Genomic DNA, 72,089 nt, shown 5'->3' with positions numbered 1-72,089 from the left:
TATATGAATAGTTCTCTAAGTGACACCTACTTTAGATAGTAGTGAGAGTGATTTAAACCATTCTCTAAAATGACGCGAAACCACTTTCTAATAGCTTTTCTATTACAGTTAATCAATATCAATATATAACTCAAGTATTGCAATTGGTAATTGTTGTTTAAAAGCATTTATCATACATTGAACATATTTATCATTACATATTTGAAATTTTTTTTTCATGACATATAAAATCTACTAGTTACACTTGAAATTTCATTTTTTTTCCTAATTTCAATTTAATAAAAATTTTCTTCTTAAGTTTATCTTAACTAATATTACATTTTATTTGTATCATTTTTTTAAAAAAATTTCTTCTAACATTAAACCTTCTACTCCTTCATAATTTTTTTCATTTGAATACAAAACTATAATAATTTTGCTCATATTTTAAATACTATTTAATTAAAATGAATTAATGATTAAGCTATTTAAATACAATAATTTAACTAAATGAAAAGAATTTAAAAAAACTATACACAATAATATTTCATCATATTGACCAAGAATAATAAAAGAGACATACAATTAAAATAATAACAACCAAAATAAATTTTAAAATAAAATTAGTTACCAAAATATCTCAAAAATTTCACTAACAACAAAAAATAAAAATCATAGACTTAAAATTGTAAAAAAGATAGGCAAAAGTGTAACAACCTCATTTCTTTATTCGAATAAATATATTTTTATGGCAATTGAAAAATAAATTTAATTCTATTCATGAAAATAATAGTAGAATAAAGACAAATGTTTATTTTTCCTTCTTATGAAAGTTTCATAAGATTCCAAAAACAGAGCCAAGCTTCTAAGGGTAAAACTTTGAAGTAATCAAATAAAACTTATTTCTACTTCTAGCAGATCATTTAGTTCATTTTAAATACATATAAATTTCAGATTTCCACTAAAAACATTTTCAAAATTTTCCTTACAACCAAAATTTGCTCAAGGATTTAAATTCTAAAATCTGACATTAGAGTCATTTACAAACTTTGATCAACACAAATTATAATTAGATAAAACAACACAATTTCTCAAATAGTTTTAGTCTTTACAGAACAGTCTTCCTTCCAATACCTTTCGATTATGATTCTAGGACAGACCCAACACCTTTGTCTATTCACTTTCATCACCTAAAAATATTAGTAAGAGCGAGTACCTCCTACTCCACTAAATCTCTGGTTAACAAGAGCAAGATAATTACATATTTATACATAAAGCTAGAAATATTATTTTACATGGATTTGCATAAGCAATGACACTCAATCACCAAATCACCATCACAAAGGGGCACACAGAACAAACAATCAATCATGTTCACCACTTTAGATCATGTATCTTTCTACTAATCTGCACATCACAATATATGTATTATATTATGTCAATCGATATGTCACAACACATGTGTCCTATGTAACACCTTAAATTTAATTCTAATTAAATAATAATTTCACAAATTGAATAACCAAATTTTTCATAAAAGATTTCAAAATAAGTGAAGGGTTACAAATTAATATCAAATAACTGCTACAGGACTAGTTCAATTTCAACATTTTCAAAATAAATTCTATGTCCTATAGCAGTCCATCCATCCCTTCACTGAGTTCGGTGTTGATCGTCTTGGTTACTTGAAAAATGAATGTAAGGGTGAGTACTCTACACTACCCAAAAGCACATAGTCAGCATAAAGTCTCACCTCCAGCACATTATCAATACATTAAGCAAATACAATCACAGGCAACATTTCACATTCACAAGCACAATATACAAACTCGTGCATACGCACAACAGCCACACTCAATGTAGCACTGTGATCACAGATTTACACTATGAATGGTCGCCGGTTACCCCTTCCTCACAGATACCACATGGGCAGTCACGAGTCGCTCAACAAAGATAGTGGTCAAAAGTCTAGTCAGGAAGAGAGGGTATGGCCTGTGGTGCACCCGTTCCACAGTCGGTGTCACCACCACTCCCTCTTCCCTAAGGTATTTCTACCGTCTTCATCTCCCACACCCCTAGTGTATCGCTAAACCATTCACAGTACATTACAACGGCGCTAACACGCCCATTCACACATATTAATTCACGCATGTAATAATCATGCTTACACACGACACACAACCCACATTGCATTTAAATACATGGCACTAGGCCCACATTTGTTCACAATATACGGCACATAGCCTTCATTTATTCACAACAACATTATTTCACCAATCAAAGGCAATCCATCACACATAATCACCCACACGGGGTCTAAGTATTCCAACACACATCACATTACACACTAATTTCCATTCAACACACAATTCCTACTCTCTATCTCAGCCACATTGCTTTAATCAACAAAACACACAAGAATTATAATGCATTGGGATAGGGTAGAGTCCCTCCTTTACCTTGGATTGAAGATCCACACTCTAAATCCACTAATAGATGCTCCCCCTCATGGATTTCTTCTTAAACACATGGAGAAACTCTATGAGAACCTAGAAAAATCACAAAAATAGAGAAAGAGAATGAAAAATCGAAACCCTAACCATTAAAACTCACCCCCAAGCGTTCCCTACACAAATCCAACCTTCAATCAAGCTTTTGAACGGCTTTGGAGGCAATATAATCGGTGAAAAAAGGTTTGGAGATGAGAGGATCAAAGGGATTTCGAAGGGAGAGGGAGAAATAACTCTCCCCTAACCCTAACCCCTTTTAAATCCTTTTCTGGTCGCGACACTCTCTCTACAGCGAGATTGCACCCAGAAATGCATCCCAAACTGTCGCTCTGTTGTTACAGTGAGACTTCTCTCGCTACAGTAAGAAAGTGACAGTTTCAGTCCTTCCTCTCAGGGCCCTCTCGCTACAGCGAGAACCGTCCAGTATCTCGCCCTGTACTTAGGCACTTAGCCTATTTCAGCTCAACCAGTCATGCATACACCCATCTACACACACACACACACACATATATATATATATATATATACATATTCATAACATATATTTAAAAATACACACATGAATATACATTTAGATTTATATAATTATCAATAGTTAATATTACAAAATTCGGGGCGTTACATTCTAATCGCACCCATCGATGTATTACAACATATATATCATAACAACATCAATCGATATATTACAATGCATGTATTACAACTGTACAATCTCTGTACCACTTCATATACATCACACTTTCACATTTATTTTACATTCATATTCAATGTCCTTGTGATCCCTTGAGGACTTCATAGCTTAGATAGCCGCAGCAACACGGATACATGTGTGCCTCTCTAGCCCCTTTTAGCAAATGTATAGTTAGAAGTCTCGTCAAGAAATGACTGTGTGGCCTGTGAATGCTTCCACTTTTAGCAAATCAATGTGCACTTGTTCACACAAAGCATTCACCACCCTCATCTCCCCAAGATTTCCCAAATCTTCTCTGGACTCTATACCCCCATTGTATCTTTGAGTTATCTAAACTCATCACCAACATTTCTCATTCTTTTCCACACCCTTTTATAGGACAACGTGTCATAATACGTGAGTCTTGACCAAATAACTTGGTGTATTACAATACATATATTATGAGTACATCCTTTGGGTCGTATTGCAATACATGTATTACAATCACATCCATTCATCTATCCTGACTCCCATACTATAATCATTTTTTTCAACATTTCATTTAATTCATTCACACGTGCGCTCACTGCACTCAATCACGCTTACTGTGGCACTAGGATCATGTCATACAGACAATTTTTCCTTTATTCAAGAATATTCAAACACTCTTATTAATAACATGGTTTCACTTATTTGGCATACCCAATTATTAAAGAACATAAATATATCATGCTTCACCAATTACCATCAATTAATTTAACATGCCTCAAACATCACAACATTTAGCAATTCATGGAACCACCAGCCAACTCATTCATTCACAATACTCTAACATTTTTCATTACAACTTAGTTCAACCAATATCCACATACTACAATCATCAACAAATACTCGACACAAAAAATCCTCAAATAATTTATACATCACACAGATTAATATAATGTGTCGGAGGCCAGACACCTCCAGACTCAGCCCAATCGTACGATTCAACATGCACATCTTTTCAATAATAATAATAAAGTTGTCTATCCTAAGGTCTAGCATAATCCATTATTCCAAAAGCATCAAATAGCATATTCCGACCACTCCTATCAATGTCTACTTAGTAAAATCCTAATGTTCCTCGAAGACCTTTTTATTCAGAGCCTTTATTACAATTTACATTTATATAGTTATTAAGTATTTAAGGATTCCTCATTTTGAACTACTCAAGAGAAGTTAGAGTTTGGGATTTACTTTCCTTACCTTAGAATGAAGACCCTTCACGAAATCCATGATAGAATATCTCTCTACACGAATTTTCGTCCCTAAAACATGGAAATCCCCATGAGAAACTGAGAATACAAGAAAGGGGGACGAGAAACCGAAAACCCTAACTCATAAACTTACCTCTAAGCGTACTAAACTCAATTTCAAGCTTCAATTTAGCTTTCAAACGATTTTGGAGACAATTTAATTGGTAAGAACGGATTGAGAGTAGAGAGAATCAAAAGGATTTCAAAGGGATGGATGGGAAATAAATTTTTTGAACCCTAAACCATTCAAATACCCCTCTGATCGCTACACACTTGCTACAGCGACACACTCTTGCTACAGCGAGGCATCTCTGGCTGTAGCGACGTCCCTTGTCGCTACAATGAAAATCTCAAAGGAAACTGCACCCTAATTTATGCAGTATCTCGCTACAACGAGACTCAGAAATGCACCCCTCACTGTTGTTTTCTCGTTATAGCGAGAAAGCCACAATCTCACTCCCTTCTCTTAGGGCCTTCTCGCTACAACAAGAACACCCCAGAAATATTCACTTATCTTATTTTCAACCAATTCAGCACATCCAATCATAATGCACAATCAGCATCCACATTCATCTCACGTATACGCATATATCCACATCATGCATTCACACCACCATCCAATACACATCATCATCATATACTCAAACATACCAACACATGGAAATTCCCATATATATATATATAGTAATTAAAATATTATTATAAAATATGAGACGTTACAAAAAGAAAGGGATATATGTAAACTTAAGCATCAGGCTCTGAAGGTTTGAACACAATTTATAGTTCATTTTCACGCACAATAAAGAGGTTCAAGTAGTAACCATATGAAGATACGGTAACAAAATCTCCATGAATGGCATCTTTTCAAGATAAACCACTTATGTAACATTGATACATGTCAATTCCCTTAGGGATATAAATAGGCTAGACTGTCTAACAGGAGCCTACAGTCTAACCTTTTTAAAGTCTAGCTCGGCCTAATCTATTTAATTAATAAGCTTAATTTAGGCTTTTTAAAAAGTTTAATTAATTAAATAAGTTAGGCTTGAACTTGAGAAAAAACCTATTAAGCCTATTAGAATGGCCTATTTAAATTTTATAATAATATATTAAATAAATTAAAATTTTAAATAATAAAATATTAAATTAAAAACTTTAATTCTTTTCGTTAGGGTTGAAGAAGATCTTTACTACATACCCTCTAAGAGATAACGCCCTACTTGTTGGAGTCTTTTGCATATTTTATACGCATAATACTGATTTACAATGCAATATTTCGATCACGTCTATGTTGTTTAAAAGTGATAAATAGGAATATATAATTTTATTATATGTATTCAATGCGTTGAATCAATTTTTTAATAGTTTATTTCGATATAAGCCTTATGACTTTTAAAAGGACATACCTATTTAGATAATTTAATAGCCTATTTACAAGGAAGCTTAATAACCTATTAAATGTCTCAATATGAAGTAGGCTGTTAAAAAGGCTAATTGGCTAAATCAGGCTTTTAAAGAGGTCAGACTAGGCTTAATAAAAAGTCTATGACAAATAATAGGTTAGACTCAAGCTTCAAAATTATTAAACAGACCAGGCCTATTTATGCAAAGCCTAATCTAGCCTAACTTATTTCCATCGTTAATCCTTATGTAATGATGTTGTCACGTGAGAGTTACTCTTGCACTATCACGTGTTAATTCCTCCTAAAGTGGCACCTAATTAAGATGAGTTTTGCAATTATCAAATTTTTCATTTTGCCTATTGTGGCAAATTGTTTCAAAAGTATCCTATATCGATAATTTAATATTTTTTGGTCTTTAATGATGAAAAAGTCCTATACTCTTCATAACGTTAATGTTTATATATATTTTTTTATTAATTATAAACAAGTAATAAATCTTACCTTTAGAAAAGGAACAAAATAATAAGTGGTGTAACACCCTCTTTCTTATTTATTAGTTGATGAATTGTTTGATATTAAATAGTGTTGAAATGTGTTTGGAAATTATTTATGGATGTTTTGGTAGAAGTCTGGTGCAGTGAGTCTTGCTCAAGTGAGACAAGTATGCCCAAAACCACAATATTTTAGGATATTTTCACTCAAGCGAGATGAGTCTCACTCAAGCGAGACAAAACTATCCTCTCGTCCAGACGAGAATGATCTTGCTCAAGCGAGCAAAGATCTCGCTTAGGTGAGATGAGTTGCTTAGGCGAAGACTCACAGGAAAAATGTCTAACTCTCTAGACGTCTTCTTGCTTTAGGCTAGAATGACTCTCGCTCAAGTGAAAATTATAGAAAAAGATTGAGGAACCACTGTCTGGTTTTCTCGCTCAAGTAAGAAAGGGCTCTTCTAGGTGAGAATGGTCTCGCTCAAGCAAGAGCGCACAAGAATTCAATGGTATTTAAGAAAATCTAACCCATAAACTTATATTACAATCCAAAAAATATTTTTCAACTTTTTTTCTCTCTTCCCTCATCGAGAGAAAAGCCTTTAAAACTTTGAAGTTACTCTGAATCCAAGCTTAAACCTCAATTCTACAGAATCATTGGTGAGTATCTCAAAGCTTGGCTCTTCGTTCTCACTTCTATTTTCTTTATTTTATCCCTTCTCAAAGGATATTCTTCTTTATAATGTGTAGGACGACCTCAGTCTTTTGGACAGTCTTTTCCACTAGGTTTCTTCGCTAAACTTGTCCATTGAGGTAAAGAAAGCTTTATTCCATTATTGATAACTTGATGTGTTCTGCTCGTGTGGATGTGGTTGTGTATTCCTTGTTTGTGAATATGTGTCTAAAAAATCTCGATGATAATATGAGTTTTCTTATTCTTGATGACTTGAAATGTGTATTGTGGACTGAGTCCAAAGACATCAAACACTATAATAGGATTAGGTGTTAGAATTACCCGAAATGGTTAAGATCGATGAGTCCATGACTAAGTGCTAACTTGATTGATGAGAAAGAAACAAAAAATAGAAAGAACTCCTTCTATCACCTTTTCAGATTTTTTTCATACATTGTTTTAATGAGGCAACAGTTACTCTGAAATGGTTAGAAACAGAGGTCTCTCTGGTTAATAACAAGATGGGTCAAGCCTACCTACTATGGCTCAACCCAATAACAATAACCATAAAACCATATCAACTAACTTTAAAGTTATTACAAATAAGCCCAATAACAATAATTATTTATAATATGGGATTAAACAACACAATTCAATATTTTGGCACTTAATTAATCTGGAATTAAATTAAAGTTATAACAAAATTTGATTTTATGTTAGTCCACATATAAAATATCTAACAATAAAAAGATGAATAACATTTTGATATAAAGTGATAAGTTAAGGCTACAATGACTAATGAAAAGAGTGGAGTCATAATGAGAAATATGAAAAAGGAAAAGGAATATGAAGAGAAATGCTGATGAGAAGGGAAAAATGTTAAGGACAAATGTGAATAGTTTAGAACTACATTGAGAGTGTGGAAGATAGAGGCGATTCTAGGAATCTTAGGAAAATGAGGGTGATGAATGAATATGAAGAGAAATGCTGATGAGAAGGGAAAAATGTTAAGGACAAGTGTGAATAGTTTAGAACTACATTGAGAGTGTGGAAGATAGAGACGATTCTAGGAATCTTAGGAAAATGAGGGTGATGAATGCTTTTATTGAATTGCTCATAACTAATGAGAGTAAAAGCACCACATGCCTCATACTTATTTCCTGACCTAAACTCCTGACCATGCTTTTACTAAAAGGAGCCGAGTCGGCACATGTTATATCCGTATAGCTGTGGTTATCCAACAACTGTCTATGTTAAGGAAAACCTCAAGGGATCTCAGGGACAGTGAAAGTTTGAAATAAGAAACCTAAGAATTAGTAGAAAGGAAATAAGATAAATTGAATATTTGATAATTATTGTATGCATATGAACATGATTTGTACTGTTTGATTGATTAATATATTATTCTTGTTTGTATTGTTTGATATAATTGTGAACTTATGTTGGTAATGAGAAGAAACACTCATCCTTACAAAACCTTTTAGAAAATAAAGATGACAAATCCCCATAGACTTGTTAGGTGGTTGGAGCTTATTATTAGTAGTAGACTAAATTATGTGTGTAGAAAATGACGGCGGTTATGCCATTATAGTTTCATTGTAAATAATAATGATGACTCAAGTATTATATTTACCTTAGAAATGACAATAGGATACAATGTGCCTTTTGATTACCCTAAAGTGGTAGGATCTACCATACATTGTGCTTGTATATATACAAAGGTTTGGTTAGACTGCAAAATGCGTGAAGTTATGTTTATAATTTTCTAGGTCATGATCAGTATGAAAGACCAAGCCACTTTACCGTCGAATGCCAAAATAGTAAAAATTAAAAAATTACTAAAATAGGATATTTAAGAAATATTTTTTCTATTTCAAATTTTTTTTACCATGTCACTATAAGTTTCGTTCTTTACATGATCAACTTTTAGATACAATAATAAGTGTCACTTATGTAAAAATTGACACTTATCTTTTTTAACATAATAAAAAATAAGTGTTAGTTAAGTAAAAATTGACATTTATTTTTTTAATAAAAAAAATAATATTTAAATATATAGAATCATTGATAGATGGAAGAAATATCACCAACATCCTAAGAATACTTAAAAAAGAAGTATAGGCTTTTACATATCAGATATTTATTTTTTTAATAAAACAACACTTAAGGTAATGTAACAAAAAAAATTTAAAATAAAAAAAGTTTCTTATATACTTTATTTTGATAATTTTTTTTCATTTTTACTATATTTTAGAAAAAAATATAAAAAACTTGTTATAAACATACAAAGTTTCTAATGCTCTCTACATAGAATCCAGATTTTCTCCAGTTTTAACAGATATTGGATATTTAATCTATTTTTACTTAAGCAAAAATGTACAAAACAACAAACTTTTTTTACGCAAAACTAGCTTAAGCTATCTTTTCTGGCTTAAGTCAATTTTTCTAGATTTGTTTAAGTAAATTATTTTAGTTTAAGCAAATTTTGCATCTTTTCTCTTAATTTTCTCTTTTCTTTCTCTTTATGCTAACACTCTCTGTTTAATTTCATATTTAACCTTCTTTAGCTTTCATATTCAACCTTATTCTTTCTCTCATACTCAACTATTCTCTTATCCTCCAAACTTACCCTCTATCTCATGCTCAATTCCTTTCTTCCTCTTCTAACTCTCACTTTATCCCATATCTATCTATTCATCTTTCTTTCATACTCAACTCTCTACCTTCCTCTTCTTTCGCCGTCATTCCTATATCATCCATTTTTTTTTTATCTCCATTCATCCTTAGTCTTTTCTTTTTCTTACACCTAGCCTTTATCTTCTCGAATGTATAAAATTTACTTAAACTAATTTTACATAATTTTTTTTTATCATTTTCTGTATTTTTATTTAAACGAATCTATTTTCACTTAAACTAAATATACAGTTTTGCCAACCAAAAAAAATATGGATTCCTAGGCTTGGTGTCGTGGAAGGAATGATACGAGCGTGCAAGTAATAAATTATGAAGTGATGATTCAACGCGAGTGCACATTTTTTAGCTACAATGTACACTGTTCAACCTTTGCGGTAAAAATCAAATCAAAGTGAATTCCATGCTTATAGACAGGGGTGAGCAGATTCGATCAATCCATTTCGATTCGTATGAATTCGAATAATTTACCTGAATAAAAACAAATATTAATAAATTTTAGATGAATAGAATAATGTTTTTAGATTAAAATGGTTAAATAAAGTCAGTAACGAATATAAAATTATGATACTGTCAGTATCTGAAACCGATCGATTATATATGTAAAATGGGTAAATAAATAGTAAAGTTGAGAGTTACTTTTTAAATGTATAAATAAACATATTGCTATCAATGGATTTCATTCCTGTATATGTGTACGACAGTACGTGTGTCTGAAATCTAATGGAGCTTAAGGCCAACTTGGCACACAAAAAGATAGACTATAATTAAGTGGTTCTAAGTCCGAAGGTCTCCATTAATAAAAGATTTAACCAAATTAATTAACCGACTTGTTAAGCTATTCAATATATCCCAATCCAAATTATCTGAAAAAAAAATTAGATAACATTAAATATTTTTTTAAACATTTTGATTAAGTATAATTAGTTAATTTTTTTTACCAGAACCCACCCAAAACCGACAGGAGATCACTCCTACTTATAGACACCTCGCTCCGAAACCAACATCAAGACCACTGTTAAAGTTTTGTACGCGGAAACCAATCATAGTTATTTTTAATATTTTTAACGTGTGCACTACCACTACTATTTTTATTTATTTTTTTAAAACCAAGTTTCACATGCTCTAGATGTGAAATTGGCAGCAATTTTAACACTAATATAATTCTTAGTTTTGTGCATATAATATACGAAACTTTTTATAAAAAATAAATAAAAAAGCAGGAAAGAGTTAATTTTGCAGTATGCGACGGAAAGAATAGTTGGAGGAACATAAGTGAGTGGTAGTCCTAGACTAGGCAACGCCAGTGGCCGTGAGAGAGTGTGTGCACTGAGCGTTGACTATGGTGTCCAATTGCAGAATCATTATACTTCTTCTACTCTCCTTAGCATTAACATCAGAACTAGGGGTTGAATCATCATCATCAATCGAGGAAGAAGAAAGCAGCATCATATCACGATTCCAACGGTACCTTAAAATCAACACTGCCCAACCCAACCCGCGTTACAAGGAAGCAACCGATTTCCTTCTGTCGGAAGGGAAAGCCCTCTCTCTGGAATCCCAAATCATAGAGTTGGCAGAAGGGAAGCCACTCGTCCTTCTGAAATGGGAAGGGAGAAACCCTCACCTCTCTTCGATTCTCCTCTACTCTCACACCGACGTCGTTCCATCCGAACACGACAAGTGGACCCACCACCCCTTCAGTGCCCACATCGACTCCCATGGACGCATCTACGCCAGAGGCTCTCAGGACATGAAGTGCGTCGGCATGCAATACCTCGAAGCCATTCGCCGCCTCAAGGCCTTACACTTCCACCCTCTCCGCACCGTCTACGTCGCTTTCTCCCCCGACGAGGAGATTGGTGGACACGACGGCGCTGAAAAGTTCGTGCAATCTCAGATCTTCCAGCAAATGAATGTGGGCATAGTGCTCGATGAAGGTGGCTAACAAAATAAATTAGTATTACTATTGAGTTCAGCTTTTTATTCACACTCACTCAGTGTTTTTTGAATCATGAATCAGGGTTGGCCTCGCCGGATGATCATTACAGGGTGTTCTACGCTGAGAGGAGTCCATTGTGGTTGGTGATCAAGGCCGTTGGGGCTCCCGGTCATGGTTCCAAGCTTTATGATAACTCTGCAATGGAGAATCTGTTGAAGAGCATTGAGAGCATCAGAAGGTTTCGCACCTCGCAATTGGACTTGATCAAAGCCGGGTTGAAAGCCGAAGGTGATGTTATTTCGGTTAATATGGCCTTTCTCAAGGCTGGAACTCCGTCTCCAACTGTAAGTAAAGGAACTCCATCCAACTTTAAACCTTACATTGGCTTGTATAATGAATGTATGGTTATAAATCTATCTATATCTATGTTATGATCATAGTCGTAGAATTGAATAGATAGAGTAGAATACACCTTCTATTTCAACTTTATGTTTTCTGTTGCTTTTATCACTTTTGACTGGAATCTGTAAAGCCATGCTTACTATGGAACTGACATGACGCATCTCATTTGTTCTGATACTACTGTGATTGAACAATCCCTTAGTCCCATATGATTACATTCTATTTGTGTTTTGGTGTCTGCCAGGGCTTTGTTATGAATTTGCAGCCGTCGGAAGCAGAAGCTGGATTTGATATTAGGGTGCCGCCGACTTCTGATCTGGAATCGTTGGAAAGGCGCATTGCACAAGAATGGGCACCTTCTTCCCGCAATATGTCATTCTCCGTAATTACCTAATCCGCTTTATATATATATCTTCCATGTAGTGTTGTTGACTCACTGCTTTGATTTTTACTTTCATATAAATTTGCAGGCATAGAAACTTTCTTCTTTTTTTAGAGTTAAAATCTGCACTAGAATGTATCAGATCATGGCCTTCATCTTCTGCAATTTTTGTTTACCCACTCAACGAGAAAAAAAGATAATGTCATGGGTAATGGTGCTGTGCATTTAGATCTAGGAAAAAGAAAACGAGGGAAAGAAAAGGGTTGAAAATACCATTTCTATTCTAGCTAGCACTAACCTAAGGTTATGATAAAAACAAAGCCTTAGATGTCAGGTTGTTAATTAGAAGCATGTAATTTCTTAAAAAAATGTTTTCTCTCAATTCTTCAGTAAATATAACCCAAAAGCTTATAAGATAGAAAAAAAGGAAAAAAGGTACAAATTTTTTCTTGCTTTGCTAAAGTAATAGATAAATCTGTATTTTCATTGCCAAGTATCTACCTAGCACTTATAAAATATAGATTTTGTCCTCTCACTTGTTTGGATGGTTAGAATTCTGGTAACTAACCCTTCTTTTTGTGGTTTGTGTAAATTGAAGTATAATGAATGCTGTTCGTTATAAGTTCTGTTGTGTCAGTTGGTTCAATTTTATTTTGGTCATTAGTTTCAGAATGTTTCAAGCTTTTGCCTGGTGAAGGTGCTGGCGCTTCTTGCTTTGGTTTGCGTGGATATATATAGGGTGTGGGTGCACGTGTGATGACTGTAATCACACAATGTTTGTTTGTTAACAGTGATTACCATTAAACAGTATGTACTCACATGTGTATATGGAAAATAAAGCAAATGCTAAAAAAAATAAAATGAAACTTGTTGAAATTGATAAATTAATTTAGATTTGTTTACTATGTAAACTAAAGGAAGAGTGGAAGACATTAAAGAGGTATTTTTTTTTTGGGGAGAATTAATTAATCCTGGTTAGGCTTTATGAATTGAAGTATAAATTTTTTAAATGTTGAAGGAAAAATACAAATAATGGAAGAGTATTTGTATACATGATGGTTTATTTATGTACTTTTGTACTTCCCTCTTCTTGAGATCAAATTAGCCCTTCATTTGTTTCCCCATCTCATTTCTTTTAGCTTGGGCAGTTCATACAGAAGGTACCAGTGCGTGGTAAGTCAGGGGAACCAATCCTCACGAAAACTGATGGTTCCAATCCCTGGTGGACCCTGTTAGAAAATGCTGTCAAAAAGGCTGGTGGGAAACATGGTAAGCCAGAGGTCTTTCCTGCCTCTACAGATTCACACTTCTTTCGCAGTCGTGGTTTACCAGCAATTGGATTTTCTCCTATGGCAAACACACCTGTTCTACTCCATGACCACGATGAGGTGATTCCTTTAATTTATAGTTGTGTGCATAATTGATCGTTTTGTTATATGCTTATCTGCACAAGTGATGTCATTGTCTTTAGAATCCTATATCTGATTAGTTATTTAGAACTGAGGCTTGCAGTAAGTCCTAATTAAGTTAAAGCTTTCATGAAGATGCATCGCATTAGCTCTGTCTTGGCTAAAACAATGTAGTGGTGGATTAAATTTTTTCAGGTTGATTCTAGACTTCTATTTATCCCCATGTTTTTTCTTAACACGTATTTGGGTTGACTTTAGGCTCGTTTGCTTTTCTTATTTGCCAGACCAGAGATTAGTCTGTTGGAAAGAGAAGTGTCACCATAAATCAATGAAAATTTTATGTTTATTCTGAGAAATTTTGTAGACTTGTTTGTGTTTGGTTGTTTGCCAGTGGGAGAAGGTAGTACCTGGACGTTGTGTTAATGAAAAACAATTTTTGTTTAAATAGCTTGTCTCGCAGATCACTGGCATAGAAATTGACTCCTATTCTTCTGTTATTTTCTTTGTTGTGTTATGAAATTGCACTAGTGTTCCTCTATCTCCTTTCCTCTGCGAGCATGTCTCTGGATTTATTGTAACTGCATTTAGTTTGGACTTCGGATTTCAACCTTTACTTGAGCATTACTTCTCCTTTATGCAGTTTCTGAACAAAGATGTATACTTGAAAGGGATAGAAATCTATGAGTCAATAATTAAGGAATATGCATCATTCGATGATCATGGAAGAGATGGAGGATCCAGAGATGAGTTATGAGCAAATCGTGTGTGGCTCCTTCCCCTATCCCAATGCCCATTTTTCTGCCTTTTTCGATGTAACAGTAGTTTTGGACTTCGTTAAGTAGCTTCTGGCATGTAAGTATAAAGAGCAATGTTTTAAAATTAGTCAATCATTAAATTGGAGAAGACAATGGTTAATAGTTTCTACCGGAGTCGAACATGTGTGTATAAGTAGGGATCACTTATCCTAGAAACAAGTTTCGTGAAACTTACATTGGGTATTAACTTTTTATGTACATTAAATTTCATTAATATAAGTTGTTGAATTAAATAAGAATATATTAAGTCTACAAAATTTTATATTATCTCATTCTATTTATAAGAAACAAATACTTAATTTATCAATATTAATACAAAATAGTTGTCATAAATTTATACTTTATTCTAAAAATATTTAGTTATAAATGATTAAATTAGTGTTTTACGTATTAAATGAATGAATACAGCGAATACCTCGTTAATATAAATTTATAATAAATAAGTATATATAAGAAATTTAAAAATTAATGTAATTAAAAATAAATTTTTATTTCTTATTAAGTAGGATTAGAAAAATATTGATATTTATTTTTTAATATATAGGTCTATAATTTAAGAATAACATATCTATTATTTATTAATTAATTTATTTTGTTTCTCATTCAATCTAATTCGTATATGACTGAGTTGCATACCTAAATCTAGTAAGTAAATTACTAGAGAGATAATAAGTCATTTGTTATTCAGACTAATTTTTATTAATTTATTTAATTTTATTTATATAATCATTGAAGGAATATAACATAAGTAGGTATTTACAATATGCTCTAAATATTAGCATAATTTTTTTTATTTCACACACATGTACACATTTAGAAAAAAATAAGAGTAATATATATTTTTTTAAATAATCAATTAGTGTAATTAATAAGATGTTTAATTTTTTATTTTTAAAATAATTTCATAACTTTAAGTCTTATAAATAAAAAAACAGTAAGAGCAGAAAAGAACTTTTAAATTTTATTTTGTAATGAATAGTTTCCGTATGCCGATGGTCTTGAACAAAAATAAAATATTAAATTATGTATATTTTTACTTTTAGTGATACTTGGAAGGAGGGATATTAGAAAGTAACGAGTATAGGCTTAATTAAACTTTTAATTTAGTCTCTTTAATTTTTTAAATATTTAAACTACGATTTGTACTTCAATAATTTATATAATAATTAATAAAAATATAAAAAAATTTAAATAAAATAAAAAATAAAACATATAAAATATAATAAAAATTTTAATGATAAACTTAATTTAAATAATTGAAAAATTAGATAAACTATATATGAAGAATTAAAATTAGAGAAACCAAAGTAGCATATTTAAAAAATTAGAAAAACCAAAATTATACGTTCTAAAAACTTGAAAGATTAAAGTGAGTAATTAAAATTAAATATAAATAATTAAAATTGCAACTACTTTAAAAGTATATAGATAAAAAAGTATAATTAAGTTAATTTTAAATACACAAAATATCAATATCTAAAAAAAAAAAAGAAAAAAGAGTTAAATTAGAATGAGAATTATTATTCTGATAAAAAAAGAATGATAATTGTTATATATATATATAAAGAGAATTAAGACAAATATTTGAAAAAAGAGAAACGTGCATTATAAAATTAAATAACTGTCTATGTTAGTCGACGTGAGAAGGGGGTTGTGAGTGGGGTGACAGAGGGAGGAAGATGTTTCCAAGGGAGGAGGAGAGTAACGGCTACCAGCAGCAGCCAAAGGGAACGGGTCACAGTCACAGAGAGCGAAGCCGTCGTGCCACTCGCAGGTCTCGTGGTTCCACTTCCACACATAAGCTTACGGTTTGTGAGCAACAACAACATCATCATCCACTTCCTTGCACTGATTTACACACACAACCTTCTTTTTTTCTTTTGGTTTAGAATTTTGCTTACTCTGCAAATGACCACCTTAATTTAGCAAGTAAGGAACCTCACCAAACCAAATGTCTTACATGAAACTTTCTCAGAAGTTTTACGATGCTTTCAAGCTGTGTGGGTCTTCCCTCAAATCCCCACCCATTGCTCGCAAACTTCACGCCCAACTCATCCGCTCCGGTTTGGACGCTTCCCTTTTCTTACTCAACAATCTACTCCACATGTACTCTAATTGCAGCTTGATAGACGATGCCTTTCGTGCTTTCCGCGAAGCCATTCATCGCAATACCTTCACTTGGAACACAATGCTCAATGCCTTGGTTCATTCGGGTCGGATGAGTGAAGCAGAACACTTGTTTGATGAAATGCCTATGACAGAGAGAGATTCTGTTTCTTGGACCACCATGATATCTGGCTATTGTCAAAATGCTCTCCCTGCTCATAGCATCAAAACTTTCACTTTAATGCTTCGGGACTCTAATGTTCAAATTCAAAACTGTGACCCCTTTCCCTTTACTTGTGCAATGAAGGCTTGTGGCCGCTTTGCCTCGGTTCAGCTGGCTCTTCAGTTGCATGCCCATGTCATCAAGTTACATTTTGGAACCCAAACCTGCATTCACAACTCCCTTGTTGATATGTATGTCAAGTGTGGAGCAATCAGTTTGGCTGAGACGGTTTTCCTCAACATTGAAAGCCCAAGTTTGTTTTGTTGGAACAGTATGATTTATGGATACTCTCAATTACGCGGACCCTATGAAGCACTCCATGCCTTCACCCGAATGCCCGAACGTGATTCCATTTCTTGGAACACGCTGATCTCAGTGTTTTCTCAACACGGCCTTGGGGTTCAATGTCTTAGTCTGTTTGCGGAGATGTGCAATCAGGGTTTTAGACCTAATTTCATTACTTATGGTAGTGTACTTAGTGCATGTGCCAGCATTTCTGATCTGGAATGGGGTAAGCATTTGCATGCTCGGATTCTTCGCATGGAACATGATAGCCTGGATGAGATTTTGGGAAGTGGTGTCATAGACATGTATGCCAAATGTGGATGCTTAGGGTTGGCAAGGCGTGTGTTCAACAGTTTAGGGGAACACAATCAAGTTTCTTGGACTTGTTTGATTGCCGGGATGGCACAGTTTGGACTCTGTGAAGATGCTTTGGCACTATTTAAACAAATGAGACAGGCTTCTGTGGTGTTGGATGATTTTACTCTCGCTACAGTTCTTGGGGTTTGTTCAGGTCAAACTCATGCTGCCATTGGGAAACTACTTCATGTGTATACAATCAAAAGTGGGATGGATTCCTCTATTCCCATAGGGAATGCAACCATTACAATGTATGCGAAGTGTGGAGATGTGGAAAAAGCGAATCTTGCATTTAGATTAATGCCACTTAGAGATAGGATATCATGGACAGCAATGATCACTGCATTCTCTCAGAATGGAGACATTGAAGCAGCCCGTGAATGTTTTAATACAATGCCTGAGCGTAATGTCGTTACTTGGAACTCCATGTTAAGCACATATATTCAACATGGATTCTCAGAAGAAGGCCTTAAGTTGTATGTTTTGATGAGAAGCAAAGATGTCAAACCAGATTGTATCACTTTTACAACTTCAATCCGGGCCTGTGCTGACTTGGCTATTATAAAACTTGGGACGCAAGTTGTATCTCATGCTATAAGGTTTGGTCTAAGTTCAGATGTTTCAGTTGCAAATAGTATTATTACAATGTACTCAAGATGTGGACAGATCAAAGAAGCAGAGAAAGTTTTTGATTCAATACATGTGAAAAACCGCATTTCCTGGAATGCTATGATGGCAGCATTTGCTCAAAATGGTTTAGGTAGGAAAGTAATTGAAACGTTTGAGGATATGTTAAAGACGGAATGCAAACCTGATCATATTAGCTACGTGGCTGTTTTATCTGGGTGTAGCCACATGGGGCTTGTAGTTGAAGGGAAACATTACTTTGAATCCATGACTCAAATTGGCATTTCTCCAACAAATGAACACTTTGCTTCTGTGGTAGATCTGCTTGGACGAGCTGGGCTACTAGACCAGGCCAAGAATTTAATTGATGGTATGCCTTTCAAGCCAAATGCCACTGTTTGGTGTGCCCTACTAGGAGCATGCCGAATCCATCACGATTCACGACTAGCAGAAACTGCAGTGAAGAAGTTGATGGAATTAAATTTTGAGGATTCTGGAGTTTATGTCCTTCTAGCAAATATATATGCCGAGTCTGGAGAGTTAGAAAATGTTGCTGATATGAGAAAGTTTATGAAAGTAAAAGGAATTTGTAAGAGTCCAGGTTGTAGCTGGATAGAGGTTGATAACAGAGTACATGTGTTCACTGTTGCTGACACTGATCATCCACAGATAAAGGAGATTTATATAAAACTGGAGGAGATGCTGAAGAAGATAGAAGATACAGGAAGATATACTAGTGTTGTCTCTTCTGCCCATAGGAGTCAGAAATACCATAGTGAAAAGCTTGCTTTTGCTTTTGGGTTGCTTAGTTTGCCATCTTGGATGCCTATACGTGTAATGAAAAATCTTCGTGTCTGCAATGATTGTCACTTGGTAATAAAGTTGTTGTCTTTGGTCACCTCAAGGGAACTTATCATGAGAGACGGTTATCGATTTCATCATTTCAAGGATGGGTATTGCTCCTGTGGAGATTATTGGTAGTCTGTGGTACAGATTGTTCTTCTATATCTGCTTCTTCTCCCATTGCTTCTACTTTATGCATTTTTCCTTCCCTGTCAATAGTCAGCAATCATTATTTTAAAAGTGTATAGTTGTTGCATCATTTTTTATTTCAATTAAATAGGAGTTTTGACAGAACAGTCATATATATATGTTGCTTAACTTCTCTTGATAGAGCTCTTTTGGCATAAGGAAAAACCCAACATTAGTCAGTGTCATTAACAAATTCCAAATATCAACAGAAGCGGAAAAGGTTGACAGAGGGAATAGCAACCAGAAATCTCCGGTGTCCTCACTTGGCATTGTAATCAATCCTTAGCAATAAGATAATAATGTAAAGGGAACTATGATTAGGAGTTTGATTCTGAAATAAGGATAGAGTTTGAAACTGAACTTAGAAACAAAACTCTCATGCTGGGAAAGACAAAATGTACAGGGTGCACATGATTCATGTGGGAAAAAGAAATTATTCTATTGATTGAGAAGTTGACCTGGTTTATTGTGAGAGAAAATAGCAGCTTTACTTTAAAAACTCTTATATCTGCACACTCTTTCTCTTACATCTATGCTTTATCCTCCTTTTCTTTCTATTTATCTTCTTTTCGTATCACATCACTCATTATAATTTTTATTTGGTTTAAATAAGTAAATAGTCCTTAAAAATATACAATTTTTTAGAATTAGTCCCTACAAAATTGTCTGCTTTAATCATGCAAAGTTTTATTTTTTAGAAAATAATCCCTGCCGTTAATTGAGAATCATTAAGTGATGACTAAGTAAAAAATGTTTTACATAAAATTTGCCACATGAAATGTTAGCTTCAATCGTGACAAGGCTTAAATAAATAATTAGTTCCTCGTTGGCTAAATTTATAGATTGGCTCCTTAATTCTCGTGTTTGTTTTGACTTTCTGACTTGTAACCTTTTTTTTTTATATAGGTTCCATATATTTTAAATATGTTCTAAGTTAGTCCTCTCTATTAAAATTGATTGATGGTGTTACTAACTTTGATAGCGTGGAATTAGACATAGAATAAGATAATATTATGTGATTACTAACTTTTTTAATATATTTTATAATAGTCTTGTAACTTTTGTTTAAGTTTCACTTTGGTCCTTTATTTATTAATGTAGTTTTAATATGGTCTTTTTTTTACTTGTTATGGTGAATTACACAAGTTGGATAGGGACCAAATATTTTAGATTAAACATATCAACTATATAGGAGATAAGTTTGTTGTGAGGTAAAACAATCATGAATGTTGTTGCAAAGGTTGGATGCTCACAAGAATCATAGTAGTCAATCCCGGATAGCGGCGCGGAGCGGCCAACCTAAAAAACGCTATAGCGGCATAGCGGATAGCGGGATGGCCGCTATTTTAGGTATTATAAATATACTCATAAACTCATTAATTAAATTACACACATATATATATATATGCTTAGATGTCAATAACAAGTAACAAAAAAATATAAAAATAAATTTAACTAACTAAATTTAAGTCTCTAATGCTTAGATGTTTAAAAATACTAAGTGTTCAATTCAAATACAAATATTTTAATAATTATCATCATCTTCATCTCCAAGATTTGCAATGTCCTCTTCATTTTCACTTTCATCACTACTTTTGTAAAGAACCTCCTCCTCCTCCTCCTCCTCTTCTTCAGAGTCTTCGTCATCACATTCTTCTTCTTCTTCTTCTTCTTGTACAATTTCTTTCCCTTTTCCCTTAGATTTAGATGAAGAAGCAATTGTAGTTGTCTTGGATTTTGATTTAGCTTGTTGCCTAGTGTAGGTTATAGGTTCACTAGCCCCGATTGCATTAGCAACAGTTCCCCAAGTCAAGTTATCATCATCAAACACTAATTCATCTACAGCATCTTCATCATCTCCAGCTATTCCTTCTAGCAACCAATTATTACTATCATCAACATCCTTTAAGATAATAGGATCCACCACGTCAGAACACTCAAAACGTTCATTAAGAGCTTGGTTATATTTAATAAAAACCAAGTCTTGTAACCTTTGATGCTCAAGTCTGCTTCTCTTTTTAGAATGAATCTATTTTACCATAAAAAAGAAATATTAGATTTTCACTTTTCATAAAAGAACTTTAAATTGAGGATTCAGATATTTACTTACGTGCTCAAAAGTACTCCAATTTCGTTCACATCCAGATGAACTACAAGTCAAACTCAACACTCTAATAGCAATATTTTGTAAATGTGGTGTACGTACTCCATAATTCTTCCACCATTCAGCTGCAAGTTATGCATCAACTTATTAACCTTTTTGTGTTATATCTACATAATTACATTACAATAAAAAAATTAAACAAATCTCTTACCAGGAGCCATTGTAGCCCTTTGTCTTTTTGCTCCACTTAAACCAAAGAGACCTTCAGCTCTTCTATATGTTGACAATTGAACTGTAGCATTGTCTACATCATCTTCACTTGTACATAGCCTCTCAATACATTTATACAAGCCTTCCACAACTTCAGGATCATTCTCAATTTGTTTATTGCTATAAAAAAATTGAGGATTCAGATAATAACCCGCAGCATGTAATGGATGATGAAGTTGACACTCCCATCTTCTATCAATTATAGCAAAAATCTCCTTATATTTGTCTACATTTCCTTTGAATGCATTTTGAATGCTTTCTTTAGCTCTATCAATTGCCTCATATATATAACCCATTGCAGGCTTTCTTTCATTATCAACAAGTCTCAAAACTTGCACAAGTGGCCCCATAGCCTTAAGACAGAAAACCACATCATTCCAAAAAGAAGGCATAAGTACAATGTCTGTTGCCCTTTTTCCTTTAGCTTCTTTGGCTGTTTTGGACTTTAACCACTCATCGGAAGTGAACATTTTTCTAAGGTTGTTTTTTTTATTATGCAACCTTTGTAATGTGAGGAATGTTGTGGCAAACCTTGTCACTCCATATCTAACCAATTCAGCTTTATTGGTGAACTTCCTCATAATATTCAAAGTCAATGAATGATTATAAATAAAACCCACAAGAGTAACTCCCCTTTGGATTGTTCTCTTGACTCTAGGTATTTTTCCAATGTCTTCTAATATCAAGTCAATACAGTGTGCAGCGCATGGAGTCCAAAACAAATGTGGTCTTTTAGCTTGCAACAACTTACCTAAAATTAAATTGCATAGTCTAAAATTAGAAACTAATAAAATAATTAGTAACTGAAATTAATATAGGGAGTTAAGAATAATTCTTACCGGCTAATACATAATTACTTCCATTATCAGTAACTACTTGCACAACATTTTTCTCTCCAATCTCTTCAACAAAGCTATCCAAGAGCTCAAACAACTTTTCTCCAGTTTTCATATAAGCAGATGCATCAATGCTCTTTACAAACATAGAACCAGTTGGACAATTTACTAAGAAATTGATCAATGTTCTATTTTTTTTATCCGTCCACGCATCTGACATAATTGAACATCCACATTTTTCTCTTTCTTCTTCACGACTTTTCAACATTTCCTTTGTATACTCTAACTCCTTTTTAAGAAGAGGAACTCTACACTCATGATAACTAGGAGGCTTTAGATGTGGACCATAGTTTCCAATAGCTTCAACCATTAATTTGAAACTTTTTGAGCGCACAACGTTGAAAGCAATTCCATTCCTACAAAGGAATCGCTCTATGTATTGAACTGTTCTTGCTCTTGCCTCTTTGACACAAGCATCATTTATACTTGTTTGTCTTTTTGATTTTGCTAATTTGATGCTTGTTTCTGGACTCTTTAACCATAATAAATCCAATGGGCCCTTGACATTTTTTCCTTTTTTGGTGGCATTACAACCACTAACATAAACTGATGCAACACTTGAGGTTGCAGGTCGTTTTCCACTACGAATATTTTGAATTTCTTGCACCTCTTCTTCATCATCATCATCTTCATCATGCTGAAGTAAATATACCTCTTTTTCAATTCTCTTCTTCTCATGAGCTGCTATTAGTGTTTCTTTTATTTCTTTGGGAATCCTTGGACACTTATCAACATCTCCCTTCACTCCCATTTGGTGCCTCTTTGCTCGGGTAATACCGCCTGTAGTCGTTTTTCCACAAAAGTCACAAGTAACAGACTTTTTATTATTTATATCTTTCAAACTATTCCATTGCCAACCTATATCCAAATTATTTCCTGAAGGCTTCACTAATGCACAGGATGAAATTGAAACAGAGCCGGTTCCTTGTGACAGATTGGGAGGAGTAGCCATTACTTCTTTAAGCTTTGAAATTTCGAACAGAAAATAATAGAAAAATCAAAACAGAGAAGAGAAAAAAAAAACAGAGAAAAATATAGGAAAAAAAAAATGTTCAGTACCGGAAAGTTCGCCGGAAGTCTGCCGGAGTTGGAGAAGATGACCGGAAAGTTGTGCTGACCTTGAAGAAGATGAGAAGAGATGAAGAAAATGACTCAAAATAATTTGGGTCACCTTAGAAGCTTGCCGGAGACGAAGAAGATGACCGGAAAATCAAGTGGAAGTCTCGCCGGAAAAACAGAGCACAACGAACAGAGGATGACCAGAAAACCGAGAACAGGGGAGAGAGAAACGAGAACAGAGGAGAGAGAACCGAGAACAGAGGAGAGAGAACCGACGGGAGAAGAGAGGAGAGCAGACTGATGGAGGCTAGGGTTGAAGAAGATGATTCAGAAAAATAAAGGGGGGTCAAAATTCCAAAATTGCCCCCCCTTAAAGGGCCCTAACGGTAAAAGATGAGGGGCAAAAAGGGGAAACGCGCGAGAATGAGATAGCGGCCGCTCCAGCCGCTATTTTCGGTGTTTTCCGCCGCTAATCGCGGCGCGACAGCCGCTACTGTGAAACGCGACGCGACAGCGTCGCCGTCGCGGGAAAGGGCCGCTCCACCGCGATTGCGGCCGCTATTTTCGCTATTGACTACTATGACAAGAATACCATGTCATCATGCAATTACATGCATGAATCATATGAAACTTTAATCTAGAAGATTTTATCCCTTCGTGCAATTACATGCAAGGAAGTAGGTTTTGGGGGTTGCCAAAATTACAAAGTAAGCGTTGCAACAACCACTAAAAAAGAACAAATAGTTTTCTTATTTCGAGCAATTTATTATGTAATATTGTTGCAAAAATGATAAACTAAGATTATATTATATGAATGATGTTAACTGTTTCTGTCCTTTTTGGTGTTGCAAAACAATGAATTCAAAATGAAACTCCACATTAATATAAAGTTCAAATTAACATAATACTACCAAAGGTTCTATACAAGACCAAAATACATAAACAACACAGAACAATACTTCCAAATATTCTAAATAAGACCAAAATACATTCTTGTTTAGTGACAAAAAAAAAAGGATGTTGTAAGATGCTTCAGGGATCCTTGTTTAGTATCCTTCTTGCTTGAAGTTTAATTCTTTTTTATGTCTAAGATGTTGTCTAGCCTATTGATTGAGTTGTTTACTAAGAAGGTGTTTGAATAGTTGATTCAATTGGTGGCTGAGATGACTAAGTTGTTGTAGGCTGAGATGGTGGAGCAAACTTATATGTGCTCTTGTTATGACTTGCTACTCCATAGTTTCTACACTTAATGGAAAATCTTTTTCTGCTCAATTTTTTTGCATCCTTTGTCATTTCTTCAAGCACCTTATTTCTTTCCTTTTTGGGTCTTTCAGGTTGCTTTCTGATTGGAGAGTACATTAGTGTATGAAGTTTCAACCCACAAAATTTGGGCAATTTGTTAGATAGGATATATGTTGTTCTCATACACTACTTCATAAGGCTCTTTCCTAAAATATGAGGGGATAAAATCTTTTGGATTAAAGTTCATATGATTCATGCATGTAATTGCATGATGATATGGTATCCCTGTGAGCATTTAATCTCACAATAAATCTATCTTTCATATAGTTGATATGTCTGACCTAAAAAATTTGGTCTTTAACCAATTTTTGTAATTCATCATAACAAGTGAAAAAAGGACTATATTAAAACTATATTAATAGATAAAGGACCAAAGTGAAACTTAAACAAAAGTTAACGAAACAAATATAAAAATATTAAAAAGTTAGTAACAACATAATCTAATTCATTATTAGTAAAGTTAGTAATACCGTCAATCAAGTTTAATAGAGAAGACTAACTTAGAATAGATTTAAAATATACAAGACTTATATGGAAGAAAAAAAAAGTTACAAACCTAAGTTGAAACAAACACAGTTAAGGGACTAATCTACTAATTTAGCCTTCCTAAAAAATACACATTTTTAGAATTAGTCCCTATTAAATTTTTTTTGTTTTTGTTTTAGTCTGGTAAAATTTTAATGTTTTTGAAAAAAAAAAAAAAACCAACATTTATGTTTTAAATCAACATTGTTGATTTAGGCAGCATTTTACACTACATCTCTCTCTTAAGAATACTTGTTGAGGTAATGTTATCAGAGACCAAAATATAATTTTTTGGGGAGAATTTTCAAGATGAGTAGAAGTTGTATTGTGAGGTAGAAAGTTTTTCTCCATTATGTTCCCTTGAACTCATATTTCTATTTTTCAGCAAGAAAATGTAGATGTTCCTCATTATGTGTGAGGTAAGAAGACTTACTTTTATCGTGTCTAATTTCATCTTGAATAATGGGATTGGGAATGTAGACTCCTTCCACCATAGCAATAAAAGTAGAAGAATTAGAAAACTCTGAGACATTGTATATTGGTGGATTCCAAATAGTGAAATACTTTGGTGTTGAATGTAATGATGGAAAGCTAACTTATTTAAAATTTTATAAGACTAAAGCCAAAAAAAATAAAAATAAAAGGAACTAATTAGTTGTCGTAATTTTTCCAAAATGTACAATTAAGGAGGTTGTCTTGCAGAGGGGTCCAAAACTGAGACACTTATATTGTTTGGAGTGTAAGTGGGTAAGTTGGTATCCAAATTGAGTCCAACCTATCTTGTTTGAAAGCTAACATATCTAGAATTTTAGAAATGTGCCTACATGTGAGCTTGGCTAAAGTCGTGGGCTTTGAAAGCTTGATCCTTGGATATTTTAGTGTTCAAAACCTGATGCAGTGTCCCCTTAGTATGGTTGGAGTGCAGAATTGGTTATCCTTGAAGAAAAACTGATCATCAGTGAGAACTTTATGTTGGGTGTCCACAGTTGTTTGTGTTTAAGGGATACTAGATTAGAGGTGTCAATGAGGGCTTTAGCCCAAGAGCTAGTCCTACCTAGCCCTGAATACACACATCCTACCTAGCCCTAATCCAATGTTTGTTTAAAAAATTAGTTTGGCCCTAAATAAATTAGCCCATAACATGCTGGGTCAGGGAAGGGATAGTCCACAGGTCAGCCTTGACCCTAAGAAAACACAAATTGTTTGCATCATTCGCATCTCAACTCTCAGAAAACACAAATGGCATGAACCTTAATCTCCATCTTGTTCAGGTACAAAGATCAATTGTTGATAAAATTATATGCAATTTGAATATGATGTCAAATGAATCGTGTCTAGAAACCCTTGCACGTTATTCCTTTTAAAACTCTCCTAGTGCTGTTTCGTTTAGCAGCTCTTTCCATCAGCAATTGCTTCGTGGAAGGCTGCAATTAATTTTTTGAAAATAATTGAAATTTGTAATTTTGGTCTTCTCAAAGGTTTGGAAGTAGATTCTGATATAGATTCTATATCGTTATCTGTTCGTTGAAGTGTGTGTAATTGTAATATAATGTTAGATTGTGATTTCTGCTCCATTTGCAATTCATGAAATCCTCATTTAATCCAGCCACATCAGATTGACATATACCACTTTGATCTCGATCATGAAAATAATTCTTCTTGTTATAGCCTGAATCTTCTATGCATTTATTTGATAAGACTACCTGATGCTTGGGATACATCATATGGATCACAATCATTTAAATAATCTTCTATGTTTTTGTTTGATATAGGACTAAATTCAAATTGCTCTTTAAATTTCTTTTTGTCTAATTAGGGCTATAAGTGAAAACTTAGAATTATATTTTTTGGGTTGGGGATTTTTTTCTCTAACTTCTCCTCTTTGGGCGCTGGGAAAGGAAAAAATCCTAGTGAGATGTGTACCTATGTTTTAAATTTTCTTTTGGTTTATTAATTTTTTTTGTGACCAGTGTATGTTTGTTTCATGGATCTACTCAAAATTAGATTTAGTATAAAGTTGAACATATTTTCTCCTTGGATATCGTCATTTTCTACTGATAAGCTATTCACTTTTTACGCTGTGAAATCCTCCTCAGCTCACTATCAATCCTTTTTTAGGCTCTCGCTCAAGTTTCAATAGTGGTACTTCAAATATGAACTACTGAACAGTTACCAAACTATCTTCAATTTATAATTTTCATTACATAATATTGAGTATTAACCTGATGTTGGATATCTTCCTGTTCTTTGATGTTCCATCTCTTATATTTTTGTTCTTCTTGTCACGAAAATATGTTCTATATGTGTTTTTCACATCTAACATTTCATCTAATCTTATGACATGATTCATATTTTAATGTGATCTTTAGATTGTCTTAAAGGTATATGCAGAACAGAGTACAACTTTGACTTTTGAGTTAGTTAGATGCAAGTTGACAATGTTTTATGATTACTGCCAAATGACTGAGGTATTACCAAGGACACACTGTTATAGACATTATTTATGTTCTGTATATGTATATTTTAACACTACTACAATTTGGTGATTCTAATAAATTTTAGCCAATCATAAATAATATGTTGCAAGCATTTCTGTAGTGATCAATTGGAGTATCTGTTTGCAACTTCTAATTATGTCCAGTTGATTATTGGTTTTGGGAATCCACTCCTGCCTTACCAATAGGCACGTAAAGAGCAAAGTTTGCCTGTGCATTTTTTCTTTCCTTGCTTGATGCTTGATGTGCAGATGCTAGGATTATGTGTACACAATAAACTAATTTTACAGAGAATCTTAATATAGGAGAAAAATGCCCCAAGAGAGTAGGAGGAGAAAAAAAAAAAAAGAAATAATAGTTGGTTGTTATGAGGGTAAAAGAGAGATGAATGGGTGTGAGATGTACCAAAGGCTGATAAGCTGAGAAAATATTACAAAATCATATGGCTAAGTATTGCTTTTATTGGTTGCTTGCTCAGAGTAAGTTATAGTTTTTCATTGAAAAAATTATTTGACCGACAGCCATTCAGACCTGGCAATACTGCAGCATCACCTGTCTACCATCTTGGAAATACTTCAATTGATATCAGGTGATTTCACTTTTTGTCTGTTGACTTGATGTCTTTTTCATGCTTCATTCTTTTTAACATATACATGAATCTACTTCTGTACATGTGTTCATACATACTTATATGGTTGTATTTTCACTCTGGTTATTTGTTTTATGTTGGGCCTAAGCAAATTGGGCCTCCGTTAAAAACTTGATGAGAATCAAGGAAAGCCCATTGAAGACAAAGACTTGAAGGCATTAGAAGAGCTTCAAGGACCAATGACAAGGGCAAGGGCAAAAAGAATAAATGAAGACTTAGAAAAGATTGTTGCTGTCTTATTTGAAAGGGAGCTCAATTTAGAGTTAGAAAAGTCCAAGATAATCAATTACATATGCTTAGAGGATTTGAACTCTAATGAGTTTTATTAGGATTTAATTATTATGTTTAGTTTATTTATTTTAATATTAGTCATTACTTATTTTGAGTTTTTATTTAGGATAAAATCTTGTTATTTTATTTAGTCTATTTGAATTTAGGCTTGTTGGTACAAAGAGCCCATTAGGGTTTGCGTTAGTATTAGTTTACAAGCATTAGGCATATATAAGCTCTTGTAAACACACTTTTAATTAGTTTTGAATATAATTTGAGATTGAACACTCTTGTGAGAGCGTGTGACTCTAGGTTTTTGAGCGAGCCAATTTTCTTTGATCTTATCAAGAGGCCAAAACTCTTGTGGCGATCGTTCCTTGGCTTATCAATCTTGCGATTGTGGCGCCATTTTCCATCTCTATTCTATTTTTACTTTTTATTAATTTTCTTCTTATTTCAATTCTTATTTGTGCCGTAATAATTTCGTTTTTATTGTGTGAAATCCAATTCAAGATCGTTTAATTCGGCGACACGGTTTGTGGTTGTCATCAGTTAAAGATATATCAGAGAAGAAAAATAACCATAATGTAAGATGGAGAATGTAAGCAAGGAGTCTGTTGTGAAGGATTCTAACAAACTGGATACGTGGCATGAAAGGAATGGTGAAAGATGTGGGAATCAGCCAAGTGGAGGGGTAATATGAAAGGATGGACGAAGGGGGAGGGGGAAGGTAGGAAATATTGTGTGTAATTTGGGAATGGCTGCTGCCACAGGGTAGAGAGATATCCCTTTCTCAGTAACTTTCTTTGTTCTTCTTCCTGTATCGAAGATTAGTTCTTGAGCTGGTCTATTAATCGAATTTTGCATTCAGTTCCTATCATTTTACTTCCAGACTTCATTATATTGAGTGAGACTAAATGTACTCTAGCAAGATGCATTTGTTAGGCTTAAGAAATCTTATTGATTGGCATGTTTTCCCTTTCTTGTTAGTCTCTGTCAAATTTCTTTTTCTACAGTTTATACTCTTCTACACTATGAATACCTTGTGTCCATTGCACCAGACTATCATTTATTTTCCCCATGGAGATATAGTTGAATTATGATAGTGGACTTCTTAGAGCATGGGCTGCTTTTTTTAGGATTTAACATATGTTTCTACATATTGGCAGTGATAACCACTCAACCTCAAGTAATCCTTTAGATTTGCATGATCCTCAACTTTTGGCTATTGTAGCTGTGGAGTACCAAGTTCTTGAGGCTGAGCATGAAGATTATGTTCATACTAACACCAATGGAACTACATTGTGGCAGTCTGGTGCTCTAATTGCAAGTCTTTTTAATTTTTTCTTCTTAAGCTCTATGATTTTCAGATGTTTTATGTTAAACATGGGAATTGAATATTTCTTCCCTATGATCACTGCACCTTTTCTGATTGTTTTCCTTCAGACATAATTATGTATATGTATGTGGTACCAATGTATTTTTTGTTGGATTTATGGTTGTGATATTAATTTATCGTGATTGCTTTTCTGGGGTGTAGTATCTGATGTAATGCTTTTAGGTTTGCTGTTAATTCTTATTTGGAAAGAAGTCCCAGCATTTGTATAATCGTATATATTAATCATTTTGTGGTTCATTTCCTTAGTTTTTGTGTTTAGATCTTCCCCAAAATTTGCAATTAATGGCTTTTTTAGTTCTGAGGCATGTTGTTCCCCTCTTGAATATAGAATTGGAGAGAAATTTAATTTATTTTTATGTAAGTATTAATCAAAGTGATTAGTCATGCAGCTTTTTATATAGCTGGCTGATAACATAACACTTAATGTGTTTCAGTTTTTCCTTTTTTGTGCTGTTGCCATTATCCTTCCTTGCTCTCTTATGGCCTGGATCATTCGCATAATGCAACATCAAAGGCCAAGACAAGTTACTACCCTGTGCTTATTCTAATATTAAAATATTTGTATTAATTTTCTTTCGTTTAGTATTTTTTGTATTTTGATTAATCATATGATGCTGTTTGGTAGGCCATTGGAGATTATAAGATTTTTTTTGCCCATAAAACTCTTATCTTAGCCCTAACCTTGACATTTGATTTACTTGACTTTTTGGTCCACAGGGCTTTTTGGCCTTGACTTACATGGACTAAGAATAGGTCTGGACCAGTTGGACTTTTTGACAATTCTATACTAGATGGAAGTTTTGAACACAAGTTCAGAACGCTAGTTTTTTAAGTTTTCTCATTCTGTAGAATTTCTTCTCTTTCACTCTTTTGTATTTTTTCACTATTAGGATTTTTATTTTCTCAAAAAAAATATTAATTTTTTAAGTGAGAATTTTTTTAAAAAAAATTATAAAAAATAAAGATATTAATTTTAAAATTATTGATTTTTAGAGAGAGAAAAATATTTATTTTCTAAAAAAAATAAAAAAGATAAAAAAATATAAATAAAAGATATAAAAAATAATAATATTATTTATATAATTAAATTTTTATTACCTTCCTCTCTCAATATTAAATATATAAAGAAAGAAAGGGTTTAACCTCTGTACTCCTCTCTTTTTTTCCCTTCTTTTTCCTTTCAAACACTTCTTTTCTTCCCTTCCAAACTTTGAAACAAAATCTTTGGTAGAGTGTTTACAATTAGGGAATGTTTGTTGGCTCTTGGTTACTTCCTCCTAATAATGCATGAGAGAATCTAAGAAAACTTAGCATAAATGACAAGAGACAAAACTAAAATGTATAGTTTCTTTTCCAGGCCATACTCAAGTGCTCTCTCACGTTATTGCACCTTGCATTGAGCTAGAGGATTTTGTTGTCTTGCATGGAATAGTGGCTTCAACCTCGGCAATACATGGTTTGCATGTTCAATTGTAGTTTGCTGTCATGAGAGGTTCACAAGTTCTCGGTTTGGGTACATTGAAGGCCAGGCTACATTCCATAAAAGTCTTAATTCAATGTAACCCACGTGCATGGAAAAATGGGAAGTTCTTACTTCAAGTGAATTATGGCTTAAATTTGTCACACTATCTTGGCAACTTAGCGGAGGTAGGTGCACTAGATTTACATTTTGTTCTTTAGCAAGAGTCTTGATCTCTCTCTCTCGATTTTGGCTATACATACGTGCAGGGTAGCTTTATCTAGCCTCTTAATGCACGTTGAAATGCAAGAAAAGTGAATCTTATGTCTTGGTGCAACGGTTCTTTTATGGGAAAGTATGGAGAATTTATCGTAGTTTCTCCTTCAAAACTTGGAGTGTCTAAAGGGTATCTTAAGGACTTCCTTTTACCCATGTACTTTAATTAATAAATAATATAAAATTAAACACTTACACTAATTAATAACTTTTCATAAAATATAAAATTAATTAATTCAATCATTAAATTATTTTATATTAGTTTCATGATTATATATATATATATATATATATCAAATTTCACACAATTTAAATATAGTAAGATCTATTATCTAAAATTTAATATTTATTTATATTATATAAATATATTATTTATAAAAATAATGTAATATGATAAAATACTTAATTTTTTAATGATATTTTGTAAAATTAATTTATTTATAATAACTTCTAAGCGATTGAATTCTATGAAATAAATAAATTGATTCTTTAAGACAAGATTATATAATGTTTTCATACACATCTCTAAATTATTAAAGTCGTTTATATTTGATTAAATAAAAAATTAACTTTTGCAGTAGCACGACTAACTTTATGAAACAACAATTTTTATTTTATTTCTATAGTTAATTTTTTCTGTATAAGAATAAGAATAAAAATATATTATATATAAAGTTAATGTCAAAAATCATTTTAAAAATATATTTTATTTAGAAACTTATTTATAATTTTTTTACAAAAAAAAATATAAGATGAGTTTTTATAGAAATTAAAATATCAATGATATATATATATATATATATATATATATATATATATATATATATATATATATATCGGGCTATCAAAAGTCCAAATAAGACAAGCTAGTAAGAAACAATCTAGGAAAACCAATCTCATAAACATCTTCCCTATGAGAAAAGGAGGAAGCCTATCTAAGACTCTTCACACCCTTGACTTCCTTATGAGCTAAATTTGCTAACAAATCACCACATTTATTAGCCTCCCTAGAAATATCATAAATACTAATAAATTCTGCAAGTTTGAAGCAAACTGAAAATTTCTCTAGTCAAATGAACTAATTTATTATAACTCTTAACACCTTTATTGACATAATGAATAGTTAGGAATGAATAATTAGTTTAGAATTCATTTTCAAATATTATTCAAGCAGGAATCTCTATTCAATCTAAGACCCCATAACAAACTTCAAAGTTTAGCCCAAATCACATTACCAAGATCATTATATCATGAACTTGGCTACAAACTCTCCATTGGCATTGTACACAATCTAGCCACAAGCTGCCAAACTGAGCCATCCACATTGTGCTTAAGCCTGTCTCCAGGAAGATTAGCCCTAGAAATCATAGCTTTCTGCTTAGCATAAGAAGGAAATGAATTGTTTATATTGACAAAAGCATAAATAACATAATTCATATAACTTTCAATATGATTAACTAAAGAGAAAGCATTTTTAGCTTTTTTATAAAAATTTCTAGAATTGCTATTATTTCAAATCATCTAAGTAGTAATACCAAAAATAATGCATTCCATTGGTATGAACCATAACACCTTTTATGCTTCTGATTAAATTTTAACCATCTACTTAAACCCAAACTAAGAAAAGAAGTCCAGTTTTTCAACCCTACAGAATAATCCCATACATTTTAGGCTACCTCACAATCTCTTATAACATGCATCACAGTTTTAGGAGCTAAATTACAATAATCACAATCATCAAATTGAGTTAAACCTCCAGCCTTTCTTTCCTTATTTCTCAAAAGTCTACCAAGGGCTAGTTTCCATAGAAAAATCCTAATTTTTTTAGGACCTAGCCACTTCCAAATCATATTTAAAAGTGTCTTCTTGATAAAACATCATATCATTAGATTTATCAGTTAATCCATAAGTAGATTTTAGACAAAAAAAAAAAAGAAAAGCACCATTAGGAGCAGGATACCAACTCACTAAATCTACCTTAGCACTAATGTTAAGAGGAATAATATTAGATATATAATATATTAGATCACACACATCTAAGCAAATAAAAGGTTTAATCTTATTCCAATTCCAATAACCATTAACTGAAAAATAAGTAACAGGAAGATTAATCTTATCATTAGGTGCATGTTCATTTGACCTAAGATTTACTTATGTTTTGCCTAGATGGGAGATGAGAAGGCATTGCATCTGATTCAAGAATATTAAAAGATGCACTACATAGAACAAATTATCTTAAAATACATACATATATATATATATATATATATATGGATATGATCTATTGACACTAGATGTTACCGGTTATTTAACCAAAGTAATAAAGTATAGGTAACTTTTCAACCGCTAGATTATTAATTTGTACAGTTATAATTTAATGTAAGTCTAAAAAGACTTACACCTAGTATCAATAGATCCTAACCCATATATATATATATATATAATATTCTTTGTTCTAGGTAAATATTATATTATTGATGCTGAATTCATGTTGAGAAAGGGATTACTCACACCATTTAGATCAACTCATTATCATTTAAAAGAATTCTACCCTAGAAATCCACTTCGTGCACCTCAAGAATTATTCAACCATCAACATTCATCATTGCGAAATATTGCTGAAAGAGCTTTTGGAATTTTGAAAACAAGATTTCCTATCATTGCAAGTGGCACAAAACCAACTTATGGAATCAAGACTCAAAATATGATAATCCTAACATGTTGTATTCTACATAATTATTTGTTGATAGTAGATCCTGGTAAAGAATTCATTAATGAGGTGGATGAAGAAATTGACAGTCAAAGTGCACCTCAAAATGATCATATCTTAGTAGATGATGAAGATGAAGAGCATACTCGTCTAAGATAGAATTTGAGGAATTCTATAGTTGATTCTATGTGGAGAGATTATACTTCTTGACTTATGTATTTATTTGATATATTTTGTAACTTGATGACTTTTGTGATCTAATTGGTATATACATTTTCTATATAATGCATGTTTTTATTTATTTATTTGAATTTGAATTAAGATCTTCTATTTAGGAATTATGTCTACATCAAACAGAGAAATATGGACACTAAAAATGGATAATGCTATTGTTGATGCCTTTCTACATCAACAAAATGTGGGAAATAAAGTGGGTGGAAGTTTTACAACAACGACTTATGACTCTATAACTAAAGAGTTACAAGAAAATTTTAATAGACATCTTAAAAAGGATAAGATAAAAGGTCATTGGAAGTTGTTAAAAAGGAGTTTTACTAAATATTATGACATCTTCAAAAATTTAAGTGGATTTGCATGGGATTCAAACACAAAGTGATGGCTTGCTGAATCCTAAGTTTGGCCAAATCTAATTCAGGTATGTTACAAAATTTAAACTTCTTGATTTTATATAATTTTTATAATACTTGTTTCTAACTTTGTTTAATAACTTATTTGACAAGCTAAGCCTAAAGTTAAAGAGTGGATGAAAATGTCTATTCCAAACTTTGATATTATGGTGATCATGTGTAGGGAAGAAAGGGCAACTAGAGAACATGCTAAGATTACCCAAGATATTAGAAATAAGAGGTCATTCTCTAGGGAATCAAAGTCATTAGAAACTAACAAAATTATATCAGAAAGTATCCACGACGTAAACAATTAGCAAGAAATTAGTTCTCCTACTGTGCAAGTTGCTCAACAAGAGATCAGGGCTAAGAGGTCTAGAAAGTGCAAGGATGAAATTGAAACTAAAGGAATAAAAGAGACACTTTTGAAAATTGCTGAGATTTGGAAGCTAAGAGAGAGTACACTAACTTACGAGAAAGCTTAACAAAACCTTCCAATTTCTGAAAATGAGATTTGGAATCTTTTGGAAGAATTGAAAATTGAGTGTCAAAGGTTTAACCATGAATATTTATATCTTCTTGACAATCCTGAAAAGCTTAGAGGTCTACTTGGATCTCCAAAGGATAAGCAAAAGAATTTGCTAATGGAAATAGTGTTTGGTCAAGTAGGTTCCTCAAGGTACTTTATCTCTCTTTTCTTTCTATTTTTTTTATGACCAACTTTTTATTATTTTTTAAATTCTTATTCCATTTTGCAAGCCATACTAATATCTGGTTAAAAGTATAACTAGTACACGTTTGCCTTGTCGGTGTATAGCATGGAGAGGAAAAGAAAAGACTTATATGTTAGATATGATTTCTAATGTCAAAATAGATTAGTAAGTTTGTTAGGACAGTTAATTCGCTAATAGTTGTAAAGCTTCATATTATAGGCTTTGAAGTAAACATGACTCATTTGAATTTTTATATTATTGTTGTATTCCAAAGAACTTTTTGGTTGTTGTTAATACCGTAGATATAATTATCAAATGTGTTTTTAATACATGATTGATAATATACATTTATTTATTTTGCTTGCTTAACAAATATGAATGAGTTACATGTCATTTGAAATGTCTTTCTTTCATTTGGTTTATCAATTTTTTCTTCAATTTGATTATTAAATGAATAAAATAGTAAAAAAAAATATTTTTGAAAAAGTGTGATGTTAATTTTAAAAAAAAGAATAATAAGAAATTAATTTTTTTCAAAATATGTTAGTTATTATAGTGAATTTAAAAAAAAATTAAAAATAGGAATATAAATTTTAAAAATATTAATTTTTAGAGAGAGAAAAATATTTAATTTTTTTATTTTTTGAAAAAAATAAAAAATATGAATAAAAAATATAATGAACAATAATATCATTTACATAATTAAATTTCCAATCACCTTCCCTTCTTAATATTAAATATTCAAATAAGAGAGGAGTTTAATCATACTTCCCAAAAGGAATTCAAGGTTTACACTCCTGTTTAGTTAATCCTTCAAAATCTCTTTTTGTAGAATATTTTCAATAGAACCCATTACTTACATCTATCATACATCTATTTTTTGAAAAACTTTCGTTAGAGCCATAACTTCTTTTTCTTTATGTTTCTTAAGAATGACTAAGGTAGACTGCTCAGATTTTGGATTCGTACTGTTATCATCAATTATAATTGGAGTTGCTTTCCCACATATTTTATAGATTTACCAATGATACCACCTTTATTTTTAAAATTCATTTTAGGATTACAAATATTTCTAGAACTATTAGTATATCATCCAACTTGTGTTGGATCATGTTTCTGAAGGGAATTACTTGAACCTAATTGGTTTCCCTTAGACTTAATAGAAGTTAGTTTCTTATCTTAACCAATGTTTAGTCTCCTTTTGATCATTATTATTTAACAATTCAAATCTAAAACCTAGCTCTGCCTCATTTGATCTAACCCCAGAGGGCTGATTGGTTGAGTATTAAGCTAAGTTACTTCTTCTGTGTTGAAGTCTTTTCACTAACATTCAAGGATCACATCAGGATTTTTAATTTTCCATCTCAGCTTTTACTTCCGAGGACTTTATCCCTACACTCTTTTTTCTGAATCATTAACTATTAAGGTCTGCTTAGAAATTTCTAAACATTTAACTTGTCTTTGTCCATGTTTACCGTAGCTAAAACATATCAAATGTAACTCTTTATACTCAATATTGAACTCTTGACTTAAAACTTTAAAGGAAGGTATAACATTTTTTCTTGAATCTAATCTTACACAAATTCTAATAAATTTTCCTATTAAAGAATAGCAGTATTATTATCAAATTTCAACATTAAACCTATAGAGGAACCTATCTGCTAAAGGAACTTTTCATTGTACAGTTGTAGGAGAAGATCTAACCTAAGTTGTCATTTTCCTAACTTTGTGATCCTTAGGTCCAAATAAGGGACTTCGGATGCTTAACTAATAAATATTGTGCAAGAACCAACTATGGTCCCTCAAATAAAGCAAATCTATAATCTTTAGGGCCAACCTTTATAAACTTCTAAAGATACTTTAATTTCAGGATGTTTTAACTGGGGTTGCAATGGGAGAAATTGAAAATGGTGAATCAGATTTGAGAAAGAGGGAAACAAAGATAATAATAGTCACCACCAAGAACTCTAAAAAGCTTAAAAAAATTGTCTACTTAACTAGATCCGAATCCATAAATCTAATTATGTGTAGAGAAAGTATTAGTAGTCCATGATGTTTATAAAAATGATTACTCTAAATTGTGTAAAATTCAAAGTTTTATTTTATTTTAAAATTTTAATATTTTATTCATTAAATAAAAAATGTGGAAGAAAATAAGTTTTAAATAGTTAGGTCTGATAGGTTTTGATTCTCATTTTTATTATCCCTTAATATAATGAAAAAAAATTAAGGTTACATAGTCCTAAATAGGAAACCTTTTTGAAAGGTGTTTGTTTGAAAAATTGAAAATGAGAAGCTTATTGAAAAATATGCTAAGGAAATTGAAAGCAAATTTTTTTTGAAAAGTATTTTAAAAATGAAAATAGACCCTTTGAGAGTGTCAAAATGATTTAAAAAGAAATATTTTTTATTTTTAACTTTTCTAAAAAATTGGATAAAAATTTAATTTTACAATTATATAATATATAAATGATAAAATAATCTATAAATCAATATCATTTATTGTTATATGGATTTGAAAAACATATATTTTAATTTTAAAATAAAATAGATCTATTTTTAAATGAAATTGAAGTACACTTAATATTAAATAGAGTACTAGATACTTTAAGAATTTTACAACGTGAGAATAATAAAATAATCTATTCGATATTATAAATCATTATGTGAATTAAAGTGAATTAATTAAGAAAAATAAAAACAAAATGAAATTTGAAGACATTCATTAAAATATTTAAAAAAACTTGTTTGTTTTGTTTTATTATAAAAGTATTAAAAAAAATTTACACATTAATTTTAACATAAATTATGTGGTAGGGAAAGTATGTTTAGTGTATACAATTGATGAATTTAAAGTTTAAAGATGATGATATAACCCATTTTATGAAAATTGATTTCTACGTAAATTATTTGTGTTGAAATCACTTAATAGAAATAATAATAGTATTAGTAGTAAAAAAATATACGCGGATGAAGGCTAAGTGTTTTTCTTTTAAGAACCTCTACTGTTATCATTAATATTTATAATAGAATGACCCAAAATACTGACAAGCTAATCTAGAGCTAACATAATATTTGTTGGTCAATTTTTTTGTAAAGTCTTAATGAATCCCCCTGAAAATGCATGGAAAATGTGAATTAGTGGAACAATTTTAGACTCTTTGACTTTTGTTTCTATTGATTCCTCAAAACAATTAAAACTCAAATTAGTCAGCTCAAATACTTGATTGGTTCAAATTATCCTATTCAGTCTAGTTTTTTGTTATTTTATTGCCTTTAATTATGAAAAGAATAAAAATAAAAACAAAATAAAATTAAAGTTAAATAAAATGAAAAGGGAAGGGAATAAAAAGGCACTAACATTCTTGAGGCCTCTTGTTCATAAGATAAAATAGATGCCTGCTGATGATGGCTAGTGTGCAATTTGAGAAAAATGTTCCGTAATTAATGGCTCAAGCTTGTTATAGTCTTTATTTAACTTCTGACAGTGAGAGAAGCAAAAGCTATGCTCCAAAGCAAATGACAGTGGCATGGAGATGGAGGGTGGATTTTGACCTTGTTGTAGGATGTAGTATGAGGTAAAGGAAGAAGTGTCACAATATTAGAATCATGAAGAGAAATTTTTCAATAGTGAATCATAAACTACTGTGTTAACCGTTTAGAGCACGTGCAACCTTATTCTCGAGCCCCACCTCCACCATTTTCCACTCCAAGAACCATGAATACTCAATCATGAATAAGGTAATATGCTTGCTTGACTACATTTCAAAAACTGCCTAAGTCTCTTGTGCACATGTAGTTCAAATTTGTCCCAGGTGTTGGTACCTAAATTAAGAACAAGTGTCATGGAAATAAGCCAAAATATTATTCATTTAACAAGAAATAACAATTTGATTTTAAAAAATTATTTGTAAATTGGATATCAAACATTGCAATAAGTCTTTAATATTAAAAAAATTAGTATATATTCCAATAAAATCTTATCTTACAGGCATAGTATTGATTACCAAGCATAAACACCGTAATGATTACTTTATAAATTGTCATAAATTATTATTATTATATATAACAAATCCATTATGAGAATATCACAACACACTAATTATATCTTAAATTAATTAAAAAATACTTACATAATTAACATTTTAATTCTTCTTTTCAAGAGACATGTCATTTTTTTAATGATAGAGATGATTCAAATACAAATTGTGTTATTTTTTAAAATAACGTAAGTATTTTGACATGTAATCTTTCTATAACTATTAAGTTTATATCCTAAACAATTTCTTAAATCTTTTGACTTCTTTGCCATATATAATAAGGACCAATTATCACATTTCCTCCTAACAGTAGCTGGATCTCTCAATCCATTATGTCCAACGTCACATTTAAATCTATCATTTTTACCTAAAGAAACATTCTTTGACTTGAGAACCTCAAACACACTTCAGTGACTCTATCTCTCTCAATGTCAAAATCATATGAACTTTGACAAGAAAATATAGTCAACTCCTTATATTGATGCATCAATACAACAAGTCTACTTATAGAATGTTAATCCCAATAATTTGATCCATTATTCAAAACACCTTGAATTGAACCATTTGCATTCTTTATCTATCTATCCAATATTAGACATTTAGTCATTTCTACAATATTAAGAAAAATGAGTACCACAAGAATATGGTCACATAAAAGGCTAAAGGATTTCAACACAATATTTTGAAATTGCATAAATATTGTGTACATTACTCTTTACATCGAACCACAATCATCATGGATGACTTAACAATCAACATGAATCAACACAAAAATTCCATGTATATACCTTTGCAACTGTCCTTTCAATACTTTGATAATTTATTTGTAATACTAAGTCATCATGCATGGATAAAAAGTCAACCTTAAGTTCTTTATATCAAATGCAATTCAAGAACATGTAAAATTGTGAAATTTTTGTTAAATTACATGTTAGGATGTCATCCTAAGAGAAGAAAAAAATTACCATGTATATAACATATGGTCCATGTCTTCCTCTTTTGATAGATCTCTATAACTTAATCATTTTTTTGCAAATCGAACTTATCTACAATTTCCCTTCATTTATGTTGAAACTTGCCCACATCAAAATCAAACAATGTGCATTTATTAAATTATGATGCACATTTGACCATACCTTATTTATCTTACTCATTATCACATCACCATTGGTTATAACTTATATAAGTGTCTAATCTTTCATTACTTCCATGAATTATTCTAATAGCTACACATATGTTTTTTCAGTTTCATCTCATATAATTGCAACAACAAACATTATAATTTGGTTGTGATTATTTACACATGAAAATACCACAATTAGACAACAATACTTATTCTTTAGTAGTTTTATCAAATGCCACATCTTTTTATAATTCATCCAACTAAAGTCATCACCCCAAAATATATGTTTCAATTTACCTTCCTGACCTATAATGTGACGACAAGATATTAGTGGATCAATTATCAACTCTTTAAAGTATTGTAAAGCACGTATATAATATAAATATGATTCTTGCTCTTTTCTTTGCCTTCCAATATGATTATATATATCTTTTTGACAAAATCATATGTTTTCATATACTTCTTATGTTCCAAAGTGTAACGCCTTAAATTTAATTTCAATAAATAAGAAATTTTGCAAATTTTTGAAATAATAAAACTTCCATTTTTTTTAATCAAGTTTCAACAAAAATTTTAAATAAAGAAAGGTGTTACAAACTACATCAAACAATTGTTACAGAACTTATTCAAATACAACAGTTTTCAAAATAATATCCTAAGTCCTATAGCAATTTCATCCATCCCTTCACTGAGTCCGGTGCTGATCGTCTTGATTACCCGAAAAATGAATGTAAGGGTGAGTACTCTACACTACCTAAAAACACACAGTCAACATAGAGTCTCACCTCCAGCACATTTTCAATACATTAAACAAATACAATTACAGAAAGCATTATCACACAATTCATGTCAATTTAACAACGATGCACTCATGGCATCGACAATATTAAAATCCGTAAGTACAATACACAAACTCGTGCATACGCACACCAGCCACCCTCACTATGGCAGTGTGATCACATATTTTCACTATGGATGGTCGCCGGTTACCCTCACTTCACGGATACCACGTGGGCAGTCACGGGTCGCTCAACAAAGGTAATGGTTAGAGGTCTAGCTAGGAAAAGAGTGTGTGGCCCATGATGCACCCGTTCCGCAGTCGGTATCACCACCACTCTCTCCTTCCTAAGGTATTTCTACCGTCCTCATCTTTCACACCTCCAGTGTATCGCTGAACCATTCACAGCACATTATAACGATACTACACGCCTCATTTACATACATTTCATTCACACACGCAATATTCATGCTTGCACACGGCACACAACCCACTTTGCATTCAAATACATGGCACTAAGCCCACATTCATTTCACATTACATGGCACATGGATAATATTCATCTATATTACACGGCCCTCAGGCCCACATTTGTTCACAATATTCATTCTATCATGCAACATCTAGCGTACAATTCACATTCATCCATTTCGATTAACACACACAATGTTCACATATCAATGCACATGGCCCACATTACATTTCTCAATTAACTCATTCTCTGCACATTTTCTACCATTCTAACTCAACCACAACTCCATATTCAATCAATTACACATAAAAAGAGTAGGGTAGAGTGCCCTTTACCTCGGATTGAAGACCCATACGCTAAATCCACTAAGAAGTGCTCCCCTTCACAGATTTCATCCTAAACACATGGAGAAACTTCATGAGACCCCAGGGGAAACCACAAAAAATAGAGAAAGAGAATGAAAACGGAAACCCTAATCATTAAAACTCACCTCCAAGCGTTCCCCACACGGATTTAACCTTCAATCAAGCTCCCGAACGACTTTGAAGGCAATGTAATCAGTAGAATAAGGTTTGGGAGTGAAGGGATCAGAGGAATTTCGAAGGAGAAGGGAGAAATAAAATTTCCCCGAACCTTAACCCCTTTAAATCCCTTCTAGTCGCGACACTCTCGTTCCAGCGAGATATTCTCACTGCAGTGAAGGGCCCTCACGCTGCAGCAAAAATCTTAGATGAAATTGCATTTTGATTTATGCAGAATCTCGCTACAGTGAGATTGCACCCATAAATGCACCGCAAACTGTCACTACAGCGATACGTCTCTCGCTACAGTGAGAAGGTGATAGTTTTGGTCCTTCCTCCCAAGGCCCTCTCGCTACAGCAAGAATCCTCTCGCTGCAGCAAGGACAACTCATAATTACACCATGCACTTAGGCACTTAGCCCATTTTCAGCCCAACTAGTGCAATCTCATCAATCATACATCTACACATACATGCATATATATACATATTCATATTCATTACATAGAAGAACACCATCATTACGCATTCAGTGCAAATTCACAACATTCATTTACACTTGTATACACACACACACACACACACACACACACACATATATATATATATATATATGCATTTAGATTTATATAAATAACAATAATTAATATTACAAAATTCGGCGCGTTACAACTCTCCCCTCCTTTAAGGAATTTTGTCCCCAAAATTCAACTAAACACACATTCTACAAAAATAATCTCGGGTACAACTCTCTCATTCTACTCTCTGTTTCCCATGTGGCATCTTCCTTATCACTCGAGCTCCATATTACCTTCACTAATGAGATGTCCTTGCTTAACACGGTGATCCGCAATCCTCACCGGGTACACATCATACAACAAGTCTTCTCTTACTTGAATCGGGTCAAGATCAATCACATGGAAAGAATCCGGCACATATTGCCTAAGCTGTGACACATGGAACATCGGATATAGATTCGAGAGGTTCGAAGGCAACGCAATCCGATATGTAGCAGGACCAATTCTACTCAGCACTTCGAACGGCCGAATAAACTTTGGAGACAACTTCCGAGACTTTAGAACTATCCCCACTCCGATTACAGGTGAGACCTTCAAAAATACGTGGTCACCCACCTGAAACTCCAATGGCTTCCGCCTTCTATCATAATAGCTCTTTTGCCTATTTTGCGCAGTCTTTTTTTTATGTCTGATCATTCTGATTTGCTCATTCTGCCTTTGGATCATATCTGGCGCAAACAAAGTTGCCATCCAGTTTCATACCAACACAACGGAGTTCTGCACCTCCACCCATACAAGGCCTCAAACGGTGCCATTCCAATATTGGCATGGTAACTATTGTTGTACGTGAATTCCACTAGCGGTAAGCACTTTTCCCAAGTCCCCTGCTGCTCGAGCACACAAGCCCTTAAAAAATCCTCCAGAGATTGGATGGTCCGCTTAGTCCGATCGTCAGTTTATGGGTGATAAGCCAAGCTCAGTCTCAACTTAGTCCCCAATGCCCGTTGCAGGCTCTCCTAAAACCTTGAGGTAAATCTCGGATCTCTATCTGATACCACACTAGTCGGCACTCCATGCATCCTGACTATCTCCCTCACATACAATTCTGCAAGTCTTTCCAATTTATACTTTATGTTGATCAGGAGAAAGTATGCAGCCTTAGTTAACCGGTCCACTATCACCCAGATAGCATTAATATTGTTCCTAGTCTTAGGCAGCCTATAAACAAAGTCCATGGAAATACTATCCCATTTCCACTCAGGGATCTTCAACCACTGTAACAACCCTGGTGGACGCTGGTGCTCTACCTTCGCCTTCTGGCAAGTCAGGCATTTAGCCACATATTCAGCCATGTCTCTCTTCATACCATTCCACCAAAAACTCTTTTGGAGGTTCTGATACATTTTAGTTGCACCGGGGTGGAAACTCATCCTGCTTTTATGTGCTTCCTCAAGCACCATCTGTCTCAGCTTATGCATTTGAGCAATGCACACTCGATTCCGGAACCTAATCACCCCATTCTTATCACAATAGAATTTCAAGTCCTTTCCCTTATCCTTCTGTCTCATTATGTCTTGCAGGAAGGCATCTTCCTGCTGAGCATCTCGGACGTACACCAAAAAGTCGTTGCTCTGAGATACAAACTCCCTGGCCTTATCTCCATGGCCAAATTCATGTCACGAAATTCCTCAATTAACTTTATTTCTTTCACCAACATTGCTGCCACGAGCAATGATTTCTGACTCAACACATCGGCTATCACATTTGCCTTGCTAGGGTGGTAAGACAATGTAAAATCATAGTCCTTGATGAACTCCATCCATCTCCTCTGCCGCATGTTCAGCTCCCTTTGGTCAAACAGATATTTCAAGCTCTTGTGGTCACTGAACACCTCGAACCTTGCCCCATATATGTAATGCCTCCATACCTTAAGGGCAAAAACCACCGCAGCTAACTCCAGATCGTGTGTCAGATAGTTGACTTCATGCGAGCGCAACTGCCTTGAGACATAGGCAACCACTCGCCCGTCTTGCATCAAAACACAATCAAGTCCTTGCCCGGATGCATCACAATACTCATCAAACTTTCGCTCCGGGTTGGCGCCGAAGTTAGCCTTATCTTCAGTTCTAAGAAATTAGCTTCACACCCCTTGGTCCACTTGAACTCCTTTTCCTTGCGGGTCAGCTTTGTTAAGGGCAACACTATCTTAGAGAATCCTTTAATGAATTTCCTATAATAGCCTGCTAATTTGAGGAAACTGTCACTTCTGTCACATTCGTCGGCCTCGGCCACTCAGCCACTGTTTCCACTTTTGCAGGGTCTACCATGATTCCTTCCTTCGACACTACATGTCCTAGAAATTGGATTTCCGACAACCAGAACTCACACTTGGAGAATTTCACATAATATTGTCTCTCCTTCAGAATTTGCAAGACAATCTTCAAGTGCTAGGCGTGCTCTTCTTGAGTCTTTGAATAAATTATGATGTCGTCAATGAACACCACTACAAACTTATCCAAAAACTCGTGGAAGATCCTATTCATGTAGTCCATGAACACTGCAGGCGCATTGGTCACCCCAAACGGCATCACCAAATACTCATAGTGACCATACTGCGTCCTAAACGCCATCTTAGGTACATCTGCATCCTTCACTCAGATTTGATGGTATCCTAATCTCAAATCAATCTTCGAAAACATTGCTGTTCCCCTTAATTGGTCCATCAAATCATCGATCCTGGAAAGTGAATACTTGTTCTTGACTGTTACCTTGTTCAACTGCCGATAATCTACACACATCCTCATGCTTCCATCTTTCTTTTTCACCAAGAGCACTGGTGTTCCCCACGGTGACACACTCGGTCTCATAAACTATTTCTGTAACAAATCTTCCACCTGTTTCTTGACCTCTGCCAACTCCACTGGTAACATCCTGTAAGGTGCCACAGAAATCGGACTTGTCCTCAAAATGAGGTCAATAGCAAACTCTATTTCCTTCTCAGGTGGTAGCTCAGAAACATCTTCAGAAAAAACCTCCAAGAAATCCCTCACCACTGGAATATACTCCGGCTCCACTACACTTTCGGTTTCCATTGAGAACATAACCATGAAAGCCTTAGTGTTTACCGTGTTCTCCCACGCTCTCTGGCTCATAAGCCTTGAAACCTCTACAATTGTCACACCGAAGATGAAAGTCTTCTCCCTACAGTCCAGTAGCACATGGTTAGCAACAAGCCAATTCATTCCAAGGATTACATCCAGTTGAGAAAGAGGTAAAAAAATTAAGTCCACCTCAAACTCCCTACCGTGTACCATCATTGCACACCCTAAACACACCCATGACGTCACAACCGGCTTACCCGTAGGGGTAGTTACCACAACATTACACGGCAATTCTGGCACATACAAATTCAGACTCTTCATACAATTCACAAATATAAAGGAGTGTGTAGCACCCGAATCAAACAGCACATCAAGCAATCGACTCTTAATAATGTATTTACCTCGGATCAGCTCCTCTGACTGTGAAGCCTTTGCCCCACTCATAGTAAAGACTCTCTCAGGGATGCTTGGCTTTTGCCCCATACTTGGCCCCGACCCTATACTTCCTCTTGATTCTAGCCTCTGAGCTGCACTTGCACTACCGCTTCTCTTAGCGGCACAACACTCATTGGCAATGTGTCTCGACTTCCCACAGTTGTTGCAAGTTATCCTCTGCTGTGGGCAGTCCTTCACCATGTGTGGCCCTCCACACCTGAAACATTTAAGCGGCCCTCTGAAAGAACTTGATCCTAAACCACTCCCATTACTCTTCTCTTAAGATGAACTCCCTCAAGACTGAGAGCTATTTGATCCCGAGTACGGTCCCCTTGAGAATCTAGGGGGTCTTCTATCTTACCTCACTGGGCTGGCTCTCTTAGTGTCCACCGTCTTTTCTCTTGAGTTAACTTAAAAAATTCTGCTCTTGCTTATTAGGGTGGGCAAATCTGTCAGCTGAAACACACTGACTGCAGCTCGGATGTTGGGCCTCAATCCATGCTCAAATTGAGCACACAGATCCTCCTCTCCATCACCAAGCTGATAATGAGGCCAATACTTCATCAGCTCCTGGAACTTAGCTGCATATTCCTCCACAATCATACTTCCTTGCTTCAGTTCAAGAAACTCCCTAGCTTTCTGGTTCCTTAGGTCCCGGGAAAAGTAGTTCCCTAGGAAGATGGTCTTGAATGCTTCCTTCCTATGGCAGGGTCTGACCGACAAACCTCCACCAGTCCTCAACCTCTCCACATAGCAAGTAGGTGGCATAAGCAACCTTGTTCTCCTCATGACACCCCATTACATTGAAGATCTTCTCCACATCAGCCACCCACTTTTGGGCTCCTTCGGGATTGAATCCACCCTCAAACCTTGGAGAATCATGCCTGGTGAAGGCATATAACCCTCGATACTCAGCCAGCTCTCTGCCTTGATTGTGCACCATAGCTTCCAAAATCTGAGCCATGCGTTCCATGAGGTCATTGGTGCCTCTAGTTCCTCTACCTCTACCAGACATATTCAATCTAGCTACACAATTTAACAGGTACAGTCCAGCACATCAAATTAATAATATATTTATAATTCAGGCAAACAAAACAATCAATACTTATCTTGGACACTTCAGCTTGATACTCCAATTCAGTTTGGATAACTGCTATGATACCAAAATTTTAACGCCTTAAATTTAATTTCAATAAATAAGAAATTTTGCAAATTTTTGAAATAATAAAACTTCCATTTTTTTTAATCCAAGTTTCAACAAACATTTCAAATAAAGAAAGGGGTTACAAACTACATCAAACAGTTGCTACATGACTTACTCAAATACAACAGTTTTCAAAATAATATCCTATGTCCTATAGCAGTTCCATCCACCCTTTCACTAAGTCCGGTATTGATCGTCTTGATTATCTGAAAAATGAATGTAAGGGTGAGTACTCTATACTACCCAAAAACACACAGTCAACATAGAGTCTCACCTTCAACACATTTTCAATATATTAAACAAATACAATTACAGGCAGCATTATCACATAGTTCATGTCAATTTAACATCGATGCACTCATGGCATCGACAACATTTCATATTCATAATTACAATACACAAACTCGTGCATATGCAAACCAGCCACCCTCACTGTGGCACTGTGATCACAGATTTTCACTATGAATGGTCGTCGGTTACCCCCGCCTCACGGATACCACGTGGGCAGTCACGGGTCGCTCAGCAAAGGTAATGGTTAAAGGTCTAGTTAGGAAGAGAGTGTGTGGCCCATGGTGCACCCGTTCCGCAGTTGGTGTCACCACTACTCTCTCATTCCCAAGGTATTTCTACTGTCTCCATCTTTCACACCAGTGTATCGCTGAACCATTCACAGCACATTATAATGGCGCTACACGCCCCATTTACATATATTTCATTCACACATGCAATGTTCATGCTTGCACACGGCACAACCCACTTTGCATTCAAATACATGGCACTAGGCCCACATTCATTTCACATTACACGGTACATGCCCAATATTCATCTATATTACACGGCCCTCGGGCCCACATTTGTTCACAATATTCATTCTATCATGCAACATCTAGCGTACAATTCACATTCATCCATTTCGGTTAACACACACAATGTTCACATATCAATGCACATGACCCACATTACATTTCTCAATCAACTCATTCTCTGCACATTTTCTACCATTCTAACTCAGCCACAACTCCATATTCAATCAATTACACATAAAAAGAGTAGGGTAGAGTCCCCCTTACCTCGGATCGAAGACCCACACGCTAAATCCACTAAGAAGTGCTCCCTCTCACAGATTTCATCTTAAACACATGGAGAAACTCCAGAGAAAACCGTAAAAACAGAGAAAGAGAATGAAAACAGAAACCCTAATCATTAAAACTCACCTCCATACATTCTCCACACGGATTTAACCTTCAATCAAGCTCCTGAACGGCTTTGAAGGCAATGTAATCGGTAGAATAAGGTTCGGGAGTGAAGGGATCAGAGGAATTTTGAAGGAGAAGGGAGAAATAAAATTTCCCCAAACCCTAACCCCTTTAAATCCCTTCTAGTCGCGACACTCTCGCTCTAGCGTGATATTCTCGCTGCAGTGAGAGGCCCTCACGCTGCAGTAAAAATCTTAGATGAAACTACACTTTGGTTTCTGCAGAATCTCGCTATAGTGAGACTGCACCCAGAAATGCACCCCAAATTGTCACTCTGTCGCTACAGCAACACGTCTTTCGCTACAGTGAGAAGGCGACAGTTTTGGTCCTTCCTCCCAAGGCCCTATCTCTACAGCGAGAATCCTTTCGTTGCAGTAAGGACAGCCCAGAATTACACCCTACACTTAAGCACTTAGCCCATTTTCAGCCCAACTAGTCCAATTCCATCAATCATACATCTACACATACATACATATATATACATAGTCATATTTATTACACAGAAGAACACCATCATTACGCATTCAATGCGAATTCACAACATTCATTTACACTTGTACACACACACACACACACACACACACACACATATATATATATATATATATATATGCATTTAGATTTATATAAATAACAATAATTAATATTACAAAATTTGGGGTGTTACACAAAGGATTATGTTTTTCCAAGTAGTAAAATCATTTAGTCTTTCATACCTTGTATAAAATAAGTACGCCACTTTCAAACTTATGAAATGGACATTTCTTATTTGATGAGGGCTAAAGTTTTAAAGATCCATATCAAGAATGTCTTCCAAACTATCAACATTAATTACCATATCATTGTCATCTCCTTGTTCCATTTTGTCATCAATATATAAACATTTAGTCTTTCATACCTTCTTCCTCAACTTCAGCTTCATTCTCATCTTCAAAAATTAGAATCACCTTCATCTTTCAAATCTAATAAAATTTCCTTTAGTCCCTTAAACAAAAAGCAAACAACACATTATAAAAGAATTTAAACTTATAATAAAAGATTGTACTACTATTTAAGTGACTTTAATGATATATTTGTTGATCAGTTATTTTGAAAAATAAGTTACTTGCTATTTCATTGCTCATGTTATTCTCCATATATTTTAGTCATATATTACTGACTTTTGGACACTTTTTATACTTCATTACCTAATTCCAAGTCGTAAAAAAATATTTCATCAAGATATTAAATTTATAACAACAATATCAATTTCTTGAAATTATTTTAAATTAATTATTGTCAAGTCAACAAACTCCAAACATAAATGGACATAGTTACTCATTCTTATTGTCTTGCACAAATCCTTAGGAATAAACATGTAGAACATAGTAAAAACAAGATCTCATCCAAAAATTTTAATGTTAGCTTATTATAAAATACTTTAATAACAAAAAACATGCAACACATTAACATAGACTATAATTATATTATTCTATACATAGTAATTAATTATTTGTTAACTCTTTTTTAAGCTCAACATATTTATTTACCTAACTCTTCAACAATAGCCAATTTAGTCACTAAAAATTAGCATTAATAACATCTTTATAATATTTTTTGTTATAAGTTAACAATGGTAAAAAATATCAATTAAAAATAAAAATCATATAATTCTTTAATAAACTTATGTAAAATAAACCTCTTCTCATCTACAAGACATGTTAAGAAAGCACATTGTATTGTAGAACCCCAAAAAAATATATGATATTTCTTTTTGAACATATTTATAAGGAATAATTCAGAAAATATATATACGCATAAAAAAAATAAACCTTTATTTTTATTTTCAATAAATATTCTCAAGCATTATTAGTAACTCCTTTTAGTTGCAACAATTATTTTTCATCCAAATCTAAGCGCCAACGTCTAAAGGCCATCAACAACTCAATGTATAGTTGGTTAGGATATTTTATCATAGATCCACTTAAATATCAATGCTTGTAAGCTCTAACACTCGCTACAATAATTTTAGGAGATCATAGCTCATATATCATGTCTTTTACCTTAGGATTCTAAAATTTTCTATATTTATATATTTTTAAATCATACCTACATGAGGATGTTACTATATTTTCATTTAATGGATTTATGAAAGAAAGAAAAGGATCAATCCATTAATAAGATTTATTGGATTTGTTTAGGCACATTGCTTTGATACAAAACCTTCACTCCATAAGAAACATAGTTTAGTTTGTTAAAAACATCCCTACAACAGTCTTTGTGATTATTATAAAAGGGATGTAATTAATAATAATGCAAAGAAAGAGAATTAAAGTATGTATATCTCTATGATTTCTTCAAATCTAATTAGCTTTAGTTAGAAACATCAACTATAATATGTGCAATAAGTTACTTCACACCAAGTGTAAGGTGGCAAAGATATTTTTTTTACAATGGTAGTGATTAAATAAGACTAGGTTTAATCTTAGAGCTTATTGTGTTAAGCATGCTAATTTAAAGGTCTTTTACCGTAAAAAGAAAGGAAAAAGTTATGATATAATTAGTATTAATGAGAATATAATGTTGTATTTCTCAAAGAATTAGGGTTTAGTGAGAGAAAGATACCTACAAACAAGACAATGAGTTTAAGAGAAAGAAAATATGGTGTGAAGAGGAAACAAGAAAATTGTACCCATCAAAAAGTACCCGTTCATAAATTATAGACAATTAGGTTTTAAAGAAACTATTCTAAATATTTAATAATCCTAGTATTCTTATTTTGTAACGATTAGAAATATAAAAATAATTTCACACTCTACTATAATAAGTTATTTTGTTAACTCATGGATGAGTCATATGTGACATGTTAGCTCGTATTAGCCATTATCATAATTAGAATAAAAAATTAAATATATTTTATAAAATAATTAAAATATTTTTTTACAAATTTTTAAAATTATATATTTCTTTAAAATAATTATAGTTTTTTTTTAAAAAATATACTTTATAAAAAATACTAAAATATGTTTCTTGTAATTTATTAAGTATTTAATCCTACAATCTGTTTACATATTTTCTTATATCTCATATATTTATTATTCTCATAACTTTGTAATATATATTTTTTCCATAAGCTAATTAGCTTGATTTGTGTCAAATACACACATTAGGGTGACTTTTTTTTTTCTATTCAATAATAATATGTACAGGTAAGCCTTCGAAAGATTGAAACAAATGATTTAGTCATCACTCAGTATATTTTTCCATCATTTTGTCTTTATCATTTTAGATTTTTGCACAGTTATTTTAAAACATTTTAGCCTAAGTATGTAGCTTTTTTTTTAACCTTCTACTATATTTTATGTCATATTACTATTATTACACTTCATATTTTTTAATTGTGATTCGTTGTATTTTAATTTTAGTCCATATAATTTTTCTAATTAATGTAATTTTGAGTATATTTTCTTTTCAAGTGCAATTTCTTAAATCTGTAATGTATAAGAGCTTGTTTGTTAACTATTTTAAAAAATAAATTTTTCTTTTGAAAAATAAAATAAAATAATTTTTTTTTTGGTAACATAAAATTTTTATTTTCTTTTAAAAACAATTTTTTAAATTGTTTAAAATATTATTTTTAAAAATTAAAAATCAAAACAGAAAACTATTTAAAAAAACAAACATATGCTCTGAATATTTTTTAATGATATCTTAAAAATTAAAAAATATTAAATTACATAATTATTGAATCAATTTTTTCTTCATAAAAGTATAAAATGTGTTTGATAAGGGTTTTTAGATAATTTAAAAAGTTGTTTTACCATGATGAAAAATTTATTTTTAAAAATATCCTATTTGATAAAAAAATTGAAATAGTTGTTAATATTTTTTAAAATGCTATTAAAATCAATGAATTCTAAATAAAATTCCATCTAGGTTCTAACTCCTCTTCCACTCCGAACCTCTCTTCATGTGCCTATCTATTAATGAAATACTAATTACATTGACATATATTATAATTTTATTGGGGAGAATATTTTAGCTAGAGACTTCCCATTCCCATCACCATGTTAAGTCCAATAAATTGGTAGATGTTTTATTAAGTTGTCGAAGGGTCACAGGATAATTTACATGTAATTAATATACTTATTTCAATTTAAAGGAGAGTGTTAGAAAAATAATAATAATAAATATGCTAATTATATTATTATGTAAATATTATTCTATGTTGTATAATTGAAACACTCAAATTTCATCCTTTCAGTTTTTACTCTCGTTTTTTACTTACACCATTCTTTAATTATCTTTTTTTCAAAACATTCTTATAACTTTTTACTTAATGTTTTGGATTAGCTTGGCCAAAACTTTTTAATCATCCTCTATACAATTTAAAGTTTGTACTGAAATGATATAATTATTCTCCTTAAAGGGGTATTCAATGCACTCGAAGGTAAATATTTTGCATTGACTACATCACCAAAGTGGGTGCAACTGTGTGAACTTTATGAATGTCTCTTGAAGACTCATTAAACCATAAAAAGTGACTGTTTCATTATTATTATTACTAGTTAATCCATATGTACTATATATATATATTTAAAATAAAGTGCTATCAATTTTTGAAAATAATTATATATATAATAAAATAATTTTTAAAAATAATTTTTTTAAAAATATTTTAACTTGATTTTATAACTACGAAATATAAAGCAATAATTTTTTAAATGAATATAAACATGAGTATTCATAAAAAAAATAATACATAAAATTAAATAAAAAATTTTATACCCAAAATTTATAATAAAATTAAAAAAAAAGTAGAAAAAAATTAATTGCACTATAAGAGATTGCAATTCACATATTATTCTTAATCAATTTTAATTAAAAAATATTCGTGATTGATTGTAAAAAAATAATTCTATTAAATGTCTCACTTTTAGATAAAATTTTCTTATTTATAATATAAAAATTAATTATTATTATTATTATTATTAATTTCTGCATGAAAAGAACTCATCCCATATTAATTCTTTTCAAAGCCAGAATATATATGGTGTTTTGATTTTAGTGCTTAAATTTGGATATAACCATTTGTTTTACTTCGAATTTTCTCACCGTAATTTTATATACCATTTTAAAATTATATTTATTTTTTACAAATAAAAATATCAAATTTCTTGTTTATTTTTCTTATATTTATACTTACTTAAAAAATAAATAATATAACAATAAAAATAACACATAAATAGCATTAATGATGTTCGGAAGGAGGGCTGTTAGAAGTAAAGAGTATTAAACCCAATCCAAAGGGGGCTTGAAATTTGAATACACAAAATGGTCCATATCCACTGGGCGGAACAAAAAAAAGAGGTAAATTAGAATGAGAATTATTATAAGTGAAAAAAAAAGGGAATGAGAATTAAGACTAAGATTTGAAGAAAAAAAGAAGAAAAGTGTAATATAAATTGAAATAATGATATGAGTATGTAGTTGAGGGGAGAAGGGTGAGAGGAAGGAAGATGTTTCCGAGGGAGAATGAGAGTAACGGCTATCAGCAGCAGCCACAGGGAATGGGTCACAGTCACAGAGAGCGAGCCCGTCGTGCCACTCGCCGGTCACGTGCCTCCGCTTCCACACACAATCACCTTAGGGTTTGTGATCAACAACAACAGCACCATCCACCTCCTTGCACTGACTTCGACATGGCCTATTTCCATTCCTACGCTCACCTTGGTATCCACCAAGAGATGATAAAGGTTTCTTCTCTTCTTTTCTTCCAATGTTTCTCATTTCCTTTTGTCACCTCTCTAACCTACCTGCTTTGGTGCAGGATCGTGTGCGGACTGAAACTTATAGAGAAGCAATTATGCAGCATCACAGTTTTATTGCTGGAAAGGTTATTTGTCAACCTAAGATATTCCGTTTTAACTCGTTTTCTAAACTTTTTCTTTTTTCATTATGCCAGAAGCTGCTAGCGGTGCATGCTGGTTTTTTTTTTTTTTTTTTTGGTTTATAGTTTTATTTACTCTGCAAATGCTCACCATGATTTGGCTACATTCGAATGTGAATTTTATTTATCATGTTTGAAATGTATATATATATATTTTCTAGAATATTTTGATGTAAGAGGAATAATTTTATTTTTTTTTGGAAAAACTCTCTGGAAATCTACTTTATCAATTAATGCAACATATTTACCGTCTCAGACTTCAAAGAGGACAGGCTATTATAGCCCCAAAAGTAGTAATCCTCAATTAACTTTGATCCAGTAACAGAATCCTCTCTAGAACTAGTAATAAAAAAAACTCTGAACTTGTGTGACTGAACCCCTGTAGCTGATACAAATAAAACCCTAATCCTATTATGATACTTACAAGAAATGCAAAACCTAAGTCGAAACCGGACTTCAGCCTCTGTTATAAATGACTATTGCAACATTGAGGGAGAGAATTAGTGGTTTAACATAAACATATTTGGAGTATTTAATAATTAGTCTGTTGGCCAACTTGACCAATCTCTTGAACTGAAAATTCTACTGATAGGAAACTGGGAACAGATTAGTAATGTTATTCAATATTATCACTGGAACCACCTTTTGCTATCGATAGTAAGATGGTACCAATAGCAAATCAAGCTTTGCCCATAGATAAGTGGAAAGCTCTCACACTCGCCAATAAAAAAAACAAAAAGAAGGCTGGTGATACTGCAGACATGTCAAGGGCCTGCTTCCTATATATCGTTGCTCAAACCTTGCTTACCCCCACTCTTTCCTCTCTTTTTTATTCTATTTTACTAACAGAATCTGTTTCTACATACGCTCTCCCAAACTGTCCCCCCCCCCATATTTCCCTCCTTGTGCCCACATGACTCTTACTCCCACTGGCCTTACCTTTTTATTCATTAATCCTTGTAATATGATTGATCAATAATCATTATAATTGCAAATCTGATACATCTATGTCATACTTAAATGTTATCTCTTTTGGCCAAGAGAGAGGACTTTGTTCAACTGACCTAGGTCACTAGGTGACGGACTGAAATCATGTGGAGGGCTTCTAGTTGGGGGTTATGTTATTCTTCAGTTAATGAATGGAAGATACTTATTTTACATGTACATATACCACATCTTGGATCAAGATCAAATCATTGATGCTCATGCATAATCCTTGTTATATTAAGTTGTTTCCAATTGAAGTTTTTTATGGCTTTTCCTGTATTTCCTGTCCCCTATTTTTCCCTCTTTTTTTCTCCTAAGTATTATCTGTCTTCAGGTTGTGGTTGATGTTGGATGCGGTACAGGAATCCTTTCTATATTTTGTGCTCAGGCTGGTGCAAAACGGGTTAGCTCTTTCGAAATACATTGATGTATCCTTTAGTTAATAAGAAAGATTGTTATTATATGCTTTAATAATAAATATATTTTAAAACAAAAGCTAAACTGTTTTATTTCCATAAAATCCTTTTTTCAGTTTTCAACTTACATGCAATGTTATTTTGTTCTTGGATGTTTTTAAAATGAAAGAAAATGATTAATTTTAAATTTTTTCTTCATGATTGTAGCATGATTGATTTGGCTTAGATCTTGAGAAATAATCACATATATTTTAAAAGCTCTCTTATGAAGCTGGTAAAAATAAGCTATTATTTCTTCAATCTAAGCTGAACCAAACGCACCATATCTGGTTTTTCTGTGTTTAATTGTTTAAGCTCCCTGTTGTTATACATGATTTATTATGAAATTTTATTGAGTTTTTTTGATTACATAAACTGGAGATGCTGGCTATATCATGAATGGGTTAAGTTAAGCCCTGTATTTCTTCATTTCTTATTTTTTTTTCTCAACTTCTTTTGTTTTATATTTTTAAACTGTGGAAGATCTTGGGTACTTTTGTTGAGTCATTCTCTTTGGGATTAATACTATGTTGTACTGTAATCTTTGAGCCTTATGTTTTGCTTTTCAAAATTAGGATTTCAATCTAGTTGTTTTGAACTTTGATTTTTTGCATCATTAAAACATTTGACATGCATGACATTGTGGAATGTTTGTCTTGCCAGGTGTATGCAATTGATGCCAGTGACATTGCCCTGCAGGTAATTGTCAAAGATCATAGTTTTCATCAGTATAGGCCTCATTTATTTTTAATGCAAGTGTGTAACTAAAAAGCACTCAATTTTCTATTTGTGTCAATAAACAACACTATTACAGAAATATAGCCCTAATTGTGTTGGAATTTTGTTGATACACCTATGGCAATACAAGCCTAAGTAATTCTGTTTTTCAGAAGCACTCAACCTAAGATTAGCACACCAAATAGAATTAAATTGGATAGGACCATAGGAGAAGGGTTGCTGGGTAGGATAGGTTAAGCTATTTATGGGATTAACTTCCGTGTTAGATTGATTTCTAAATAGTATTGGTTATGCATGACCTGGTTGATTGGGTAATATTATCTTATCTGGTGTTTTCTTGAAGATATAACATGGATAGGATGCAAAATTCATTATTTTGCAAAAGTACCCCTTACAGTGTTGTTAAAAAATGGCCATGGCAGATGCTGGTGGTTTTTGCCCAAACTGCCACAACTATGGCGGAAAATGGCGGGTTTATGAGGGTGGCGCCATGGAGGCCATTATGCACCTGGCGGCCATGGCAGTAACAGTGGCCATGGTGGAAATGACGGTTTTTTAGGGAAAAGAAACAAGTTGGACCTCTGACTTGACCTGCTCCAGAGTGACCTGCAAATTCAACCCTAAAATTTATTCTTCCTTTCATGTGACTCAGATCTCTCTCTTCGTCATCCTCAGCATTTCTGTTCTTCCTCGCAGATGCTGTAGCAGTGGAAATCACAGCTTTTCGCATGTGTCTTGGCTGCTATTGTGAGATTTTTTGAAAACCAAAACGTGTCCTAAATTTTTAATGCTGCAGAACCATGTATCAGGGGGTATTTTGGGTCGAAACTGAAAAAGGCCTTTAAATGGGTTTAAAAAAACTGATCGTGCCTCTGCATTTTTGCACTTTCTTTTCTCTAATCCTTTAGTATTGTGCAACCCATCAACCCACTACTCTTTGGTGAATTTCCGGTTAACTGCTAGTGTTTTTGGCAAACTACTGTTCTTTGACCCTTGTTCTACATTTTCTGCCAAGTACTGTGTTTTTCTCTTTGTTTTGCTATTGTTCGACAAGTTGCTCTGCTCTCATTGTCCATTTCTTTTTTTGCTTTTAGCTGCCAAGTGCTATGTTTTGCTATAGGTTTCAGTTTCCAGCTACTTAGTTCTTTTTTTATTATTTATTTTGTCTAATTTTATTATTTACTTTGTCTAAATGTTTTGTTACTTTAAAAACATTTAGTTAGAGGCTTAAACTTGTTTATTTCCTTGACTTTTATTGTTATATATATTTAGATTTATTGTGTAAAACTCTTTATATCAGATTTCCTTCACACACACCCACACACACACACACATAATATTTTATTATGACTGCCATGCTTCTGCCATAATCTGCCAGATAACATTGATCCCTTTCAAAAAACTAGTGCCAAATTAACTAATTATATGACTGCAACCACAACCAAGCCTTGTCTAACTTGGTGGTCTCTACCCCCTTTGGTTGGCATATCTTCCACTTGGTCTATTTTTCTCTGTAGAGCTTCTACTTACATGCCCATGTTTATGTGCCAAAATGTATTTTCTACGTATGGGGGGGGGGGGGGGTTTGAGGAGATTGTAAAACTTCTGACCACGGGTCAATGAGTCTTTGATACTTATTTTCTGTCCACATTTGAAGCCCAAAGAGCTTTTGCAAATATAAGTGACCGTTTTTGGGCTTGGAACTAATGGCTAGGATACATTTTGTTTCAAATTACAATATGGGCTATTGTATCGTCTGTACGAGTACAATTCATGCTAATATAGCATGAGTAGCTCGTACCGTATATATTATGTACAATAGCCTTGCTGTAGTAGTGTGAATCATAGTTATGACTTACAGTAGCATGAAGAATACTCATCTACAATCAGCCACATGGAAATCCATTTTTTAACTTTAATTTATCCCCTTTCTCCTGCATTATATTCCTGAGGTTGTGAAATATAAATTTATAATAGCTCATTTTTGAATAGTGTAGTTTTCTTTTATGAATGTCCCTAGAAGTTCCCGTTACTCTGTATGTGTGTGTGTTGAACTTTTTATTATTAATTGACTGAATGAGTTTAGTTATCTTAGGGACACTATATCTTATTGCAAGTGATTTCCTTGCACTCCTTTCCACTTTTCTGGATGGGAAAAACATATTTTTTTCTGTCTGAGTCAACATAAGATTGGTCTTCCTGGGGGCCTATCATCATCACCCAGCCCCCTAATGGCTTGATAATTTTGTTCATAGCTGTAAATTTTATGATTTGTTACCTATATTTGTACTTGCAGTTTGATTGGTATTTGCTCAACATCTAAAATTATGTAATACCAGTTGTAAGATTATTCTCAGTGGTTGTCTACGTATTCTTTTTTTCATTTCTTGTTCTGTTGTCTACATGTTAGTAATTGGTCTTGTGCTGTTGAATTTCATCTTTTCTTGTGGGAATAAGAGAACAAAGAGTTTGGTTCTTTTGTTTCTTTCTATAAGCTTTAAGGTTTCATCTAGTTGTTATTATTATTTTTGCATGCAGGCAAATGAAGTTGTGAAAGCAAATAACTTGTCTGATGTTGTTGTTGTATTGCATGGACGAGTTGAGGTAGGCTCCTCTGAATGATATGTGCTTCTCAATCTTTCAAACATGCTGTAGTTTGTACCATAATTACCTACTAAATATTATTTAAATTAGTAGTATGTCTTATAATATTAATTAGTACCTATTAAATATATCTTTTTAAAGAGTTAGATATCTGTCCATTAATAGTAATACCATAGCTACAAATGCTGTAATTTGTATGAGTCCCAGTTCTCCATTTTCAAGGAGTTGAAGTCAATTTGATGATCTTTCAAAAGGTAGCGTGTCAATCTCACAAAAATTTAATTCAAAACTATTTTTTTTGACTCAATCTCAAGTGTTAATTGAACTTTAGGCTAAATTTGGCAAAATGTAATGATATATCATATAATAACAAAAAAAAATAAAAAATTTAATTTACAAAACTACTTAATTGATAGGTTAGGGTCTTAGATTTCTTCATAATACAAATCAATGAAAAACACCAAGCATATTAATCTGCTTTATGCATTTATTTTCTTTTCATAACTCATACAATATGTCAATAACCAAATTTCCTATCTGATAAAATATCTTACTAATCTCATATCTATTAGTTCAACAATTTTTTATGTGAATTTAAATAAATTAAAGATGCATGAAGATCTATGAAATGTTGTTTTACAAGTGTTCCAAAAACTTAAAATTAACCACGTAAATCATGTTTTGCTTCTCTTTACTGTCCAATTAATTAATTTTTGGAATGTGTTGTATGATGCTGAGACATAGTTTCACCTCTTGATCTTTATTATACCAAGCAAATAAATTGGATTTTGATCAAGTAGTCATGAGCAATATAGGTTAATAACAAATGAACATTATGTTCTGTTAAGATGTTATTATTATTAGATAACAACAGTTTGTGTTTCAGTTATGGTTTTTTATCAGAACTATTTTAGTTAGTCTGTTAGTTTATGTTTATTAGTTTGCTATCCTGATGTATATAAATAATATACAGAGCTTATATCATAATAATACCTATTATTCAGATTCAAGTTGGTATCAGTTATTCAGATTCAAGTTGTTCAATAAATTTGAAAAGCAAATACTTTTTAGAATTTACATAAATTGGTTGGGAATACATCTAGCCCCCTATCATTGAGATAAAAATTTACTCCATGATAAGAACAATAAAAATTAAAGAAGAGAAAAGGGATGAGAAGCTGGACTCTTTGCAGTTAAACCCCTTGAGAAAGTTTGCTCCAATTTCTCTCAAAAAATGTCCTTGAAACTCAAAAGATTAAAAAAATTATCATTGCCTGCTGTTTCTTTCCTCCCTTGAATGGCTCTCTTTGTTTCTTTTCTTTTCATTCTGTACCACAACTCTATTTATTCCTGTCACAAGAGCCACTTCTTGGTATATTTTCACTGCCCCAGTTTGTGATTTGCTTTGGTTTTATCATCTTTTATCACTGTCCCACACCATACGTATGATCTGGGGTTTATATGCCCTTGGGTTCTTCCACAATGGCTAATGACTAGCTGCTTTGGTGTGGTTCTCCCTAGGTTTACAACAGATAATCCACCTTCCATTGTAGCTTCTCTTTTCTGTTTAACAAAATATCTCTAATATTTTTGTTTAGGTGTATGTATATGTATATTCTAGCAGATTCTACTTTATAATTTGTATAATTTTTCCTTTTTCAACTTTATATTTGTTACTATGAACAAACTTTATGATTTTATGTTTACCTTAAGGTTATGATTTTTGCAGGATGTTGAAATTGATGAAGAGGTGGATGTTATAATTTCTGAATGGATGGGCTACATGCTTCTATATGAGGTGTTGATTAGGAATTTCCTGGTTGTTTGGTTAAATGTATATTTTTGAATGTTCAAAGCTAAAACATTTTTTCTTGAAATCAGCAGAATAAAACCATAAATTAACTTTTGAGGCTGGTGATATTTGAATAACTTAATTGAAATTATTTTAATGAAAACTAATTTTAGATCATCACTTTCAGAAAGATAAATTTGGAAAATCCTGTAATTTTGTTGTGGACAATTTAAAAGAAAATTGACTTCTCATATTGTGAGTCTAGGTCCTATGTGTTCCAATGATTGACTAATAAAAAAAATGAATTGGTCATTTGACGGCATGATTGTTCGAAAAGACAAAATGGCCCAAGTATATAATTCAATAGACCACAAGTTTATTGTTGAACTTTATTTAGAAGTTATGGGTTTGTACGAGAAAACAGATAAACCAAATCTTCTTTTTCTCGGAACTTCATATTGCTGTTGTACTTAGTAAATGATTTTTAACTATGCAATAATGCAACAACAGTAACAAATGGCTATGACTCATTTTACATGAACACATAGAGAGAGAGACACATTGTTGGAGAGCAAGGACACCTCCCAAGCTCATATTTTCAATCGGACTGTGATGGTTGACATGATTATTGATTAATGCTAATGACGTATGGCATGTCTTGAAATTGCTTGTAATACTATATTGAAATGTGGTTTTAGTGTTTAAACAGTTTCAAAGCCAAAGATGTCATCAAATTTATGTAGTGAGGTAACTGTAGAGGCATGATCAAAGTCAAATCAAATTGAGCAGTTGACATATTTGAGTTTGATTCATTTTCAAATTTGAATAATTCAAAGCCAAATAGGAGTAGAATGAAAGTTAAAATTGAAAATTCATGCTTGAAGCCTGATTTGAGTACAATTTTTTATACATGACACATATATGTTTATAAATATTTATTTATATTATGCTATTAACTAGCTTGTTGACCCCAAAACCAGTATATCTGAAATTGGGTTGGGTGAAATACTAATTAAGCCCTATTTTGGCATTAATTTGAGATGCCAAGATTTACATTTGCATGCCACCCTGAGGTGCTTGGTGTATGTTCAGTGTAGATTCTTTGGAGTTTTTGAATTTCAGCTGTGTCTAGAAACAAAAGAAAATGTTAATTAGTCCCACAACATTCTTGGAGTGGAAAGTAGATGGGTTTAATTTCTCATCTTAGCTTAGTAGAATAGGAAATGGCTTTTACTTATTTATTTATTTTAAATCTTTGAGTACAATAGGAAATGACTTTATGCATTTGGTTTGAGCACAGTGCAAGACTTTTCAAGCTGAAGCAACTGTTGCTTTTTCACTTGCAATAATTTATTTGCTTAATTTGGGTTGCTCATTCAATGATTTCATTGTCCAATATTCTGTGATTATTTCATTGTAACGTTTTCTTTTGATAGGGACTGAAATTAATTCTGAAAATAGGAGAAAATCTCCTTTACAAGGGAAATACTGCTCTGTAACATGAACAGAGAAGTTTACAAAGGACTAATTTATTGTTGTTACTTGTTATTTGATCTTTAATAAAACTTATAACTTGTTATATCCTGGCTTTAAAAGAAATGGAAAGAATGAAAAAAAGAAGATAAAGACAGAAAAAGCCAAGAGAAGTTTACAATGTTTCAAAAAAGTGGAAGGATCATTGAACCAGTAAAAGTTCATGGTTTACTAGTGTGACAGTGGTTGAATCAATAACACACACACACACACACATATATAATATGTAATAAAAACTAACACGAATTGTAGGAAAATATAGTAAACTTTTTAATTTATAGAAAATGGTCGTATCCTGTAAGATTAGAAAACAAAATTAAGATGCTATATAACATTATTATGAGCCTTCATTTGGCTAGAAAATTATATTTGGTTGAAAAAAAATGAAAATTAAACAATTGGGAAAGCAAAAATAGTCAGTTGAAACCTGTTCTCACATGTTTGTTCTTCACTGATTTTGGACTGGTTTGACCAGTTTTATGATCATCCTTTTTTTTGTTGGGTTTTGAATGGACTAGACATCTGACTGGTTCACTGACTTTCCTGACAATTTAGTTGGTTTGGTCTGGTTTTTTCAACATTGGAAGTTATCATTTGATTTCACATTCATATAAGTAGTTAGGTTTGTCGAAGAAAGAGTCTAAGGCATAACATCTATGAGGTAGATAAGCCCAAGGCCTTATAAATCCCACACTTCCAATGTGGGACTCAAGTCCCATATCTTACCAAATTGAATCCTAATTCTAAACAGTTAGCATCTATGGAAGCATAAAAACAATATTTGTAATTTATTGACATTCTGTCTTATTTTTAGTGTAGTAACCAAAATATTAAAGGACATTAAGAATTTTTCCTTCTTTTATTTCTTCCCCTTTTTTATTTTTTGGTTAGGGTTAGGGAAGGGTGACTGCTTCAGTTTCAACACAAGTTTGCCCCAGTCTAAATGATAGTTAGACATCAACATGAACTTCAGTTTCCCAGCTTCTAACAGTAAAATATGCATTTTTTTTTAAAACAAATTATATTGGTTTGAAGTATTTTCTTTCTTTGTAGAGCATGCTTGGGAGTGTTATTACTGCTAGAGATCGCTGGCTCAAACCTGGTGGTCTTATTCTTCCTTCAAGTGCAACGGTATCTATGTATTTTTGCTTATGTGTAGATATGTTATTTGTTGTTTTTAATATTGGGAATACCTATTCTGCAGGTTCTTTTGTCTTGTAGAAGCCCTGCCTAAAGTGGCTTCATAATTGGTTCTATGATTTTTTATGCTTGGATCCTAGAATTGCTTGGGGATATGTTTGTTTTACTGTTGGCTTTGGTTAGAATGATTTCAGCTAAAGGAGAAAATAATCTATGCCATTAAACATGTCTTGGAAGTAGTGCATGTTTATCTCTGACCATTGATTTGATTTTTAAGAATTGATTCTAAATTCGAATTGAAAAACTGAAAACCAAACAAGCACTGATTTGACCTTTTGGTTTCAAAACAGAAAATGCTGACCTCATCTTGTTCTTTTCTCCAGTTGTACATGGCTCCTGTCACACATCCTGACAGATACAGTGAAAGCGTTGACTTTTGGCGCAATGTTTATGGAATTGATAGTGAGTGCTCTACTTGGTAGCTTATAGGACATATTAAATTGTATGAAGATTTCCAAACCAATAGGGTAATGTTTGGTAGACAGGATAGGATATAAAGGATAGGATATGAGAGTTCAATAAGGATATGATATGGTAAGAGTATGATACACTCTATCTTATCCTATGTTTGATGATTGCTACTAGGGTAATAAAGCAGAAAGCATTATATTATCCCATCCAACGTTTGAGTATGAAAGTAAAGGATAATTTTGAATTATCAAGATAGGATAGAATAACTGAGCAAGGTAAACTATCATATTTTATTAGTTCAACAAACATTGGAAATAAATAGGATATGATAAGTTACTTATCATAATCGCCAAACAAACCCACAATGTACTTTGGGCACACTTAAAATTGAAGCTAGAGCTAGATGTGCATATTTTATTTACTTTCTTTGTGAATGAACTCTTCATAATGAATAATAAAATACTTCTAGAAATCAACGCTGCAGTTTAACTTTTTGGTCCTGCAATATGTAATTTTTGGTCCATTTAGCTGAACCTCACTCAGTGGAATAAGACTTGGTTGTTGTTTATGATCGTCATAAAATATCTTTTCATTGTCCATATTAGATTATTCTATTTTTTCCCTTGAAATCATTATACAGGGACTGATTATTTATGCCATGTGTACCTTTTAACAGAAATGGTAGGGTTTTTTTGAGATTTTCTGTTATGTGTAATTTTTGTTTTGGAGTTGTTTTTGTCTGTTTGTGTTTCAATAGAGCATAATGCCACAACTTTCCAGGATGAATTTCTTCCATTTCCTCTTTTTGAAGGATAGAGTTGTATGCTTCTCAATTTATGTAGTTGAGCTATGTTTTTTTAGGTTTTCTTTTTCTTCAATCGTCTGTAACTCTGTATTGGATGGCTCTCCTGCCATGATTTTTAGTTTTTGTTTTGCTCATGGTAATTAACCCGAGATAGTGGTGTGTAGTGGACAGCTCAAAATGCCAGTGGGATAACCACTATCTTAATTTTTTTTTTATATACATAATCCAAAACATATGAATAGTTATCAACAAAAGACATCAGTCTTAGGCAAAATATACAAGTAAATAAATTAGATGATGCCATTGCTAGCTGCCACTGTTGCTTAGAAGAAACAACAGAGAACACCACAGAAGGACTGCACAACCAAAGAATAGAGAGAAGAAAGGAGGTAGATTTTGCTGGAGAAGTTGTTGGAGATGGGTGGCTCCTCTGGAGATAATAGTGAAGCAGAAGAGCAGAACAGAGATAGAGATAAGAGGAGGGAGGGTTGAATAGAGATGGGGGTGTAGGAAAACGTGGGGAGAGGAGTGGGTTAGGTCATGTAATCTGAAAAGTGGGAAGAAGACTATTTTACCCCCTCAAAACTGTGTCTTCTTGTGGGCAAGAAAGGAAAGTTAGCTTATTTCTGAAAGATGAGAAGTCTATTTTACCCTTTAAAACCCTGAAAACTGTTACATTTTGAGGGTTAAAAGGGAAAGTTGGCATTTTTATCTATAGCAGCGCAATACCACTGTGAAAAGCTGCAGTTTGGGCTGCAAACACAGCTATGACCACAAAATGCTTGTCTTTCAATTACTCATCCTTATATTAATTTCTTACCATTTTGCCAGATCTAGGAATTAATTTTTATTATTGTTTTTCCTTTTCCAGTTTGAAACTGTTGGCAAAATTCTTACCATTGTATGTGCAAATATAAGGCATTGGAAATGCTTTCTCATCTTAACAATGATTATCAATCTCGGATAGTGGTGCATAATGGTTGACACTAAAAATGCTATAGTGGGATAGCCTATAGTGAGATGACCACTATTTGAAAATTTTATATACAAATTAAATAATTTAAGCAATATAATATATGGTATATGCATATAAATACAACAATCTAGCCTTGTCCTACTAAATATGGTTGGCTACATGGATCACATGGATGCCATTGAACTCGGTTAAAAATCAAATTTTCATAAATCTGGTTAATCAAAATGGCTCTTTTAATAACTTCATTTAAAGTTCTTGAGTCTCCCTAGACTTTTTTTTACCTGACTAAATGTTATGCAATCCACTCTCCTTATTGGTATTGGTGCCTTCACAGGTCTTCTCTACATGTGACCAAACCACCTTAAATGATTTCCATTCATTTTTTGTGCTGCTTCAATATACTCTCGTAAATTATCATTTTTTATCTTGTCCTTTCTTGTATGACCACTTATTCACCTTAACATTTTCATTTTTGTCACTCTTACTTTATTCTTGTATTGTTTGTTTAAGGCCTAACATTCACTATTATATAAAATAATTGGTCGTATTGCAATGCAGTATAACTTTCTTTTCAATTTGATAGGTACTTTATGATCACAAACAATTTATATCATTTGTAGGGATCATACACTGAGGGATAATATTTTGTATATCAATTGTAAGCACTTTTAAGATTAAATTAAACAAGAACTCAAAGTGGAGCTTTGATGTAAACCTATCCTTATTGAAAAGTCCTTAGATACGTTTCTAGAAGTGTGTCACACACATAGTTAGCCTCTCATACAAGTCTTGATGCTACATGGACCCCTTTCCTTTTTCTAAAGCCTTCTGTAACACTTCACTTTGTACTCAATCATGTTTTTTCCAAGTTGATAAAAATTATATTAAGTCATTTTCGTTGTAACGATACTTTTCCATCATCTTTTGTAAAAGATGTGTAGCTTTTGTCGTAGACCTAGACATAAAATCAAATTAACTTTTTGCAATCTCATGTTCAATCACCTTTTCCTACAACTTCACAGTGTGACTCAAGTTTATTCCCTCTATAACTTGCACAATTTTTGACATCAGCCTTACTCTTGTATATAAGAATCAAAGTACTCTTCTCCATTCATTTGACATATTTTAGATTTCAAAATCTCATTAAAGAGCTTTGTGAGTCACTCAAGTCTTTATTTTCCTAAACTTTTCCAAACTTCTACAGAGATATTAGGGCCAACCGCTTTACCATTGTTGATCCTCTTAAGAGTTTCTTTTATTTTTTCAACTTGAATTCTATGGTAATATGTGAAATTTAGATCATTTGTTTGCACATGTAATCTTGCTATATTTCTATTTGTTCCTTGTCCATCATTAAAAGGTTTATAGAAATATTTCTTCCATCTGCCTTTGATGCCTTGATTAGAAACCAAAATTTTTCCTTTTTCATCCTTAATACATCTAACTTGATTCAAATCTCGAGATTTTCATTCTTTACATTTGGAAAGCATATAAATCTTTCTCTCACTGCTTTTCATGTCTCAGTTCTTGCATTTTGATACCTTGCTCAATTTTCATCATTGTTGCATATATGCAAAGTTTTAAAACACATTCTATTCTCTCTAATCTTTTCTTTTACACTTTAATTTAACCACCATGATTCCTTGTCTTTTGATCCAAAACCTCTAGATTTACCTAAAATTTTCTTGGCAAATTTCCTGACCTTCATAGCTTGTAATATTACCTTGAGTCGTCCAACTATCCTCTTTTACTAGCTGCTTTTGAAAGTCCAATTCTGTCTCACCTTTAAGTATCCACCATTTAATTTTTGGAACAATAATTTGTTGAACTCTCTATTTACCAGTCTTAAAACGAACATCAAAGACAAAGACCCTTTTTTGTGTAATAAGGTTCTCTCTTGGAATTACTTTACAATCCTTACAAATTCCTTTATCTAGATTCTTCACCAAGAAAAAATCAATTTGCAACCTTGAAACTTTGCTCCTAAAGTGATGAGGTGTCTCTCCCTAGCAAAATGAAAAACCTAGTTTCTGCGAGATGTCAAATGATGGATCTAACTTACAATTATGTATGTTGAACATTTGTTAAGGTATATATACTATTACTAGGTAGAAGAGTCTGTAAATATCCTATTTCCTTTCATCTATTGGTTGCCTTGTCACATTTTAATGCTGCTTTTTGTTGCAGTGTCTGCCATGCTATCATTAGCTAAACAATGTGCATTTGAAGAACCTTCTGTTGAGACAATAACTGGTGAAAATGTTTTGACATGGCCACACGTGGTAAGTCCACCAGTGTTATTGTCACTGTCTATGGTTTGACTTCTCTTCATAACTGTAAGATGCTGAATAACATACTTGTATAGGTTATACTTTAAGTATGTTTTCTGCTTTGGTTTTGGTTTGAAGAAAGGTTTGGTTAACTTTTTCATAATATAGAGTATTTTCCTCTTGTATTTCTATCTCCTTTCTTTCTTACGGGACGTTTGGAAGAGGTTATGGAAATAGCTTATAGCTCTCATAGCTATTTTTAACTTATTTTAATAAGCTTCTCAATATAACTTATTAAAATGAGTTCTTTTAAGCTTATTCTAAAAAATCTTATGGTCAGATTTATGGGATAGTCCCTTGTGTAAAAAGAGCTTATTAAATAAGCACTTAATTAAATATGTGTTTGGATTATATATATATATATATATATATATATATATATATATATATATATAAAATTAAAAAATACTGTTGATTCTTGTTTGGTTCAGAAAATTAGCTTATGATCTTTGATTAATTTTTCTGTAAAGGAAGTAACTTATAGCTTATTTAAGACAAGCAAAAGTTTGGGGCTTATTATTAAAAGCTATCAGCTTATTTTTTTTAATTAACTTCATTTTTTCCATTTTATCCTTAATAATATATTATTTTCGTATTCAGTATCATTTCTGAAGAAATTGATCATTTACTGTAACAGGTGAAATATATTGATTGTTATTCTGTTACCAACCATGAGTTAGAATCTGTAACAACCAAGTTTAAGTTCAATTCTATGATGCGAGGTAACCTCCTTTTGTCTGTTCTTCTTTTTCACTGTTGTATTGATATCTGAATCGCTTGCTTGCTACTAATATTTGAGCTTGTTTCCATCATCTTCATGTTGGCTTGGAAGTTTACACAGTACTCTGTTTTCATTCAATTTACTCGCAAATTATTCTGAATTTAATGAAAATCTTGCAATATCATGGCATTGATTTAAATGTTTCCTGTTTTCTCCAGCACCACTACATGGTTTTGCATTTTGGTTTGATGTTGAATTTAACGGGTCTGCAATAGCACCAACCAATTATCATTCGTCAGCTTCATTTATCGACAATCATCAGATGAATGGTAGTCAGAGAAAAAAGCGAACAAATCCAAATGAAGCGCTGGTCCTGTCCACAGCACCTGAGGACCCTCCCACACATTGGCAGCAGGTGCAGTATTTATCAGTGATGAGTACAACGCACAAGTCTTTTGTCAGTTGTTAAGCATATATGAGAAGAACAATGGATAAGATGTCTTATATTCAGTTGCTTTTCTGTATCCATTTCATAAGTAGTTCTTTAATTGGCTGCCAGCTATATGTTTTTGCCACACTATTGCAGCAAAGATCCTATCACCTTGCCGAGTGGCACATGTGCAAAACTACATTGAAGCACATCACACGAAAAAATACTAGATATATTTTAGCCAATGAGTTTGTAGCTCAATTGGCACTGGTCAAGACCTTGAGACTTAAGGGTGATAATAATATTAGCGGTTTAATCCTTAATGTCATCTATCCTGCTCCCCTGCGCAAGCACTTTAGTCTCCAGTGTACCAAAAATTTCTTTTGAATACCAAATTGGGGTATAGTATACTCCATTATATGAAGAACAATGCTAGCAACACACTATTTTCACAGTTTTTATTAGATAAATTTATGCGGGTCTTACTAAACAAATCTGGGTCCACTGTGACCCACACAAATTTCACCCAGTAGTAGCATGTTGCTATGACATCACTTGTTAATATGTTAGTTATGTAAACTGGAAAGTATGCCATCCTTCTTTCCAATTTCCTAAATTCAAGGAAGTTGGATGATTGTTCGTGAAGATGTGAAAACTGTGGTTGGGGGAAGGACATGGGAAGATATGAAATGAAAGTGGAGGCATACCTTGAATATGTTCCCATCTATTCCTGTTAGAGATGTGGACATAGGAGTTCAAGCTATCTTTTGGAATAACAAGTTCATGACAATTCCCTTTATTTTATTTATGCTAGGCTTTTATTATCATCCTTTTGATCTTATTGATGCATTTTGCAGACAATGATATACTTTTATGATCCGATAGAGCTGGAACAAGATCAACTAATTGAAGGTTCAGTGACATTGTCACAAAGCAAGGAAAATGCTCGATTTATGAATATTCACCTTGAGTATACGTGAGTGAGAACAATTTCTTTCACCATGAAATATCTTCAGGGTAATTTATTTTTTACAATGGATATCTGACTTTGTTACCTGGCGTTGCAGTTCTGGTGGTCGATCATATGTGAAAGAGTCCGTTATGAGATGATCTTTTCATGTACTTCAGCATTGTCTTTACTGACTTCGTTTTTCTTAGATAGCAGTTTGGTTCTTGAAACCCACTAATCTCTGCTTGCTAGATTAGAATGGAGCAACTGACAAACTTGTTAGCATATACGGTTAGGTCAATCAAATGAAATTTTGTTGTAATTTGATACTGATTATATTATTTGAGGCGGATGATTTGTCTTTTATAATTTGTTTATTGTTGTCATTTTAAAGCCTTTATTGTGGGGCTGTCTCGTTTCAATTTTCTTTCAGAGTTGTGTAATATATTGAACTATTTTTGAACTACATATTCTTGTCTATTTTATTTTATGTTAGTTAAAAAGTTTATAGCATGGACATGACCTTTATAAATTTCAATGTATAGTAAAAGTCGAAGGGTTGTGCATCTTTGCTCGGCTTGGTGTCCATACTGAAGACCCAACTACAATGTTTTATGGGATCTCTGTTTTCATCAATGTTGGACAATTATTCGAGGATTTAGATCCTGAGATGTTTAAAGTGAAAATGTGAGTATATATTTATCATTGATTTGAATTTGAGCATTTATTATATATAATTAA

At 32.8% G+C, this 72,089-nt stretch overlaps 7 protein-coding genes across 9 annotated transcripts; 3 read left to right on the top strand and 4 right to left on the bottom strand.

Moving 5' to 3' along the window:
* Positions 1-10,949: 10,949 nt before the first annotated feature.
* On the top strand, positions 10,950-14,896 carry LOC113868729 (aminoacylase-1-like). 3 transcript variants are annotated; one of them, XM_027504574.1, is made up of 5 exons: positions 10,950-11,649; positions 11,733-11,995; positions 12,298-12,435; positions 13,584-13,823; positions 14,485-14,893. In XM_027504574.1, exons 1-5 carry the CDS (start codon positions 11,052-11,054, stop codon positions 14,596-14,598), a joined length of 1,353 nt encoding a protein of 450 aa, XP_027360375.1. In that variant the 5' UTR covers positions 10,950-11,051; the 3' UTR covers positions 14,599-14,893. The 3 variants fall into 3 exon arrangements, with proteins under 3 accessions (XP_027360375.1, XP_027360374.1, XP_027360376.1); XM_027504573.1 differs by having other exon boundaries at positions 11,020-11,649; positions 13,575-13,823; positions 14,485-14,896; XM_027504575.1 differs by lacking the exon at positions 13,584-13,823 and having other exon boundaries at positions 11,020-11,649; positions 14,485-14,794.
* Positions 14,897-16,304: 1,408 nt separating this feature from the next.
* Positions 16,305-19,775, top strand: LOC113869990 (pentatricopeptide repeat-containing protein At2g13600-like). The gene has a single exon (XM_027506573.1). The coding sequence runs from the start codon at positions 16,611-16,613 to the stop codon at positions 19,236-19,238; it is 2,628 nt and encodes an 875-aa protein (XP_027362374.1). The 5' UTR covers positions 16,305-16,610; the 3' UTR covers positions 19,239-19,775.
* Positions 19,776-20,426: 651 nt separating this feature from the next.
* Positions 20,427-23,511, bottom strand: LOC113870053. The gene is made up of 7 exons (XM_027506651.1): positions 23,418-23,511; positions 23,212-23,339; positions 22,503-23,166; positions 21,605-22,414; positions 21,400-21,518; positions 20,968-21,318; positions 20,427-20,588 (listed from the first exon to the last, which is right to left on the bottom strand). Exons 1-7 carry the CDS (start codon positions 23,509-23,511, stop codon positions 20,427-20,429), a joined length of 2,328 nt encoding a protein of 775 aa, XP_027362452.1.
* A 20,254-nt stretch (positions 23,512-43,765) lies between these two features.
* Positions 43,766-44,242, bottom strand: LOC113870052. The gene has a single exon (XM_027506650.1). The coding sequence runs from the start codon at positions 44,240-44,242 to the stop codon at positions 43,766-43,768; it is 477 nt and encodes a 158-aa protein (XP_027362451.1).
* Positions 44,243-46,362: 2,120 nt separating this feature from the next.
* On the bottom strand, positions 46,363-47,229 carry LOC113870051. Its single transcript, XM_027506648.1, has one exon. The coding sequence runs from the start codon at positions 47,227-47,229 to the stop codon at positions 46,363-46,365; it is 867 nt and encodes a 288-aa protein (XP_027362449.1).
* Positions 47,230-47,439: 210 nt separating this feature from the next.
* LOC113870050 lies at positions 47,440-50,441 on the bottom strand. The gene is made up of 3 exons (XM_027506647.1): positions 50,387-50,441; positions 47,754-48,054; positions 47,440-47,674 (listed from the first exon to the last, which is right to left on the bottom strand). The coding sequence occupies exons 1-3, from the start codon at positions 50,439-50,441 to the stop codon at positions 47,440-47,442; spliced, it is 591 nt and encodes a 196-aa protein (XP_027362448.1).
* Positions 50,442-54,961: 4,520 nt separating this feature from the next.
* LOC113868998 (probable protein arginine N-methyltransferase 6) lies at positions 54,962-71,830 on the top strand. Its single transcript, XM_027505072.1, has 13 exons — positions 54,962-55,223; positions 55,298-55,363; positions 56,739-56,807; positions 57,523-57,558; positions 60,136-60,201; positions 61,931-61,999; positions 64,580-64,657; positions 65,050-65,128; positions 69,106-69,200; positions 69,886-69,970; positions 70,188-70,384; positions 71,257-71,375; positions 71,467-71,830. Exons 1-13 carry the CDS (start codon positions 54,987-54,989, stop codon positions 71,507-71,509), a joined length of 1,239 nt encoding a protein of 412 aa, XP_027360873.1. The 5' UTR covers positions 54,962-54,986; the 3' UTR covers positions 71,510-71,830.
* The last annotated feature ends 259 nt before the right edge of the window (positions 71,831-72,089 follow it).

The sequence above is a fragment of the Abrus precatorius genome, unplaced genomic scaffold (assembly GCF_003935025.1).
Source record: "Abrus precatorius isolate BTA unplaced genomic scaffold, Abrus_2018 Scaffold6, whole genome shotgun sequence".
NCBI lineage: Eukaryota > Viridiplantae > Streptophyta > Magnoliopsida > Fabales > Fabaceae > Abrus > Abrus precatorius.
Note: the sequence above shows the minus strand (reverse complement) of the source record. Positions and strands in the feature narration are given on the sequence as shown.

Excerpts from the sequence above, each read along its gene's own strand:
- LOC113868998 (XM_027505072.1), top strand. The coding sequence starts at position 54,987 with ATGTTTCCGAGGGAGAATGAGAGTAACGGCTATCAGCAGCAGCCACAG. Across the intron at positions 56,808-57,522 it reads CTCAGGCTGGTGCAAAACGG|GTGTATGCAATTGATGCCAG; the intron begins GTTAGCTCTTTC and ends TTGTCTTGCCAG. Across the intron at positions 69,971-70,187 it reads GTTCAATTCTATGATGCGAG|CACCACTACATGGTTTTGCA; the intron begins GTAACCTCCTTT and ends TGTTTTCTCCAG.
- LOC113869990 (XM_027506573.1), top strand. The coding sequence starts at position 16,611 with ATGTCTTACATGAAACTTTCTCAGAAGTTTTACGATGCTTTCAAGCTG.
- LOC113870052 (XM_027506650.1), bottom strand. The coding sequence starts at position 44,242 with ATGGCAACTTTGTTTGCGCCAGATATGATCCAAAGGCAGAATGAGCAA.
- LOC113868729 (XM_027504573.1), top strand. The coding sequence starts at position 11,052 with ATGGTGTCCAATTGCAGAATCATTATACTTCTTCTACTCTCCTTAGCA. Across the intron at positions 12,436-13,574 it reads CCCGCAATATGTCATTCTCC|CTTGGGCAGTTCATACAGAA; the intron begins GTAATTACCTAA and ends CATTTCTTTTAG. Across the intron at positions 13,824-14,484 it reads TACTCCATGACCACGATGAG|TTTCTGAACAAAGATGTATA; the intron begins GTGATTCCTTTA and ends TCCTTTATGCAG.
- LOC113870053 (XM_027506651.1), bottom strand. The coding sequence starts at position 23,511 with ATGGCTACTCCTCCCAATCTGTCACAAGGAACCGGCTCTGTTTCAATT. Across the intron at positions 21,519-21,604 it reads AAGGGCTACAATGGCTCCTG|CTGAATGGTGGAAGAATTAT; the intron begins GTAAGAGATTTG and ends CATAACTTGCAG. Across the intron at positions 21,319-21,399 it reads ATTGGAGTACTTTTGAGCAC|ATTCATTCTAAAAAGAGAAG; the intron begins GTAAGTAAATAT and ends ATGGTAAAATAG.
- LOC113870050 (XM_027506647.1), bottom strand. The coding sequence starts at position 50,441 with ATGAAGGTGATTCTAATTTTTGAAGATGAGAATGAAGCTGAAGTTGAG. Across the intron at positions 48,055-50,386 it reads AGCTGAAGTTGAGGAAGAAG|CTAGATTGAATATGTCTGGT; the intron begins GTATGAAAGACT and ends TAAATTGTGTAG. Across the intron at positions 47,675-47,753 it reads GAGGTTGAGGACTGGTGGAG|GAACCAGAAAGCTAGGGAGT; the intron begins GTTTGTCGGTCA and ends CCGGGACCTAAG.
- LOC113870051 (XM_027506648.1), bottom strand. The coding sequence starts at position 47,229 with ATGGTGAAGGACTGCCCACAGCAGAGGATAACTTGCAACAACTGTGGG.